The following is a 72,089-nucleotide window of genomic DNA, read 5'->3' as shown; positions in this document are numbered from 1 at the left end:
ATATATTTCAGCAGTCGGAGTTATATTGTGACAACCTGTGTTTAGTTTTCATCAAGTAACTAGTGTCCCGTTTTCATACAGTATCGCCTGGACGGCTTTGATGTTATCTAAGCAGCATTGGTTATCGCCCTCATTATATTCATAGTTGCTCTTGCCAAAGTACTAATTTATTCTGAATATTATACCAGATATAGTGCCAACGGTCATACCGTATCCTTGGAAATAAGTTTTAATTCTTTCAAAATCTGGTTTTATTTTAAAACCAAATAATTGATTAATGTTATCTTTTGATGGTATTATCTTAATCATTTGTCAAAATAGGGAAAAGGAAGTTTTCCAGTGTAGGCAATACCAGCTTCTAAAAGTGGAATGAATGAATTAAAAACATGTACAAAATATTTAAAGACCCCTCCCCTAAAAAAACCAAAAAAACAAAAGACTCCACAGGAAAACAACAACAAAACAAACCAAACAAACGCAAATACCCGCCACCCCATAAACGTTATCGGCTACTTTGTTTTTTTTACAATTTACTTTTGAAATCCATGAGTGAACATAACCAAGCGGAGCAACCCGTTCTTTTTTTGTTTTATTATAGCTGCACAGGTGAAGTAAGACCAAGCTGTATACTCTATAACCCAAAGTATGTCCATCAATCGTACACCAAAGTAAAAGGAATTAAAAGTTATTTTAACACAACAGCGGATATACCATTTTTAAAAATTTTTAAATAGCCATGATAACCAGTGTGGAAATCTTTGGAGAGTCTTTGTCTTGTAAAACAACCATATGCAAAATACGAAACTGCAGAGCGCCACCATAGCGGTGTTAGGTGTTTCCATTTCTTTGTAATAGTGCTATCTACTTATCATGAGTGCTACATGGAGTGCGGGCTTTATATGTTGTGTAATATGATCATTGTGATTGGACACCAGAACAGTCTCAGAGAAAAAGAGCTAAATGCAAAATCTTAAGCAGTTTCTGGAGAGCTAAAAGTGGGTAACTTTGACCTATATTGCTTGTAATAGGTAGCATCTTGTAAGATGAATACAGCCATCTGGTTTCAGACCTTGTCAGAAAACTACGCTAAATGTGAGAACTTAAACGTTTTCCTTGACGCGTGAAATGTCACAAACGTTTCTCAGCAGTGGGTACGCTAAACCCTTCCAAGAATAACACACAAAATGTACGTTTATTGACTGCACACACAGAGAGAAACGTAGGACAAATATAAACATATAACGTTGATGCTGGGGCTGACTGCCCGACAAAAAGCAAACAAAAACAAACAAAGCGAAGGTTACTAAATAGGCACCAAATAAAGAGAACAGGCACTTTTTATAAGTCCCCAGGACCTGAATATTCAGCAAAGGTGCCTGCATACTCATTCAATAAATACACTTAAACAATAATCAGGAATAAACAAACAAACCACAAAAAAGGGAACGAACAAATAAAATATAGGCAATAGGAATTAATTAACGAGGGCAGGTTCCTTTGATAAGTCCACCTAGAACCTGACTACTAGGCAAAGGAGCCTGTACCTAATCATAACAACAATGCAACAAAGAAGCTAATTCCCCTTATAAAGGACATATAATAGGATTTAAACTAAAAGAGGACAGGCTCCTTTCATACGTCCACCCGGACCTGAGTATTAGCAAATGGGCCTGCACCTATTAACCAATATCATAGTTATAAGAAAAATAACAAAAATCACAATAAAGACAAAATTAAGGAAAAGAGCGCACTCCCAAACACGCAACGTTCTCTCCTTTCTCTACCCTCCCAACTTTCTCAAAATGTATGTTTGAACATACTAACCAGTAACACCCAAGGTCTGACAACAAGAACAGAACATTACTTAATTCCCTAAATATAGAAACATTAGGTGACATAAGTCCAGTCATCAGGTCCCTCCGCACAAGGCGGAACAAAAATAAAGTTACAACTAAAACTATAAATTAACAACGCTCTATACAGGGAACACATCACTTTCTTCAGACCAAGTGCTGACATCTTTATTCTTAAAAAATAAAATAAAATAATATATATATATATATATATATATATATATATATATATATATATATATATATATATATATATAGGGCTTGAGGCACAATGTCAATTAAGATGGTGGTTTTGAGGCAGTTAACAACACAGAACAGAAAAAGAGGACACCAACAGGAAACACCAGCAACCCACAACAACGAGGGGAGGAAACACAGAGATCTATGAATTGCCTCAAATAGGAGTTCTCACTGTGGCCATTGGAGAACTCTTTAGAGACACCACTTTTTTGGCCCTAATTCAGTATGATCATTTTTGGACACCGCCATCAAAATTCAAAACTTAAATTACAGTACAAGAACAAAAATTACCGGGTGACAAACACCTAACAGATTGGCCTCACTTTCTTAATATTTTATTTGTTTTATATATATATATATATATATATATATATATATATATATATATATATATATATATATATATATATATATATATATATATATATATATATATATATATATATATATATATATATATATATATATATATATATATATGTATGTATGTATGTATGTATGTATGTATGTATGTATGTATGTATGTATGTATGAAAGTACACTCTGTACACAAAACAAAAAGGAAAAAGCTACTGTAAATCAAATTTTAATAACTCCTAAGATTAGGTTAATTACAGGTGGCTAACACAACATTGGTATATTCAACGTCCACTAGTAAAACTGGACTAGCAGCAGAGAGGGTGAACAGACCATAGAATTCCGACAAAACAAATAAAACAAACAAATAAATCATCTCGTAGAAAGGTCCAGATTTTACAAATGAACTTTCCTTGAGATGTTTATTTTTGCAATGACCGATTGTACTAATAAAACCTCAGTTCGAAATAGTAGCTGAAAAAATAAAGTACTCTACGTGTTTATTTATTTCTTGTTTATTTTTTTGACGACCAACGTTGGTAGGTACCCTCTCTGCTGCTATTAATTTACCACCATACCAAGTTTGATGAATATTTTTCAACGCGTTCTCGCTGTCCTTTCTCCTCATCTGTTTCATCTTCATCTGAATCTTCGGAATTTGTTCTATGTTTCAAGTAATATTCAAGTTCTGATGGTGGTTTTTCTATTTTGGGATTTATGTTTTTTCTGTGTTTATAATATATCATCAAACTTCTGTATCGATCTCCACCGCAATTTTTACAAATCTGATATAATCCTCTAACGCCGTTGTTACATCCAACACATCTTCGTGGACCAGCATGAGGATTTTTCTTTATAAGATAATTATGTTTCTTGCAATATTCTCCACGGCACCTTTTGTTGCATTTATCTGTTGTTCCTTGACGCAGCCACGCACAGTTGTTCATTATATTAATGATATCTGTTTAATTCAATTTAATTTTATCATTACCCCTGTTACCCAAATATTTTATCAATACCCACACGATATCTTGTTCTTGGATCATGTAAATTTATTGTTATAAATCCATGTGGGGTAGCTTGCGCTCGTGAGAAGAAATTTTTGAATTTAATTATATCCATGTCACCACCACACCAGGTTTGATGAATATTTCGCAACGTGTGTGTGTCTACGCCATTAAACACAACTAAAATGTTGCAGTTGTCCCTGATCACTTTTGGTATTTGTGTATATCGTTGAGTAACATAGATCACGTCTGTATTTTTGTGTCTACCTCGGGAAAATATTCTGGCTGGATTTGATTGTTTATCTAGCATCACATCGTCGTATACAACTAAATTATTAATAAATCCGTCTATGGAATCTACGGATGGTGCTTCATCAATATCGGTTATAAACTCTATAACATCATTATCCTCATCCAGTAATCGCGCGTTTTCATTGAAATCTTTAAGTACATCATAACATCGCTGATCATCAACGGATGGTGCTACTAAATACAACTTATCCCATTTCAACCATCTCATTATCAGATTAAGTAATAATTGCGTCTTACCCGATCCAGATGGTCCTATGATAATCATTCTGATGGAGTTCGGTAGCGCAGGATGATGCTTAACTGGCTCTCGCTGCCGAGTTGCTGAGAAATCAATTATATCCATATATGTTATAACATGAATTTATATTGTTTACGCTGTAGAGTTAAAACTCCAACTATTGATTTAGCTACAGTTACAACAAAAAATAAAAAAATAGCGTACGGTGGAAAATGTTCTGTATGCTGTAGAAAGAAATTTTCGTTTTTACCTAATAAGCGCGGTGGTGATATTGCTAATTTGATGTCAAAGTTTCCAGGTGCTCCATGGGCTAAATACAGCGGAGAAAAACATCTACCAGGATATAATTATTGCGGTCCTGGTACTCGACTCGATATCAGGCTCGATAATCAAGATCAACCAAAACCAGGCGAGGAACCAATAAACGCTATTGATCGAGCTTGTCATGCTCATGATGTAGCTTATAAAAGTCAAAATCTACAAGATAGGCATATTGCAGATGTAAAATTAATTCATTCATTAAATTCTATAAAAAATAAAAATATTAGAGAATCATTAGCTAATTGGTTAGTAAGATCCTCGATGAAAGGTAAATTAGCGATTGGGGCTGGTAATTAATAATGGAATCAATTTATTATTCGCCGAGAGGATACTGGAGAGGCAAAGCAGCAATTGGTAAACTCGCTGATGCAGCATCGGTTAAACATTCTACTGCTAGCGCGTGGTTGTCCAGGCAGGCAATATGGCAAATTTACCTACCACGTCCTAAACAAATTCAGTACTCGTATTTCGATGTCAGTGTTCCTAATGAAGTTCATCAAGCTGATATTCTGTTTTTACCGCATGATACTGTGCGTGGAAAAACGTACAAGTACGCGCTAACCGTAGTTGATGTTGAAAGTAGATATAAAGAAGCAGAGCCGCTATCAGCGAAAACATCATCTGAAGTAGCCGATGCGTTTGAACGAATTTATCAACGAGGACTCGGACCACGAGGTGGTCTGCGATGGCCACAGCTACTACAGGTTGATCCTGGCAAGGAATTTCTTGGTCCAGTATCATCGCTGATGAAACAACATAATACCAAAATACGACGAGGGCATACTGCAATTCATCGTGATCAAGCAATTGTTGAGCGATTCAATCGAACACTTGCTGAACGGTTATTTGGATATCAATACGCGAGGGAATTTATTCAGAATAAAAGATCTCGCGAATGGGTTGCAAGATTACCAAACGTGATAGCTGCATTAAATAATGAGATCACACGAACAACCAACATGAAACCCATTAGCGCGGTCACAAAAAAAAAGATACCAACACAACGAAAAGATGTTGGAAAACAAAAAATATTAGGTGATGTCACAGTCAGATATTTATATGAGCCTGGTGAACTTGAAGGTGGTAAAGCGAGAGCGACTGATCCTATTTGGAGTGTTACCACACACAAAATATCTACCGTGACAAGATCCACTGGAAGAAATGTAGGCGTTTCCAGACCTGTAATCTACAGATTAGATTCGGCCGCTCCTCAACGTGGATTTACACGTGAACAACTACAAATAATTTCCGCGGATACACAACTACCGCCGCGATCACTTCGGTGATTTCGATCACTTAACTAGCACTAGTGTCAGCACCCAAGGCGCTAGCGCCTCTACGTCGATTACACTCAAGACAGGTTAACATGGTATTTTCTCGTGTATGACCGCGACTATTATCTTTTCTATCTACGGTAAATTGTCTTGAATCATTACTCGAATACCGCCATAACATTATACAATTACAACATGCGCAATGATTGTTCTGCTGCTGTTTTAACTCAATAATAAATTCAACATCAAGATCAAAGTCACGTTTATTTTTTTTGTCAGATTGTTTGTATCCGATTAATTTTTTTCTTATTATATCATCATCGATGATGTTAAATTTATCAACGATTTCAGGAATTATGATTCTACGTAATTGAGATATATTTCTGACCCTCGATGCCGCCAAATAAACTAAATTTGACCACTCGATGCGATCGTCTACAATCCAGACTCGTGTATCAGAAATAGTTAATCCCTGAGACGAGTGGATCGTCATAGCGTATCCCAACACCCATGGAGATTTGTCAGCGCGTAATGCATCTTCGACCACACTGATATCAACGGCGACAATATCATTTAATACGAGAATCTGTTTCCTTGACTCTGTCTGTCCTGGAATATCAACATTAATATTCTGTTTTCGTGTATCTGATGGTCTATAACACAACGGTACGGGTAGTTCTGAATATTGTTCTTTATGTAGTTGAAATAACTGTTGTTGTAAAGCGTCTCTGATTATTTTTCTACTTGCTACGATCAAATCGTTGGGTCTCCATGAGTTCAAAAAATCACTCATTGAGGTCTCTGAGATCACTCCACGTATTATTTCACACTGAATTTTGTTTGATTGTAATCTGATTAATTTTTTAAACTCCTTCAAATTTGCATCGAGAGCTCTATGATCATCATCTATTTCTTCGTAATAATCAACGAAATTTTTTAACCAATCATGTGGAGATGGTCCAACAAAGGGCGGCGGTTGACCATGATCGCCACACATTATTATGGCGGTATTTTTCGTCAACAACCAATCAAGAAACGTTTTTAATGTATCCAATGACACCGTGCATATCTCATCCCAAATAATTATTTTAGGTATATATTTTTCTCCCATTCGCTCAGGAGTCCATGTATCTCCGCGCCATCGGAAGAAACTATGATACGTGCACGATTGTACTTGCCGCTGTTTCATCTCACGTGCAAGTCTATGTGTGGGTGTCAGCACGATTATATCTGAATTTCTAAAAACATTAATCGTTCGAGTTGTTTTGCCGCATACACCAGGTCCATTGAGATATACTGTCTTATATCTAGTTATTGGATCACTCAACGATGGTGCCTTTGACATTTCTGATATTTTATTACCCTTACGATAAAAATCTCTCATTGGAACATCTGCTGATTCTACATAATTGTGTAATAGTTCCTTTTTTATTCTCCACGAACCCCATCGTTCATCATTACTTGTAAATTTCATAACAGGTTCTAAATATTTACTTGAAATATAAAACGAGTCCGTTGCGACTCTGACTGCGGTCTCAGGAAATCTATTAATCATCGATAATAAATTTATAGAAACATAAGCCAACATGGAAGATCTTAGATGAGTATATTGCGGGGATACGTCATTTATGTAACTAACGATCGTACCTAATTTTGTTCCGTCGGACAAATAAACACTTTCTCGATTTACAAATATATTTTTCGCCGTTGTATCAGCGATTATAAAATCGTACTCGGCATCATCTAAAATTAATCGTGCGTGATGTCTTTTATAATCATATGCACCACCTTGAGTAAATTTACCTATAATTTTTCTACCGAGATCTTTTGCGGTTTTGAGTTTATTAGGAATATCATCTTCGGAAATATCCTTAAACTCGCTAATAACTTCAGAATCTGACATGGGCAACCAAACTTTGGTCTGTGCATGATATGATATAATTGCCTCACTGACCACCAACGATGTCAGTATCATACAATCTAGCATATATCGTAACAAAACTATAGGTGCCCAACGTTTTTCACAAAAATGTCTACCAAACCAAACATAACAAATCTTGTGAAGATTTTCGTTAAACTCGAATGATTCAATGCAGGCGAATCCAGTCAGATCAAAATCAGGTAATGGTCCATTAATTGCCACTCGCGTCATCTCGTTTGTTGGGTGACCAAATCTTTCAAAGTACGTAGAACAATCTCCGTATCCCAGAAAACTTCCTGGATAACATGCAACCATATCAACCGAAATAACATCATTGTAATTGTATTTGGTATTCCATAATCCGCCATGTCCATATTCGACGCAACTTGCGCGTACGTCCTCGAGTAAATCAAATCGTGTTGGTTTCCATGAATTTCGTTCTCTGGCGAAATGAGCCGCAACAGATGGAACGGTAAAACAATTAGTTAGTAATTTGTCAGTATTTTCCGCGTGCTTGCACTGTAAAAACATCGCAAGATTTTTCATCTCGTCATGGAGGGATTCTGTGCGATATATTTCACCGTTCGGTTTGACAAACTGATCAAATTCACCCTCCTCATTACTTTTAAATAACCATACCGATACAGGATCGGTTTTACTTATTTCGTTGATAAAATCAAACATACTATCTGCCACAGAATTATCTGCCACAGAATTATCTGTGGAGTAAAATCTAACAGTTCGATCACGTGGAAATATTGTTACTGCGTTAGTCCATGCGTGCGCGTTATGATCGATAATATTTATTGGAGCTCCTTTCGATTTATATTTCGACTGGTACAGTACTTCTCCTGTTATTGTCGCTACGGTTATTGGAAATTTTAATATTTTTCCTAACTCAGCAACATCTTTTATTGTAGCACCGGTATCCTTAACTGAATCAGCCCACGAGTTTATTTTTTCACGCCTTAAATCGGTTAATCCATTTCCACGCATCGCGTTTGTAAAGTGTTCTATTACTCGTTCAGCCACACAATTTAACCTTGAAAATTTCATCGGCGCTAGTTTATCAACGTTAGGTTTTTTATTTATCTCATAGATTCCATAAATAACCGCCGTTACAGGATACGCTCGCTCATAATACGGTTTATCAATACCTGTCAGTAGACCCGGTCTGGAATTTTTACTTAATATGATAGTTTTATTATTACCAAGGACAGGATCATATTTGTCACGGATAATCCAACTATATGTTTCTGTTAATACAATAAATTTTACTCTGAAGAAATATTTTTGATTGCCCTCGTATTCAGCGATGTAGTTAATGATAGTTGCCGCTCGTTTGTCATTCATTGTAGCGTCCGTGACAGTGTTGCGTATAATCTTGAACGTTGACCATGTATGAGATGCACCATCCGTGTAAAATTCTTTCTTGGCGTCGTGAATTTTCGAGATCAAACTTTTATTTTTCGGATCAACCAGATCTCGTACTGGCAAGTCAGAAGATAATCTGTCAAGGTTGAATTTATACTTAACAGGCCTAGTTTGGGATAATCTCTCAAACTCGTTCATATAATTAAAACAAATATTTAAATAAAGAAAATTATATATATATATATATATACAATGTCCCAATGTAGATGGTTGATGATCGGCTCAGTAAATCGATGCAACAAATACTGTAGAAAGGAATTTTATTGGATGCACTCACAAAACATACGACGAGGAAGTCTAGGACCAATACCATGTCTACGGTGTGGTATTGGAGTGCGAGGAAAGACAGAATTATGTGGGAAGTGCGGCGGGAAACGGTTCAGAGAGCTTAAAAGATATTATGACAAAAAAAATAATAGCGGTGAAAACGCTATAAAATCCGTGAGGGATTATATATCAAGATTTCAGACAAACAATGATTTAAACATATAATATTATTATAATGGAGCAAAATATATTTGTCCCACATCCTGTCATAACAAACTATGAATCAAATATTAATGGTATCATCAGACACTGCAAGTTGAAGAGACAAGTTGGTTATATTACTAATGTTGGTTATCTAATGTTCACATGCGGGGGGGGGGGGAAAGAAACATTATCTGTGTCATAGATTTACGTATGAATGTTTCTTCGGAGTGATCAATGATGGTCTTGTTATTGATCATATTGACGGGGACACTCAAAACAATAATTTATCCAATTTACAAGCTATCTCTCACAGCGAGAATAATACACGTGGAAATACAGGAAGATATAAGACAATCGGAAAGAGGGCGGTAATTTCCTCAAACATAGAAACCGGCAAAGAAATTATGTTTCAGTCTATGAACGCGGCTGCGACATATTTTGATATTCACCCGCAATCAGTACAAAAAGTCGCAGATAATATAACCAGATCTACTTTCTCGAAAAAATATAAACAGAAAATTATCTTTAAGTATCAATAACTATCGTCACCACATTATTAACTATCATCACCACATTATTAACTATCATCACAACATTATTAACTATCATCACCACATTGAATTAATTTTTTTAATTTATGTCACAGTAGGTCCTCCATACACTACTGAATTTTTGATTACATAAGGGGAGATTACTTTGTAATATATAGTTTTCTTCGTAGATGGTTGGTTTTTTATGATCGTAATTAGTCAGTTTAACTAATTACATCGTAACTAATTACTCGTAGAAGTATTATTTATGTTTTTTAAATATTTCCCCATCATACAACATATGATAATGTTATTGATCCGTAGGAAGCTGTGTGTGAAACAGAAACCGTTGCTCATTGTAATCGACCTGCAGTTGTGTGTTCACTGAACTTACATTCTGGAAAGTTCTTTGACTGGTGCATTAATGCCACTGTTATTATTGATTCTCAGTCTACTTAGGAAAACCGCTACAAATACAGAAACTATTATTATTGATTCTCAGTCTACTTGGGAAACCCGCTACAAATACAGAAACTATTATTCAGAAACTGTTATAAATACAGAAACTGTTATTATTCAGAAACCGCTACAAATACAGAAACTATTATTCAGAAACTGTTATAAATACAGAAACTGTTATTATTCAGAAACTGTTATAAATACAGAAACTGTTATTATTCAGAAACTGTTATAAATACAGAAACTGTTATTATTCAGAAACCGCTACAAATACAGAAACTGTTATAAATACAGAAACTGTTATTATTCAGAAACCGCTGTTTAGTGTAAATATTGGTTCCTTAGCTATATATTAACTTCCGAAACATATGTTCGTAACAATGTTTGATAGCTCGATCAGTATGGTATTGGACTGTGGCGCTCGCGGTCCAGGATCGAATCCCCATGGCTGACAATTTGTCGGCGGTGCGCATAATTGCGATTTTTATAATAGTGGGGGGAACCGCAAGAACCTCCCCGCTCAGCAAATTCCCAACCACAATATTGACTTGTGGTTGATACATATTTTCGTATCACCCACTGGATTAATTATTGTGGGTGGGATTTTGCTGAGCGTACATGTTTGTACTGTCCTTAGTTAGTGCCGTTTCATTCATAATCTGAGCTCGCTAATACACTCGATAGGGGCTCTTCATTCATTGTATATATGTTATATGTATATCCTCTAAGCTTGGTAGATTGCGGTGGCAAGCTACGAGTTTAATGAGGACTGTGCTGTCCTTGTGCTGTCCTTAGTTAGTGCCGTTTCATTCATAATCTGAGCTCGCTAATACACTCGATAGGGGCTCTTCATTCATTGTATATAACCATTTCATTGTATATATGTTATATGTATATCCTCTAAGCTTGGTAGATTGCGGTGGCAAGCTACGAGTTTAACGAGGACTGTGCTGTCCTTGTGCTGTCCTTAGTTAGTTATATGTATATCCGATAAACTTGGTAGATTGCGGTGGCAAGCTACGAGTTTATGCTGTCCTTAGTTAGTTATATGTATATCCGATAAACTTGGTAGATTGCGGTGGCAAGCTACGAGTTTATGCTGTCCTTAGTTAGTTATATGTTATGTGTATATCCTCTAAACTTGGTAGATTGCGGTGGCAAGCTACGAGTTTAATGAGGACTGTGCTGTCCTTGTGCTGTCCTTAGTTAGTTATATGTTATATGTATATCCTATCAACTTGGTAGATTGCGGTGGCAAGCTACGAGTTTAATGAGGGTTGTGCTGTCCTCCCTCTTGGGCCTCTAGACCGTTTTTTGGCGGGTTAGGGGCTCTCGTAGAGGGAATATTTGCCTAATGAACTTGGTAGATTGCGGTGGCAAGCTACGAGTTCTTGGTTGTGCTGTCCCTGAAACATCCCGACGAACTCGCTAAACACTCGATAGGTGTTCTGGGATATTTTTTTTATTTTAAAGATTTATATATTATATAATGAACCATGAAAATATCAATGATGTAATTGTCGCTATTAAAAAATTAAAAAAAGATGGAATTAATATATCTGATGAACTTAATCCTGAAAAAATAGTTTCTGATTTTGAGATTTTACAAGAACGTAAAACCATGGGGACACACACACTATCATCTGAATACAGGCTCATGAAACGGATTCAATCGGCAATGTTTCAGTCGCTAGCTACCGTAGAAGATGATCATGTGAAGGAGTTCGTTCCTCTTTCTACCGCTGTAGAAAGAATTAAGTCGTTATTATCCCACGAGTATGAGGCAAAGAAAACGATTAGTACTCGCATAAGACTATTAAGAAAAATAATGTTAGATCGTGAAACGATCCAAGGTAACTTCGTTACTGGTGAAACGATCCAAAGTAGTAATTTTGAAGATGACTGAGATCTTTGATCAGAAATAATATTTCTGAATTTGATGGGTTAGTAAATTATTTTTTTTTACTGAAATTTAACAAATTTGTACAAATTTCTTAATTTTGACTACCATTTACCCCATCAAAAGCATAAAATTGTACAAATTTCTTAATTTGACTACCATTTACCCCATCAAAAACATAAAATTGTACAAATTTCTTAATTTTGACTACCATTTACCCCATCAAAAACATAAAATTGTACAAATTTCTTAATTTTACAAATTATTTATTTCTGAATTAATTTATTTATTTACTGAATTAATTTATTTTTTTTTTTACTAAAATCAAGAAAAATGCACGAACTACTTGATTCTGACGGGGTAGTTGGTAGTCAAAATCAAAGAAAAATGCACGAACTACTTGATTTCTGACGGGGTAGTTGGTAGTCAAAATCAGGAAAATTGAGCAATTTCGTTATATTTTAGTAAAAAAAAATAAAAATCTCAGTAAAAATAATATTATTAATAAATAAAATTAATTTATAATAAATAAAATTTGTTAGGAACAATTTGACAAGGTTAGAACTTTCTTGATTTTGACGGGGTAGTTGGTAGTCAAAATCAAGTAGTTCGTGCATTTTTATGTTTCTGAGGGGGTAGTTGGTAGTCAAAATCAAGTAGTTCGTGCATTTTTATGTTTCTGAGGGGGTAGTTGGTAGTCAAAATCAAGTAATTTGTACAATTTCAGTAAAAATCAGGAAAATTAATAAATATTATTTTTTTATTTTTTTAAGTTGATCGAATTTGATTCTGATCTCTGTTACAAATGTTCTTCTAACTGTTAAGAAATCCTCGCGTGTAAAACCCTCCATTACATGAAGATCTACGACAAAAGTCCTTACGACGGAAGTCTTACGACTTTACATACAGATTTATTACAAGCTCTTCTTCACGTATGTCAATCAAGCGATTAAGGTGGTCTGTGAGTTTAAAATTGATTCGTGTTAACATATTATTGTGACACCGCAAATACACGGGATTAGTTGGTTCTTGCACGATTAAATTTCCAGGGGGAACTTGTGGTGTGAACGTGTACAGGATGTATCCTTGTTGAGCCTGATTTGATCTTCCGAGATCTATTTGATAGCTGCCATCGATTACGTCACAAACCAGATTGACCGCGACCGTCGGTGTTATATTAACGATCCGCGGGGATACGTGTCTTCCGCCGCCATGTGGATCATTATCATGTCTGAGAACGGTTGGAGGTGGTACTAGTTTTTTCCACGAATCGAGTATTTTAGGGAAGTTTTCGTTGATAAGATCGTTTAATAATTTTACTAGTTCTCCAGCATCAATCCCCGGTATTACAAATGTTGGTAATTGTTGTTCAGTTATTTTGTAATGACTGAGAAACCATGGTTTAGCTTTATAATTATCAATAATTTCATCACCGTATTTAACCATGTTCACAATGATAGTTTTATTAGCGTATCTAATATCTGATATGACCTGATTTAGATGTTTTATCGTCTCAATGATTTTTTGTTTTACGTCATCGCTGTAGCTATCAGTAAAGAAATTTCGTAGTTTGTTGATTGATTGTTTAAATTAAAAAATAACAGGATCAGAATATGATTTAATAAATTCTTCATCAACGAGTGGATATACTCTAGCACCTGAACGAGCATTACGTACATTATCTATTATTCTAGGAATGTTTTCACCATCAGGAGCACTTATAAAAAAGGAAATGCCGCCCCCCCCCCAGCTCCACGGATATTTACCTCTGTATTCAGGAACTATCATAAATTTTCTTTCGTCTGTGATAAAATCAGCCCGAGTTGGTTCAGATGGTATCGGTGTTATCGGTGGTGATATTTCAGGCCAACCTAGCACTGATCTGATTGAAGATTGATAAATATCAACGGCATAATCAGGCGAGTTTATTTCAACCGTCGAGGACAACGTCGGCTCATGAACGTTTATTGATATTTTTGATTCTTTTCCTGTTATTGATTTTATTCTACGCGCAAATTCCTCACTGATCTCTTCAATCTCATAACTGCCAGTTGGTATTCCAACAACAACCCAGTCAGGTGTTTCATCGGTTTTATTTTTACTGGCAAATACAAGCGAATTATTTGCTGGTGTACCATTAAATGATTTTGATCTGATATTTGGCCAGCTGTAATATACCCGTAATTGTGCTAGTGCTATTTCTTTTACTGGAATTGCAGTAGGAAAATTAACACTAAATTCAGGATTAATTGAACTTACCGAGATCATCGTTATCTTTGGCGGAGTTGTGTTGGTCACGATCTGCTGGAGTAATTCTGTCATTATTGATACTTGTATCTTTAATACCGATACCTTCATCGTATATTTTGGTCATCATTGAAAATTCGAAATCAGATATAATTCCATCACTGAGACTCGCTGATAACAACGAGGATAATTTCGAGTATGCTACCGTCGCTGTATGTAATTTTATTTTGTAATCGGATAACTTTTCGTTCGTACAAGTACATATTTTTTTTGTGATGATACCAAGCACACCTGCAATAGTTGTTGCTGCTGAAATACAGATAGTTACAGCTACTGGTGCCATCGTTGTCAACGCTGATAATATTACACCGGTTCCAGCAACAACAGCGGATACTGAATAAACAATCACATCAACGATAACCAATCGTCGTCGATATCTTTTTACTTTTACTGTATATTGATCGACTTGATCTTTTAGCGCCGCCTGCCATTCACGCGCTTGATTGTATCTGTATTGTGCACCGTCCATATATATTTTTATGCAGTAACCAATTGAGGTGTTTCAGCTACAAATTCCAAACACCACCAGAAGGATGTTGCGGTTAATTTCTTATCAGCTGCTTCCAGAATAAATATTTCCTCGGCTCCGATATTTAATATAACAGATACAACCCCGGAAAACCTGTCGGTGGAATGACGCCATGGAAACGTTGTAAATATTTCAAATTTTGCAGCACTAAACACAGATAGCCTGTACACGCCAGTGACTGTTGCGGTATATTTGATGGTATTATTTTGTTTTGACCATGTTGCAAATCCCGATGATACCGTGCATACGATGTTTGTGATATGCCCGGGAGTTATTTCAGCTGGAATTTTAATCAGATTGGTTTTATTGATAATCTCAGGAATTCCCGCTACGATGTCTAGTTGTGTTCGTTTGATCGTGTCTAGGTTACTTTTGATATCAACGAGTTTCATGTCAATGACGGAAGGAGTTCCAAAGAACTTATTTATGGCATCCTCGGTTTTCTGAAAATTTCTTCGAAGCCTTGTAAACGTGCCCGTGTGAACATCATATTCGGCCCGTAGCGTGGATAGTTTTCCATCCACGTCGTCGACGTATAGTTTGTTTGCGACGTCGTTATCAGATTTTGGAGCTGTTACAGCTACTATTTTGTTCCCGTTCATGCTAAGTTCACCTGTCATCGTGTCACCGGTGTTTCTCACGCGATTAGCAACACTTTTTGCAATTTCATCTCTGATGGTTTTAAGTGACATACTTGAATCTCTGATTCTACCACCGTCAGTAAACACAGGAATATTATCTGTAACTGCACCGAGTACTCGTCGAACTATATCATTCCATCTGATATTGCTAGTTTTTAGTTTACCATATCGATCTTGAAAAATAACAACTTCATCTGGGTCAACTCCAGCAAGGTTCATAATATCAGCGAGGTCATCTTTAGTCGCATACTTTGACAGATCAACGTCGGATTTTATTTTCTTACTAGTAGAAGATCTTCCGTAAATGTCAACCATTATAATAAGATCCGTTGTTTAAAATGCTTTACGCGCAACATATCGGTTGCTTGTATAATCGTGCACGACTTTATGTGGCGGCCTGGATGATTTTGATATTGCGTCGAGTACATTAATTACTTCACGGCCGCATATTGGCGGATCTGTCATTGTTTGTGTGGGTAGCGTTGAATACCAAACTTTGTAACCAGAGGTTGTTGCATGGAGTGGTGCGACATACTTGATAAATTCAACAGGTGGAGCTAACCCGTACGAATCAAAATAAACAATTCCACGCGGATCAACCGCGTATGATACCCAATGAGTACCGGGTCCGGAACGTTTGTCAAGATTAATAATACCTGTTTCTAGTTTGTTTGGTTGTTTCGGTAATTGATCTCGCATAAAAACACCTCTAAAGGCGGATATTTTTAATTTTTTAGCAGCATCAAGTAAATCAAAATTTGATGATGGAACGTTTAACGAAATGATCCTGGAAGCCTTAGGCCTCTCCCCCAACGAGATCCCGGTAATCTTAGACCGCGTCCCTTTTTTTTGTATCCTCGCCCTGTTGCTTTCTTTAGTGCCATTCCAGCGGCTGTTCCAACAGCACCTAACGCGGCTGCTTTTGCTACGGCTGGAGCAGCTGCAGCTATTAATGCCGGAATGGCCGCAAGTAGTGGAAATATACCACCCGTTTTAACCATGTCTTTGATGGCGCTCGGGGAGAGATGGAATTGAACTCCAGTTTTTGATTCTAGGGCTTTATTGAAATGTTTAATCTGATTATTTGTTAACGATAATTTGTTTGGACCACCACCAATCTGATCTCGTTTTAGTGATATTTTAGTTCCGCATTTGTTGGCGGTTTTTGATTGAAGCTTTTTTACCTGACCCGGGGTCAGAGTAACATTAACATGACCATACGACATTTTTATATAAAATATATTTTTCTAAATAACACGATTAAAGATTTTCCACCGGTGCATCAACGACCCTCATTCGACCACTACCACCTTCAAGTAACATGGCCTTGTCGCTAAGTATGACCGCGATCGCTCTGTAGAATCCGGGAACAACTGGTGGACCGGGTATATCAGGAGGAGGGTTAGTAACATGAGCTCGAAAGTGTATATCAACAACAGATTGTTTGGATAAATCAAGATGTTCTAATGAAAAATAATAAATCGGATATAGACCTGTAAAATCTAGTTGTGATATTTGCAACCCGGTATCTATATTTTGATCACGTCCCATGAATGACATTAAACGATGATATGCGCGCGCTACATGATTTTGAACAAAATTTAGTTGTATATCCTCGGCTGGTTCTTGATGTCCATTTATCCGTAAGGAAACTTCATTAACTCCAAGGTTGTCAAATATCATATGTGAACGTTCTTGATTATTCGTCCGAGCATTATCTTGTAGTGCAATAAAAATATGTCGTGGTGCAGAAACACCCTGTTGTGATGCTATATGCCATGTAAATAAACCATTAATATTGCTTTGAGCAGCATCTGTGGTTACTGTTAACCATGATAGCAATGATTTACCGCCTTGATCCATAAAAGATAGTAATTTTTGTTCCTCAGTAATAGATGGAGTCATTACTGGCATCCATAGTGAAAGTTTTGATATATTTACTTTACCCTCGGCAACACCAGCACCTCGCCAGATTGCATCATTATCATCACCCTTTCTTACGAGCACAATTGTGTGTTTAGCTCCAAAGATGACTTTTCTAACATTTCTGCAAAATCCAAAGATGTGAGATAATGGAATTGCACACGAAAAATTTCTATCATCTCCCGACAGAGCTGCTCGGCGTGTTGCAAATCCCAGGTTGTAAGTCGCATTAACGCTTTTTATAATATCATAATCAGCACCTGGTCTGTCTGCGTGCTCAAAATCAGCCGGTTGTGGATCAACTGAAGTAACTCGTGTTATCAGTACTTTGGTATACTGAACATGATCAGCGTTGTTGGTAATATCCTTAGCAAACATCATTGTTGGACCGGCTGATCTTGTAAAGTCGTCAGAATATCTCGCAAGACCAATTATTGTTGTAGCAACGTCGACATCATTCTGAATTGATTCAATATTTTTTCCATCAATCATGTATGTGGCGCCACTAAATAATGCCATGATCCCGTTGTTGACAAAACCAACACGCAAATTAGCAGCATATGGCGTATTAGCTACAACATTCGTTACAAGTCTACCTTCTACTTCAATAAACGCTTCAGCGGGCAAGAAATATCTACTTGTATCATGAACCTGTAATTCGATTCTCCCCCGCTGATTTGGTAGTCTTGCGTCATAAGAATAAAATTGATAATCACGTACTGACTCGTACTTAAGGACGGGTGCCTCCATATCAAATGCTGGGTCTGATTCGCGCCTGAACATTTTTATTATAGTTACCATTTTTCCAAATGATGATCATCGTCGACGAAGACCACTTCCTGCTATTAAATTTGATGTTATATTTTTTCTGCTTCTTCAGATATCGCCGCTAGTTTTTGATTTGCAGCCTGATTTATTATTTTACTGACATCTGCAGGCATCACCTCAGTACTTGGTAATTTTACTAGTGGTTGTTGTTTTCGTCGCAATAATCGTGCTAGTCTTTCTTTGATCGCCGAGAACGCCTTACCAGCAACATTGACAATTGCACCAGGAGCTTTATCACGAACAATATCAATAGCCTTCATCGATAATTGTTTTGCAACAGGTGCTACTTTTGGAGCTATCCTCGTGAATAATCCCCGAATAACATCACCACTATAGATTGGTAATCGTGAGTTTACCGCTCTAACCTGTGTGGGTTTACGATGATTATCATGCACAATCATCTTATTTTATTTACCATTTATCTAACAACTAGTCATCAACGAGCTCATCAATAAGTTCTCGGTAAACGCCGATATCCATGATGCCACCTTGAAATAATCGCCGACAAATATCAGCTGCTTCATTGGTTATTTCTGGTGAATTATTTCCGGCACGTTTTCCTCCTATGAGAACTTCTAACCGTGATACGTCATTGATGATATTATCAGGACATAAACCAGATCCTGTTTTAGGTTCATCTTGAGGTGTTTTAAATACTGGTGGTTGCATTACCGGAGTAAGTACTTCAGCGGTGGCCGGGGGTGAACCTTCTCGAAATCCATGTGGTGAACCTGTCGGTGTAAATGTCATTTTCGGTGCAGGAATTTTCTTCGAGGAGGATGATTTAAGTGACTCTTTAGTCTTTTTAATTTCCGACACCAACCTTTGCTGTGGCGAAGAAGATTGTTGTTGTTCTATTTGTTGCAGAGGTGGAGGAAGCTGATACTGGGAGGACTCTCCTTGTTTTGGTTGTTCCCGTCTCCCTCTAAGTCTATTTACTTCTTCATTAAATCTTTTAAATTCTTGACCTCTAGCTTGTTTTTTATTGTAATATACGCGATATATCCATTTAATGAAATCATCATCAGTTGTTTTTCCATAAAAGGGTTTTAAAAAATTAGATTTATTAGATATATTTTTTGATATCATCTCAGGTAATCTCTCTCTTTCAGTGTTTCTAATTTCCTCAACAACTCCTTCGTTAAATCTTGCAATTAATTTTAAGCTCTCTCCTGCTGATTTGGATTTAGATGCAAGTTTTTTTCTCACATCGGCGACTTCAGTACGAAGTTCTTCAATGCCTTCAAGTATTTCCTCACCAACAGGTGGAGGTTGAGCTGCAGCTATGTCAGTTGGAAGGTCTCGTAAAATCTTTTTTGTTTGTTTGGTTCTTCTTGCTATTTTTTCTGATACCGGAAGAAGATCTTCTTTGATGACAGTTGCAACTTTCTCAGTAGCTGCAGTGACGGGCTTAAACAGTTTTTTAGTGTCCTCTTCATACTCAAATTTTGCTTCTTGCTGCGCTTGTAGATTTTTTCTAAATGAGTCTCTGACAGGAAGAAATTTTTTAATTGTTTCTAATCGTTCTCGAGCTGTTCTTGCAGTATGAGATTCTGGATGTACCATTTTTATTATAACATAATAATTTAATTAATATCAGCAAAAGAGGAATACAGAAGTTTGATGATATATTATAAACACAGAAAAAACATAAATCCCAAAATAGAAAAACCACCATCAGAACTTGAATATTACTTGAAACATAGAACAAATTCCGAAGATTCAGATGAAGATGAAACAGATGAGGAAAAACGACAGCGAGAACGCGTTGAAAAATATTCATCAAACTTGGTATGGTGGTAAATTAATAGCAGCAGAGAGGGTACCTACCAACGTTGGTCGTCAAAAAAATAAACAAGAAATAAATAAACACGTAGAGTACTTTATTTTTTCAGCTACTATTTCGAACTGAGGTTTTATTAGTACAATCGGTCATTGCAAAAATAAACATCTCAAGGAAAGTTCATTTGTAAAATCTGGACCTTTCTACGAGATGATTTATTTGTTTGTTTTATTTGTTTTGTCGGAATTCTATGGTCTGTTCACCCTCTCTGCTGCTGGACTAAATTTGAACAAATAGGCTTTGGCGTATCTAACAAAATGGACCTGTGACGTGGGATGAATACTGGATATATGTCTTCCCTCCTTTGTCACGCCCAGACATTAATTATTAAATAGTGTGGCCATCGCACATAACCACGGGGATGTAGTGGCTCTATTCCTACAAACCCGACCAATTAAATAGCCTGGTCATCAGGCATTAACAAGACGCAAAGTACTTAGTTTACATAAGCGTCTATGATTTATATTCGTATTCGTATTTGTGACTGCCCGAGTAATGATACATTTTTTGACCATACTTCGCAGACGCAAGAAAACGTGTTCTGATGGACAGATGCTGTCAATAAAACATGCCTTAGATGAGTGGTTTTGAAGCTTTTTCAAGCCACCGCCCCCTTGGCTATCCTCAGCATTATCTACCTTACCAGGTAACAAACATTATTCAGTATGAGCCCCCCTTAACCCCTTTGGAAATCCCACCGCCCACTTTGGGAACAACTGCTTTAAATACTTTCTTTTCGAAACCGTCTGATTCTGTTTTATTTGTAGAATTTCAAGGTTGGAGATTTTCTTGAATTCCATGTTTGATGTGAGTATCAAAGTTTATTAGGCCCGTTGAACTATTCAGTAAGAAGATTTATGCCAAATGTGTGTGTGTGTGTGTGTGTGTGTGTGTGTGCAGACAATTTGGGTAACGCTATGCTGTAGGTCGACATGTGAGTTTGTCTGCTCCGCACCGATTCCTATACGGCCGACTCTGTAACATAATTTTCTGGTGATGTATGCACGATTGATATGATATAGGGATTGCAGCTAACAGGTGATGTTCACCCGCTGACCCTGGTTCGAATCTCCGTAGAGTACGAATTACAATTCTCTAACATGTTTGTTAATACGAGTTATTCTTCTTTTTATAAAAAAAAAAAAAACAAAACAACAAAACAAAAAAGAACATGAAGACGGGGCGGGGAAATTACTCTTCTAATATTTGTGCTGCTGGTTTACATTCCCATTTTGTTTCGTTCAAAGTTATTGTAAACCTGGCGCCTTTCAAAACCTATGTCATTGTCTACATCGGATTATCGGTCCCCCCTCCCTCCCTCTCCCACCCTCTCTCTCTCTCTCAATAACATTCGACTTGTTCTAACTTTTTAGTGTACATAAAGCTTGAAGAATGTTCTACCCAAATTAAACGGCTTCAGCCAGTAACGAACGATCAATTGGAGTCATTCCGTTCGTATTATGTACATAACGCTTTACATAATACACCCGATCTTCAAAGATTTCACCGCCTACATAACCGTGTTACGTCAAGAGATGTGTCTCTCTACTGAGTGTGCTACTGCGCTTGTGGACGATATCATGTGAAACCTATGCGATTTTTACCATGCTATTTTGTGTCTGGGTGTGTAAAGCTTATTCGCGCGTCAGCTAGCGTGCTCTTGCGTACTGACATAAACTCCTTGTAAACCTTTTCGGTCAGAGAAATCCAGCCAATCTGCGGTTGTAGATGTACAAAAAGCTTCGTTATATTTTTGTGTCATGGAAAGATGCAACTATCCGTTTATGAGTAATACGAGAAGTACGTTTCACTTTTGCCTCCATTAGTTAAGATAAAAATATAATTTGTTGGGTATATATATATATATATATATATATGTGTGTGTGTGTGTGTGTGTGTGTGTGTGTGTGCGCGCGCGCGCGCTCATTCGTGGTATAACCTTTTGTACCTTGCAACTGACGAATTTATTGTGTTTTTCTCATGTTTTATTTATGGTTTGTTTTACTTTGCTATTGCTATATATTTCTACAGTATCCATTCTCTGTATGAAAGTTCTGTCGAAGGAAATAATGGCATGTCAGATAACACCCAAGTTTGTAAAAATTCCCTTGAAAAGACACTGAAGCAAAACAATTTTAATCTTGGCATTATATCAGCCATGATATCGAAATGACTAATTTTTAAATTTAAGTTTGATTCAGAATACAATATAACGATGTTACATGCTGGCTGTCAAACATATACTAATCCTCTGAACACGGAACAATGTTGATTGCGTTAGGCAAAATATAAACTATGCGAAACAACATGCAGTTATCTCGTTACATGTACTCGCTGACCGAATATGTACCTAGTGGTTTGTATTCTGGAGTGTACACCAAAATACATATACTTAATGGCGTTACTGGGGGGGGGGGTGTGCGGACCGCACCGGGTGACACAATGGGGGGGGGGGACCAAAATGTCTGTCTATAAAATGTTTGAATTTTGTGCAGGAAGAAGGTTCAAGAGGGTGACAACATGAGTTACCGCACTGGGTGACACCAAAACTAGTGACGCCACTGCATATACCTGTCAACTATTGTGTTTGCGGAAATATGTGCTGGGCATATCCTGTTTGTATCATATTTTATCATAACTATCCGTAGCTATTTCACTGACAGGATTGCAAAATACAGATGCTATGTCTCCGTTTACTGCGCGCACTCACGCATTTCACAGCTCGATCAAAGACTGGAAGCCTCTGGCACCTCTTGGTCTTCTCTGTTCACTCAGATTCATAAGGCAGTCAAACAACAAAAATCGGACACTGGTACAGTCTGGGGCAGTCAAACAACAAAAATCGGACACTGGTACAGTTTAGGTTATTAGGTCTTTGAAGAAATCAGTTTTAAGGTTGATAAAACCCTCGGTAAATTACAAAAAGAGAAAACTAAATCGGAGAAGGTTGTTGAAAATTCAGAAGCCATATCAGTGTTGGATAACTTGTTATTCATTGGCATCGTTGATTCCATGGAGAAAAATGAACTGTATTAGTACTTGAATTTTACACAAATGTACAGAAAATTAGCGCAGAGGGGAAGGCCTTACAAATCGACAGAGTTTTTAGGATTGGAATAAAACTACAGCATAAATCTGGTGGCAATCAAAAATGAATCCGGCCCGGTAAGCAGCAAAATTTCACTGCTATTTAACACAGGATCAAGTCCGAAACTCAACCAGGTAAGTAGTTAAATTTCACCGCTATTTAACACAGGATCAAGTATGAAACACAACTTATAAGATACAAATGAAACTCAAGCCGCTACACGTGTGCAGCAGCATTCAGTGAATTTTCTGACCATTCACTTCAAAACTTGTGTGGTACCATTCAGTGAATTTTCTGACCATTCACCACTACACGTGTGAGTGGCCCCGAGTGGCCGAGTAGTCTAAAGCACTCTCCGTTACGGATCACTGCCATCTCACCACTGTCTGCGTAGGTTTGAGTCTCGGATTCGGCCAATGTGGGTATGTGAGAAAGCTTGCCAGTAGCTTCTCGAGGGTCGGTGGTTCTTTCTGGGGATTTCCTGGGTTCTTCATCTACCATTAAAACTGGCCGCCATTTATAGCCTATCGTGTGCTGAAAAATGGCGTTAAACCCTACAACAACAGCAACAACAACAACAACTACCCGTGTGTAGTACCATTCAGTGAATTTTCTGACCTTACACCGCTAAACATGTGTAATACGATTTAGTTAATTTTCTGACCATACACCGCTAAACGTGTGTAGTACATTCATTGAATTTTCTGACTATATACCGATACACGAGTGTAGTACCATTCAGTGAATTTTCTGACTATATACCGATACACGTGTGTAGTACCATTCAGTGTATTTTCTGACTACTCACTGCTACATGTACATATAAAAGCAATGGGAATAAATAAATAAATAATATTATAAAAGAGAAATAATGCATTGAGTTGATTTGAACAATAATAGAAAGATTTATTTAGGCAGTGATTGGTCGATAGATTCAAAGTAAGACAGACTGGATCGGAGTTCACGCGTTTATAACATGCTGGATTTGATAAGTGGATAATATTGTTAATGTTTTTTATAATCCATTTTTTTATTATGCACTTCTAAAGTTTGGGGGAAAAGTCACTGCCCATTCCTATCAGAGGAAAGCTGAAAGCCTTGCGCGTTTTGATAACTGCTGTTAAAATGCATGAGCTGAAATATAATGTATAGAGAAATTAATTTCTTTGGAATAAGATAGCAGATAACAGTCAAAGTAAAAGTAAGGTACAAGACAATAAAAGCTTGCGAAGAATAACCATGAGGACGTCAATTATGGATAATTCTAATGCAATGTATTTTCAGAGAGATTAACATATGATACAAATAAACGAAGCCCGATAATTAGGTGAAATTTCAGAAATAACTCATTTGAACATTTTAGAAATGTGTATGGTTCTTCAGACTTTCCAAGCTCTGCCAGATTTCGTCTGATAAATCAGACCCCAATTCTGTGTTGATACTGATGGATGATTTCTCTGATCTCATATGTTCATGAATATGTGCAATTTGCTGCATGCAAATCTTTCCGAAGCACTCAAGCGTACAGTTTAGATACTTGCCAGTATTGGGTAACAGCATTATATAGGAGGAAATTCAAAATGGCCACAGGATATAAGGCTGTGTTATTCCACGAATATTTACAAATCGAGAAACATATTCTGTACATATCGCCAAAAGGATCCTTCAACTGACGATAGCTCAAGAGACGCTAGTAATATCAGTAAGTGTCTAAAACGTAAACTGATATATTAAGGACTAACTTTTCTACATTATTTACTCCATTTTATTAATAGGTGCTAGCAGATCCACAAAAAGTCCATCATTATGAACACATATTTAGGGGTCTGATTTACCCACAAATAGACCACCATCATCGACACAGATATGGGGCTCTGATTTACCCACAAATAGACCACCATCATCGACACAGATATGGGGCTCTGATTTATTGGATGATACTAGATTTGGACACAACTGCCCGAACTCAAAAGTTTGCTTAATTTTGTTTCAATTTTAGAAATTGCGAATTTTAATTGTATCGCGACCTTTTTAGAGCTACAATATCGGCTGCCATCCATTACGGTAATCTTGTCAAGTCGTCTCTGTCAATCATAAATCCCAAATTACATCTCATAGACACGAATTTATTTTGAATGCATTACAGCCCTTAACATCTACGATATATTTTGGCATGCACAACAGCAACGTTGTAACATCTGCTTTGTCAATCATGAAAAAAACCAAATTGCATCTCAAATGCACGCGTTTGTTTTGAATGCCTTACGACTCTTCACAGCTGCAGTACATTCTGCCAGTATTGTGTTAACGTTGTGTCATTCAGCCATGACAACCCGAATCGCATCTCAAATACACGGGTTCGTTTTACTTCGATTATTTGAACACATCTAGCTCACGATATATTAGAACAATACATTTGGTCGTAAAACAAAATACTTAAGTCAAAGAGTGATGGAGATCTGAATGACGTGCATGGTGATAATACTAAACCATTTATCTGAGACAAAATTTTGAAGGACCATTTAGAGAAGAGTGGGCAAGAAATGATGCTTTATTTGATGTTATGTTCGATCGATTCAGTGTGTCAACATGTCGTCTCCTGAAATTCATGCTGATCAGTTCAATTAATATTGTGCAAACATTTATTGTAATTTTAATTTTTTTTTATATAACTTATAACCAAAATTTAGAGTTACTACTCGATTCATGTTATCTATTCAGTTTTTGCTTATATCTGTCAGTTCAATTGTAACCTGAAAAAAGTACGTTTAGCCAGCGTCAGATATAAACAAGTTATAATTCACATTCGATTACCGTACATTCGGCTTCAGGACTCACGGTACTAATTCAACTCCAATAGCAAACACATGGAAACACTATCATATTTAAAATTCAGTAACTTAAAATTTCTGGTTGCTGATGACGAGACCTATAATTCTCCATGCACATCTAACCTTGGTGCAAGCTTATGTGTGGAGCAAAACCATATGAGAAGCGGCATCTTGTTTATTTACATGTGCATGAAACACATGTTATTGATTATGCACCAAATGAATCAGGTGCTAGTTCATTATTGAGTACTCCTGAGTCGAGCCTGTAAAAATACTAAAATATCATCGGTAGAAATTTGTCTATATTTTTTTAAAATTACATATAGGATAAGCTCTCAAAAGATATTTTCACTAAAATTTTAATTTTCATTATTAACCCGTTATGGACCACCAAACCCGTAAATACTCTATTATTTGTTCACCCATTTTAGACTGGTTCACAGTTCTTCCATATAATTAGTACCGTGTGCCCTTCAATGCATAGACAGGGGACTCTGTCGAAAAGAATGCAGTAGGTATGTAGACGAGGGACTAGGTTATGTGTATCAGTTTATGATAAATATGAGAAAACAAAATCGACGACAAACAGACGGACTGATGACAAATTGACTTTCTAACTCGGTCGTGTTTGGTGATGTTCTGATATGGAGAACTTTTAACTTCGGAAATTGTTCCTGCGCTTTGGCATCTTTAGTTACAGCCCTGTGTGCGAGGTAGATAGTAGCAAGGACTGTTATACGCAAGTTGGTGGACACGGGGATGGGTGGGATGGTAGAATCATATATAACCATAGTTTATATATAGCATCAAAATGGTTGACAAGTTTTGTTCCTATTTGGCATGTTTCCGTTTCATTAATTCTTTTTATTTCACCTTTGATCAGATCATAAAAGATATGTGTGTGTGTGTGTGTGTGTGTGATTTGGATTTTTAACGTAGCTTTAACAATTTTTCAGACATATCGCTACGATGGCTGCAGTGTGGCATTTTATAGTGATGTCTAGCACTGGGGCATCATGCCGCAGACATGTAGCACCCAGTCACATTATCCTGACACCAAGCCGACCAGTCCACACACTAACCTCTTAATGCTGAGCGCCAGGCGAGGCACATGCTAGTACCATTTTTGTAACTCTTTGATATGACTCGGCCGGCGATCGAACCCACGACCTCCCGCATCCGAGGCGGATGCTCTAACCAATAGGCCATCTGAGCGGTCACATAAAGGATGATTGATATATGACTATCGTAACTTTATGGGAAGTCATAACAATATTTTTTAGGTCGCCAGAGTCATGCGGTCAGTCCTTACATGAATTAAAACTCAGTAGTTATACGTGATGAATTTTGTTGTTTGATTGATCTATACGTGTTTTGATTTTTTCTTTCTCTTTTTCGGACAAGATATGTCTTTTGTACAAATCCTAAATTCTTTTCTTGACCAGTAGTCTGTATAATATGACTGCTTAATTTACTTCAAGTGGATGTGGGGAAACAATGACACTTTAAGCAATTTTCTCTTTTATTCAGCTTGCTGAAAATTTGGTTCTATTTTTCCTATTTTGTTTTCTTTTGGCGTTCCCCATCAACTGTGTCTTAGTCAAACTATTATTGAAGTACGAGCAAGGAGTAACAATATTTGATTACATTTTAAAAGTAAAATGTGCGATTTTGTTTTAAAATTTGAAACTGATACGTGCTGAAAGGATTAATATAAGGTCATTTAATAATAAGTAATGCGTTTAATGTATCGAGTAACTGAGTCAAACATGAATGATTATACCGGTATCTCAATATTGACTATTGGTTGTATGTATAACTCGAGTATAGTTTCCATGAAAATACAAGTTTTACCTAATATGCACGTTTACATAAAGGAACAACCAGTGTTTTCCCATCTTCGCTAGCCAAGGTTCCGATAACGCTATCTACACCTTGGCGGATCGAACAGCTATATCGGTGCTTTGTCCAACCGACATCTATTTGATTTGATTTCATGTGTTGCCTCCCTTAGTATGTAATTCCAACTAATCGATAGCGTAGTGCATTGTACATCGGCCGACCACATTGGTGGCAATTGACCTATAAAGGATACTTTGTAAGTTTAAAATCGAAGTATGACTATGTACCAGAGGGAAGCCATTACATGTTTATTTGGGTGAGAGGTATTTGTGCAAACTCGGACCGGCACTGAAAAAGTTTTTATTTATCAGCCCATTCAGTCTGTGTGCTCCCCTTGTCTTGATCACGTAGGAAGAGTGTTCAAATTTGAACAACTTCAAATTTGATTGGATGCGCTGGCTTGTTGTCACATCCAATGAAATTCACAGACCCGAAGCACAGAAATGTCTACTCTGTATGCCAAGGTGTAGATAAAGTCGGAACCTTAACTAGCGAAGATGGTGGTTTCCTAAACATCACTTTCATAACACTGGCAATGTCCCACTTGATTGGTAAGGATTGGGGTTGAAAAGATGATCTAATCTTTCATCGTACAGCACGTTCTCTGGGTGGTGATGCCTTGACATACACCATCTCCAGATTGGCATCGACGGTCTCATGCATGATATGTATATAAATGCATACTAATAGGGCTAATGTAGCAGTCTAGAATATTACATACTCGAATACATCTGATATATTTCTGGAGCTTGTCACAAGTGATACATTCTGAGTATATATGTCAGTGATGCAAACTCAGAGTTTGAACAAATATCAAAACAGAAATTGAAATGAACCTTACAGGCTACTTGTTTTTAATAAAAATAAAAAATGCAAAGCCATTTTCACTTTATGCAGAATGACTACTTGGTATAAACTGAAATATAAGTCATAAGTAATTATCCTCCGTGTTTCTTATAAAGAGTAATTATGTTATAAACATTTTCATTGTAGAATCTAGCTGAAAAGACAATATGGCGAGCTGGCCTGGGGATAGCAAGGCGCTTTATGAAATGAAGCTGACACCGGGGATGGCTTATATTTATGGGCCGGCTGGAAGAGCTGCGCATGAGCAAGCTTTGATGCACGATACAGACAAGTCTTACAGACTCGTCGTTAATATAGTGGGTAAAGTTCGACAGGGCAAAACAAGTCTGCGCAGGATGCTTATTGGCGAGGATTTTAATGAACACGAAATGAGCACAGTAGGGATTGAACATGAGTTAGTGGAAACGCTTGGCATGAATTCTCTTTCCAGTTATGGGGCCTGGCCAAAGATAGATCTGATGCAGGCTAATACGGAAGAATGTGATCTAATAGTTGGAAAGCACGTTCAGGAGCGTTTGAAAAAAAAGGATGAAGGGAGGGAAAAAAATCTGGCTATCCTTTATTCCTATTTGAAGTCTATTTTACTGGCATACGTCATGCTGTATATGTATTTTTCATTGGCAACATCAGATCTGACAAGGTCATTACCATGGTTTTCGGTCATGCTAATAGTAAGTTTTGCCTTCTCAGGCTTTTTGCTGTTTGATACTGTTAGAGATGGTTTTTGTATGGCTGTCGGTGAGATGTGTCTTGTTATCTACACAGACTCTCTTCTAAGATGGAGAACATACGACATGCTTGAGAACTTCAGAGCAAGGACATGCTTTTCACTAACATGTTGTGCAGCATTATTGTTTTACGCATTTATTCACGTTACTTTGGCATTTTCGATGGGAATCTCACTTGCCCTTGGACTATGTTTTGTTCTGTGTGTCACAGAATCTCCTTGGTCATCCGATACTTTAGTCAGTAGCCCGTTCTCCTCGCCGCATCTCCATCTTTTTTTGATGATGATTGTAAATGGAATTTGGAGTATCCGATTTCCTAAAATTCTTTACGGATCGTGGTTTGTAGTACTAATGTGTATTATTCTAATGCCTCGGCGTTTTGCATATACTCTTCTGCTTGGACTGGGATGTGGATATTCCCATTCTCTGAATATTAAACTTGGATTCGACGTATATGTCCGCTTTGTAAACCCGGCCCTTAAGAAGCTGTCTATCAGTAGAAGACTGCAGCGGTTGTACTGTTATGTCATTGGTATTCTGCCGGGATTACTTACTGTTTACATATTTCAGTGGAAGTTTTCAGCCAGTGTATTAAAATTCATTTTTGGATTCATATTCATAGCATTTATTGAACTTTGTCATTTATTTCTGGAAGGAAAGGTGAAATCTGCGCCCAAAGCGTCGATAAAAAATGCCACTAAAGTTTTGGATGCGCAGTTACGAGAGATAGGTATGAAGGTTGTCATCCGTGACTTTGCTGGACATCCTCTTTACCATTCCATGCATCATATATATATGATGGGTCATTGTGTGTACATGATTGTATTTAATCTTGTTGAAGCCAAGAGAAATTTCAAATACAGCATTACTGAAATCCTGTACTGGCTGCAAGCCATCTATGTCCACGACAAATATCCAGCTGTCAGGACTTTCATTGTGGGTACCCATAGAGATGATCCAAGCATCAGCAAGACTGATTTGGCCGATTTAGGAGAGCGGCTACTCCGATCGGTTCCACGGCAATTCCACAACATGATAGTTTGGAATCTCAAAACAGATAAACCATTGTTTCTTGTGGAGAACTCCATTCGGGATGAAAAAGATCTGGATCACGTCCTTTTGCGACAACAAGTGCTGGAAATCGCCAATGACCGCATGAAACCCAAGTATCCGATTAAGTATTTCTACTTCTTCAGAGTCATTAACGAATTTAGAACAAAGGGCAAGTTGATAGAGACCCTCGACCACGTGATGGCAGTGTGTCGTGAGAATGAATGTCACGTTGATGGACCAGGAGAATTGGAGGATTTGCTACTCTTCTTTCATGAATCAGGAGAGGTCATATACAGCACCAACGATAACAATCAAAATCAGATGGTTGTTCTTGACCCGAGAGCTTTAGTGGACATCATGACATCTATTGTTCGGCCTCCATCCCGAGCAGAAAGAAATCGGTGGTTTCTTCAGGCATGGCAAGATTTGGATGAGACTGGGATTACAACAGAACGCTTATTAAAGCACATTCTTGAGAAAAGTGGCATCATTAATAAAAACGTTAGCGTTGATACTGTTATAACCTTATTGGAGTATTTAGACCTACTTTGCGATCTTGGTGGGAACGGTCGGAACATCGTGGAAGAGAGGTGCTATCAACTTCCTGCCTTATTGAAAGACACTCTCCCCTACCCGCAAAACTACTGGGAAGATATCGCTGAAGATTTTGTCATCTACGTGGACTTTGGCCCTGTGGTTCCGAAATTTATCTTCATTCGTCTAGTCTGTCAATGCACTGCCGAGAGCAAGATCATCATTGGAATGGATGGTCGCTACCATCTGAATGCATGTTCATCCAAGGCCCTCTTCTCCTACCAGGATTCGTGCAGTTACAAGCTGGAACTCTTTGATGTATCAGACGACATGTCGCCATCTCAACAGCTTCTGAAAATTGTCATCCGCGGGAACAACACAGAAGGCAGAAAGAAGCTGGCAGAATCCCTCTGCATAAAGATTTCAAACATAGTGGAACGTGACTTCAGCAAGTGTCGTTACAAAGTTGGTATCATGTGTCCTTACGAAGGCCCGCACGACTTCTGTCAGTATGAGGTACAAAAAATACTGCACTGGGTCTGTGAAATTAAAATTTGCAAAGGAGTTTATTTTACTTAAATGCTAGTATTATGGAAGCAAACGATTGATAGATCACTGTGGGAAATGTAGTAGTTGTGTTTCATACAGATTTCTTCAAATAAGGTCGTCGGAACTATTTTGGAAGTTAAACGTCGAGAGTAGAGTGTATGTTGTAAAAGGGGTAAGGCGGTCATCGACCAGGGATTAACGTTCTTTTATGTCTTTAGCATTTTTTTGATTTCTACGTGTAGATAACAAAATAGGAAAGATGGCATGGTAACTGCTTCAAGCAAGTATTAAACCCCCAAATATTTAGTTTTCAGATCGCTTTTTTTGTACTGCTAGTAAACTGTCATTGATTCTTCGCAATAAGTGTTCATATGGTCGGCTGTTTGGGATATGAAATCCAATTCGTTACAGTTTGAAATGCACTGGCTAGTGGAGATTTACAACGTGAATTTTATGACATATTTATTCTATGATTATTCCAGGAGAAACATATCATTCCCTTGTACGAGAGTAGTCAGACTGGACGAAGCTTCCGTAGGGTGGACCTTCCTGAGGACAAAGAATTCTGGTGTAGAGCACGTCCGCTGATTTTCCGAAATGGTCAGGTAATAATGTTTGAGAATGTTGTATTGGTACTATATCGACCGGCACACACACACTCACGCGCGCGCGTACGTTGCACCTTAAATATGTTTCAAATTAGGTTAGTACTTTAGCATTTGTCTACCTGTGTTATAACTGAATGAGACTAATGTTGTGTATGAAGTGTTAGCGAGTCCAAATTATTTTAGGACTAGATGATAAAATGGCGGGAAATACTATGCGATTGAAAGATGTCACTTAAACGGAATAAATCGACTTTATAAATCGATAGCATTGTCGCGATACAATTCTTGAGTAAGGGGAGGGATACATTTGTTTCAGGCATAAACCGTGAATCTCGAATTCTTGCTAATATTTCAGGTATTGAGACGATCCCAGAATAAGACAGGACTGGAGAAGGCCCAAGCTAGGCCGATACAAAGACAGAGAACCACTATGTGGAATGCCAACATCCTGGACCTTCCGTCCAGGCTTTATTCCGATATATGTGATGATCTGAACATCCCCAACGCTCTTGGTAGAGACTGGACTGGACTTGCCGGTGGGTATGAAACGCACGTTGCTATTAGTATCCATCAGGGAAGTTAAAAAGGATCAGTTCATTTGAGAGTAGGGAGACATGGTTATCAACGCCAAAAAAGTAGCTATTTTAAAGCCTCAATGACGCCGTTACGTGCATTAAGTCGTATATGTCAAATCACTGGAATAATCCTGAACCTTGAAAGATATTGGTCCTAAACATCGTTGGGTGCGTTTAAAACTAGATAAGATCAACGTTTCATAACATTCTGAGCTATGTAATTTCTCTCTCGAACTGAGAAGCGCGGCATTTTTCACATGCGTACAAATTAATGCGATGTTGATCAGCGACATCCGTGGGTCAACCGATTTCAGCCGAAAGCTAGAAAACACAATTTGATGACGCCACCGTTGTAAACAAAACGACTTAATGTCGGATATGGTAGATGTTCTTTATGAGATATTATTTTAGATTACTAATATGAATAACTTGTATATGAAATGAAAGAAAATGGTCAAGCTTATCGTTTGTGATCCGCTCAAAAAAGCCAGCCTGCCTCTGTTCCATTCCTCTCGAATCAATTTGTCCTCTGTATGTGAATGTTGTCGTTTTTAGATTAGTCATTTGCGGAATTTCGCGAATTTATGAAGTTACTATTTTTGGAGCATTCAAAACAAACAAACAAACAAGCAAACAAACAATCCACCTCCACCACCACCCAAAAAACAAAACAAAAACAATAACTGCGGAATTATGAGTAACTTGGACTGAATTAGGAGGTAGCACCTCCTAATTCTAAACTGAACATTTGAACGTCGTTTTAACCTAAAATATTGATTACATTCAAAAACTGTCAATATTAGATATTTTTAAAATATAATCTCCTTTCTTCAAAAAAATTAAGTTTGATTTGAAGAACTGTGAAATTTATGGAAACGGTGACATTTGGGCCTTTAAGAATTATCAAAAAACATATTGTTTTTCAGGGCAGACAAAAATATCTAGGAAAATTGGAACGTATTGTTTTTCTTACGTAACGTTGAATATTCTTGTACTCAGTAATTTCTTATAAATTAACTTCATTGATCGCCTCTGCTCATTTATCTAGACTGTCTCCTTTAACAGATGTTGCATGTCCATCTACAAAAATGAGGTGGTGTTTGAATTTAACGAAACAGTAAAATCAAATGGAGACCGATCGATCTTGGATGGCTAGAACACGGCTTCGCACATGTGAGAATCGGAGCTGTTTGGCTTCATAGCGAGTGCGATATCGCAGCGCTTAGATACCCTCCGTTTACTTATTTAAATTCCATCCCTTTAAGAAAGTTGTCATGTTCAGCTTTACTATTTTTATCAGGTGAGCTAGGAAAGTCTGCCCGAGACGTGGAGCTTCTCAAACTACGCTCGCCACGTGATCCGTGTGACGCACTTCTGCAAGACTGGGCGGCAACACAGGAGGCTCCAGTGGTATTTTCCCTCGTTGAAAAACTGAGAATCATTGGAAGATTTGACATCATCCGTCGAATAGAAGAATTTATGAATTCAGCTTGAGTCTTTCAACATTGTTGACATTATGTTTTCACATTTTTATTTAATTTTTTATTGGCTTACATTTTTAACCGGTGAAACTTAAGTTTAGCTGTTTGTGACAAGAGGTCAATAAGGAGTGTAAACCCTTTGTTAATAATCGCACACTCTACCAGTGAGTATTTAATCTTGTTATCCAGGTTCCAGAGTGATCTGTACATAACGACTTCTAACTATAACATACTGTATTTTAAGGCCGTTCTTATTATGTTATGATATTGTCCGTCCGTTTTCTACGATTTCGTTTCTGCTTAGTAACTTGTTTTTCTGCACATCATCATCAGTTACCCAACATAGTGGATGCCTTACACGTAGAGTAAGCAAGAAGAAAAGTCAATTTCTGGGGCAATAGGTCAAAGAGCAAAGCCACTGAATGAAAGAAGAAAACTGGTTCCCGTACAGTATCATTTGTTCTTCATCTCAGATATGAATTCAGCTTGGGACAAGGAAGAAGTCTGTCGATTTGGTGGTCAAAAAGTTATAGTCGATGCCACTGTGATTGATAGAATAAAATTTGTTTCCAGACCATAATACTAGTTCAACACTTCGTACCTAATCCAATCTCTGTGCATGGCCTGCACTTGGCATAAGAAAGAAGCCTATTAATTAATGGGTATACTTGTAAGAGGTCAAGATCTAAAGGTCAAAGATCAAAGGTCAAGCTCACTGAAAGAAGAAAAATGAAATGGCTTCTGCAGAAATTCGTTAGCTACCTCTCGTGACCAAAGTTTGGGTGTTACTTACACATTGGATAAGAAACACGCAAGTCGATTTGATAATCAAACGTTTAAAGGGGCAAGGTTAATGTGATTGGGTGAAAATATTTTGTTGTTGTTTGCAGATTAACTTAACTCTTGACCACTTACCGTAAAAAACGTTTCGAGTTCTGTCACTTAAGGTAAGGTAGTTCTCGCGCAGATCACATACTACCACTTGTTTCCAAAGGGACCATATAAGCATTTACCTCCTCCCTCCAAAACATAAGTCTAGTGTCAGAATATCATCTCGTTTGATCACATCTAATGCTAAAACCGAACGGCCTGATGAAAAGTCAATATCAAGTGGGAAACGGAAAAAAGAAAGGATTGCGATTAAATTGTGTACCATGTTAAATTCATTTAGAAAACGGGGATTATTATTACTTTTTATCGTTATTTTCATACTTCACTAATGGTTAATGAGTGGCAATTCATCACTGATCTTTAGGAATAGACCCAACAGCACACAGTTCCAAGAATGTATGTTTATGTACGCGAATTATTGCGCCATGGGCGGATCACAATTTGATATACCAATAGTATTAGTTACCAATGTAAATAAAGTAAGTGTGATTGAAGTCTACAAATATGACAAATTGCACAGCTGAAAATGAGTTTATCAGTATGGACTAATCGTTTAGATTAATCAGACATACTTTAAGTACACAGTTAATGGGTTAATTTCTAATAGGGAACGTCCTTCACCTGTTTCAATAGCGAAACTTTGTATGTTGTGTTTGCATGACGATAATTCTTGGTTCACATTCGATTAGGTTTCATTTAAATAACTATCACACATTGCCCACCCACTCCATGACTGATGAATTCAAAAAAAAGCCCACCCACCCCATGACTTGTGAATTCTCGAGACTTTATCGTTTCTTCGTTCTTATTTGTTTGTTTTCACCACAGCATAGCTTGACAATCATACAAGTTTCTTTTATTTTAATCTGCGTATTGTATTATAAAGGTCGGATTCCAACATTTGTCTCCACCCCTCACACCCGTTGAAATAAAAAAGTTTAAATTCTCGAGAGAATAACATGGTAAATTTAAAGGCAACATCCCATTTCATGATGCATATTTAAACAAAAATATGTATGTATGTATGTATGTATGTATGTATGTATGTATGTATGTATGTATGTATGTATGCATGCATGCATGCATGCATGCAGTATGTATGTATGTATGTATGTATGTATGTGTGACTTTATTTCCTCTTTTACAGAGATTATATCAGATTAATCAACGTAATACAAAAGAGAACCAGAGTGACACAAATACAAGATTAGTACTGTGTCAGCTACCGTATTGACAAAACGAAACATTTCAATACCTGCAATCATACAAATATGTAGTCAGAACTAACTAGTATTTGGCTTAGCATGGCACTGATCTTCTTTGAACATTTTGCTTTATGATGTCATTGATAGAACAAATGGCAGTAGGTCTGATTGTTACGTGATTAACATTAACGTTGAAATAGTAAAGAAAAGGAAATGGAAAACTTATACAAGTGTAACAATATGTGTATGTATGTATGTATGTATGTATGTATGTATGTATGTATGTATGTACCTGTCCGGTTGGAAAAATAATACAGGTATTCGGTGAAGATTTTCCTTGATTACCACTACCGCGAATGACGACTTAATGCGAACAAGTAACTTATTATACGATCTAAACATATAAAGACGTTACCTGATTAGATCCATTATAGTCCGTTTGGAATATAAACTATAAATCATGGTCCATTACAGTCCATTTGGAATAATAACTATATACCACGGCCCATTACAGTCCGTCTTAAATAATAACTATATACCACGGCTCATCACCGAACGTCTTGAATAATAACCATAAACCATAGTCCGTTACAGTCCACTTTGAGTAATAACCATAAACCATGGTCCTTTACAGTCCACTTTGAGTAATAATCATAAACCACGGTCCGTTAGAGTCCGTCTTGAATAATAACTATATACCATAGCCCATTACATAACGTCTTGAATAATAACCATAAACCATGGTCCGTTACAGTCCACTTTGAGTAATAACTATAAACTATTGCCGTTATTTCAAATAACTAACAATAATGTTTGTTCTTGATTAGGAAGGATTAAATTGTAAAATACTTTTGAAAAAAAATCTACATTAATGTGAGATCCAAGAGCCCATTTTACATATCGAGAGTCAGTTGATGGTAATTTTCGAACAAATTTCAGCATTTGTAAGCCGTGGAAATGTTGCGATTTTATAATTACATTGGACATTGCTTATTTCGCATTAAATTGTCGTTTGCTAAAAGTTCAGCTGTTCTGCACACATTCAGCATAGATAATATAGATATAAATAGCAAAGATCCATCCCATGCATGTCCTTCCGACTTATTTAAGAAACAAAGGGTACTTTATTGTTGTATATAGCGTGGTTTATGGGTAATCAAACTCGCAAAGTCTATGTTTTAATTTTATCCATAGAAGAAACTTCAATTTTGCTATCGTCTGTGTTAAGATAGATGACTAGTCAAACCATTGACATCCGGAAGTTGTTTGTGTTCAAGCAACATGAAGATTGGATAGTAGTAAGTTAGTCGAAATGACACTAAAGTTGCCAATGAATGACTAGTTTCTCACTATTGGTATCATGTTACATGATTGCACTTGATGTTGCCTTCCTTGAATCGTTCGTGAAACTTGTCATTATTCTTACATCCTGTTATTTAAAAAAAATTCAGATTTGCACGTTTTGGAAATACGCAATTGAATTTATAGGCTACCTTGAAATAACCTAATGTTACAGGGAATTTTATACAGGATATAACTAAAAGGTAATGTAGAAATAAAGGAGGTGGCAGGAGGCTGGTTTTATTTATTTCACCTTGACCTTATAAAACATTTCACCTTGAAAACGAAACAGTTTAAACACACACACACACACACACACACACACTTATATCTTATCTGAACCAGATTAAATAACATATATTATCAAAGTTACACTCACTTAAGACCATGCTACGGTAAGTCGAAGAGAAACTCGCTTAATTTCCGTTTAACAGAAGTAAATATTAATTGTAATTGTTTTTTGTGTTGTGAATTTCTGATTTTAAAGGTACAAATAAAATATTTGTTACATTTTATTCATGATGCAACACCTTTCTCAAAATGTTAATTAATGGATAAACATTCTCTTCAATATGTCATTATGTTATTTATTTCACGTTAGTATCTGCTTCCATTTTCAACATGAACCTTTTTTATGCTAGGCCTGTTTGGCATATTTGAACAACGCATTACTGCAAGTTGCTGCACTTTACTAAAGTTGCCCACGTTTGTTTGAAAACATTTCTAATTCTAAGGTCAGAACCTTACAACAAATGTAGACCCGTTCACCTCCAGAGCCAGAATGTACATCACCGTTCCTTTAGTTACTCCCCCCTCCCCCGTTTATGTCTTTTGTACTTTCTTCGTTTCCTCTTATTATGGTTTTGAATTATGTGTTTGTAAATATATTATTCACAAAGTCTGAAAGAATTCAAAATAAGAGAAGCGCAAAATCATTCTGTTTATTAAATGAAATTTACATGTTCTTTGACTTGCTACTGTCGACAGTTGTAATGTTTGAAAAGAATCTAGGCTGCTTTAAAATGTTTCATGTGTGCTTTTGACGTAAATCACAGTTGAATATGTGATATATTGGAATTTGGTACCGCGGTTTGTACAAGGTCAAAGAACAACATTTAATACACAGTACTTTCTCTTTTTTGTTATTGAAATGAGACAAAGAAATATTAACACCAGGATAAAACACATTTGATCTTTAAAATTTGTTGTTCTCATTTCCTTTAACTTTTGATCGAGGTATTTATGTGGCATTTTTTCTCAGTCACACGACTTTAAGTTTCATTTGCCTGATGATTCTACAAAAAAAAAAGAAGTTATTTTTCTTACATGCTGATCAGGACCGAAATTATGATGTGGTGCGGATAAGCAATAAACGTTTATGCCTACAAGAGTTTCCCACATGAGCGGAAGCATACTCTGTAGTAACATTCTACATGCAATCATAGCCACTTTCATTGTGCTTACATCAGATATTAATGCTTTCATTGTTTCCTGACTGCTGCGGTGGCCTAAATGGTTAGAGCATCCGCCTCGGATGCGGGAGGTCGCGGGTTCGCATCCCGGCCGAGTCATACCAAAGACTTATAAAAATGGTACTAACAGCTCCCTCGCTTGGCGCTCAGCAATAAGAGAACAGTGTTGGGACTGGTCGGCCTGTTGTAAGGATAATGTGAGTGGGTGGCACATCCAGATACATGTGTGTGGCATGATGCACCGGGTGGTCTCAGTCTTCAACCGTAAAACGTCAAAATCAGTTGGCGCATTATTCAAACATAGGTACTTGTCAAGACTGGTGATGGAATTTGAAGTAAAACTTGAGTTATTTGGTGAAAGCTTAAAATTTCCGTAGTTCTGTGAACTGGCGGATACATATATAAAACCATTGTCCCGCCAAAAACAAGTGAAAAAATCCAAAATAGTTGTTCATCTTTGAACAACCATTGAGACTACTATTTTTTGAAAAAAATGTGTCTTGTTTATGCCTGAAAAAAGGCGATGTTGATCAGTAACCTTGACGTTGATGATGAATGATGTTTTGTGAATTCCCTATAGCCTTAATATAAAATTGATGTATGTTGCCAACTTTCCTCACAAATTTTCCACAAAAGGCAAATATATGACAACTGGCCCTAGACCACACCCTACAGGAAAGTTTATATTATTTTGATGTTCCTGTACTTCTTGATATCCCACAAATAATATAGAGACCCATTGACTCTACTGCCGCGTCGACTATGATACTGAATGTCCAATCAAAGGCAGCTCTAACTTTAAAGATATCATCTTGTCTATATTTTTAACATGGGACAACCACATTACAATGCAGGGGTCGGCAACCTATTTTGCATAGCGAGCTACTTTTTTCTGGATTAATTATAAAATGAACGAGTGCGTGCCACCTGAAAGAGAGTAACACTGTTACAATCGAGATTTGTGGCCTCCACACAAAACCTCTTGACGTGCCGTCGGTTGCTGACCACTGTTATAATGTCTCAGATTTCACAGCAAGCTTGTGACGTATAAGCATGTTGTTCATACTGGTAATCAGTATTCCGTATAGAAATCTATCAATTTAAAAACAAAGATCAAATGAGGTATTGTATGCTACAAAATGGAAGTCCAAATGCTTGTTTCCCAGCATGCAAGAACATGCATAACGGCTTTTGTTAGAATTCTATGTAAGATAGAATAACATTTGACTGCTTGTTTGCGCAAAGAGAGTGAGAATTAAAAGTTTAAAAAAACAGGTTTAATACATTCCAAAGGTCATTTGAAACTGCATAAATTTCAGGTTGAATATCCAAATATTATATTACGCACAATATCAGGGGATTACATCAATTTAGATGATCTCGTTGTATGTATGTATGCATGCATGCATGCATGCATGCATGTATGTATGTATGTATGTATGTATGCATGAAATCATGTATATATGTGTTTCAAGGAATGTTGGCATAATCATCACATTATAGTGCGAATTAAACGTTATGTTTACAAAATGTGCAAAGTAAACATTGCAGAAGCTTCAGGAATGAAACAAAGTAAACATGTAGTCCTACAAGGTTAAGATATATAACCGATTTGAATATTCTTTAAAAGGTAGAGAAAAAGATAAAGATCATTTTCTAATGTAATATATTTTTTTAAAAGGTAATTTCGGCTGTCCATCATCATAAAACTTCTTAAATAAGTCCACATAGACTATATGTAGGTCTAATGTAGGAAGTCCATTCACTCGTAAGTCCAAACATTTTTAAGTCGTAGGTGGCCCAAAATTAAAATTTTTGAGGGGGTGGGGTGGGTGGCAGAATTTTTTGCTAAGCCACTGCTTCATTTTGCGAATCCTGCACAAGATGTTAAATACAACATTTTATATATTTTACAATACGCTCTCTTACCACACAAACATTTCAGTAGCGACATTGAAAGTAGCATAAACTCAGAACACGGTTTAATAAAATGAATTTTCTTATCTTTACGGTAATCAATTTCTTTGCAACAATTCAAGGCCGTGTAAATAAAATGGCGAGAGGGTTATTTAAGATTACGCAAAAGAGAAATCCTAAATTAAGAGCAGTGGTGACTTGTATAGTTAAAATCTACATCAGTCTTTTTCGTTTAAAGGTTAAAAAGTCTAAGAATGTGATTTAAATCGCTCATCACTTTGTTTTGTCTCGAAGACTGTGAAATAAATTGTCCGAAAAGATATTTCGGCTCTAAAAATATCGGGGATGAATAAGTAGATCATATAGTATATAAAAATCCTTTGTCAATGTGTGTGTGTGTGTGTGTGTGTGTGTGTGTGCGTGTGTGTGTGTGTGTGATTTTGATTTTTAACATAGCTTTAACAATTTTTTAGTCATATCGCTACGATATCTAAATTGTGGCAGGTTATAGTGATGCTAGCACTGGGTCATCATGCCGCACACCTCACTACCCAACGAGACATTTCTCCAAACTTGTAAACGGGTTCAACATTTAGGTTGAATTTAACGTGTAAACATCTATTTATGTCTCAATATCTTTAGAAGTAGAATCATCACCCATGTACAATAAATTAGCTAGCTATTTCTTGTTTATAATTAATTGATTACTACTATTTAAAGTCATGAATGAAAATTAAACACACAGGCCCGGCCCTAGGCAGGGTGAACGAGGCGATTGCCTTCGGCCCCGTGCTTTCGATTGCTGCCTTCGGCCCCGCATATATGATCCAAAGGTTACACAAAATATAGATATACATAACACATCCTCTCATAAAGAAAAGTAAGATTTATATAACAAAGTTTTATTTCTTCATACATATTAATGAAACACAAAAATGACAATAGTAAAAAAATATGCATAGGGTAAGGTCTAATGTCATAAAAGTAAATATACAATATGTACAAAATAAAGCGATATAGTACTTCTATACACACGAGAGTACATCTGTAAGTAATCAGATTTTCTTTTCCCTTGATGTGCCTGTTGTTGATGCTGCAAACTTGCAATGTCAAAACTCCACCTCAAGAACCTCTGATATTTGCTGTTCATTTTGTTGATGAAAGTAAAGGTGTTGTGTTCACTGGATACAATAATCGGAAAAGGAGCTGAATTATATACACTTCCAAGTGTTGTGAAGCAAAACTTAAAGCCAAACACTCTTTCTCGCTAGTGGACTAATTTCTCTGGTGCGTATTTAATTTTGTTTTAAAGAAATAGCACACTGGATGATCCAAACCATTTAGTCTTCTTGAAAATTAATATGCCACCAACCCCAAAATCACTTGCATCAATTGACATTTTAAGTGATTTTTTTTTTATAAATCTCGAGCTGAAAGAACTGACCCACTTTTATGTATGGCCTTTAATATATCGAACGCTTCCTGATATTTGTTAGACCAATGAAACTTGGTTTCTTACACAACAAATCGTTTATGAGTACAGCAATTATGGAAATAATGGAGCAAAGTGTTTGATAATATCCAGCTATACCACAAAATCGCATTAGTTGCTTTTTATTGTTAGGCACTAGGAATTCAGATATAGCTTTAACCTTAACTTCTTCAGGTTTATCATGTTTCAGAATATGTCCAAAAATTTAACACAATCTCGGCAAAACCCATTATCATAATCATCATCATCATCATCATCATCGTCAGTTGCTTAACCCAAGAGATCGTTGGGGCACCCAATTTGACCTCATAACTAATTCTCTCCATCTTTCCCTGTTGTCTACTACCCTTTGGGAATCTCCAAATCCCATGTCTGTCCACTCCTTACTATTGTCTTACGACCTCTTTTTCTGTCTGCCTCTGCTTCTGCAACCCTCGAACTGTGCCTTGCGAGACTGTTTTTGCCAGTCAATATGGTCTTGAGACATAACCGTGCCACTTCAGTTTGTGCTTTTATTTTACAGTGGTCTTCATAGGATTTGATGGCTCGTATGATTCTGTTGGGGACTTCTTCATTGGTTACATGGTCAATGTATGAGATGTCCAAGATCTTACCATAGCATCTCATTTCGAATGTTTGAATCCTGCTTTGTAGATGTGATATGAGTTTCCATGTTTCACAAGCATACAGAAAGATGGATATGACAATCGAGCGCATCAGCCTAATTTCGGAACCAAGAGCAATATTGGTATCTTTCCATATTGGTCTCAACCTTATTATTGCTACTGTTGTCTGGGCAATCCTGCATAGTAGTTCTGGTTTGGAGACCTCATCTGTGAAAGCTGATCCCAAGTACTTGAAACATGTGACTCTTTCGAGCTTCTGTCCACTGACCTTTATTTCTGCACTGATGCTATTGGTGTTGTATGCCATTAGTTTTTTTTTCCAGCGCTAATCTCCATGCCGTATGCTCTGGAGGTTGTGTGGAGGCGTTCAACCAAGTCAGCCAGTTCTTTTTCATCTCCTGCTAAGCCATCAATATCATCTGCGAAGCGAAGGTTGGTGATTGTTCTTCCTTCGATGCTGACAGTACAACTGTGGTCATGCAAGGCATCCTCCATGATCCTTTCCTGGAAAATGCTGAAGAGTGTAGGTGACAGTATACATCCCTGTCTGACTCCAATTGTTGTTCGAAACCAATCGCCTCTGCTGCCATTGATGAGGACAACACTGGTGGCTTTGTAATAGAGGTGTTCAACAACCTGCACCAGGTTTGAGCTGATGCTGTACTTTCTCATAGTTGAGAACATGACCGAGTCATACTCTTCAAAGTCTGATGAAATCTTTCCAACGCCCCTTCACATTCAGGCTGATATGCAGAATATTTAGACTGTTGGGTGCCTAACTCGTACATAACTTGTTTGAAAATTCCAGACATAAAATATAATCCTTGACCAGATTAGAATATTGGACAGATTTAGGAAGTCCAAAAAGTATTAAAAAACTTTATCACAGCTTTTACTATGGTTCTATTCTGTATATCACTGAAAGGAATTTCCTCTGGAAATGTTGTCAACGCATCCATTATGTTCAACAAGGGCTGGTTGCCTGACTTGGTCTTAGGTAAAGGGCCGACACAGTATGTCATTATTCTACTAAATGGTTCGTCAAATACATGAATCAGCTGCAGTTTTGCTGGTCATGGTTTTGCTGAAGAACTGTAAAACAACCAAACAGCTATATAAATTTAATACAAGATTAAACATTGTGCGACACAGAAGATACCGATAGCACGTACGCAGTTTTGAAAAATCTCACTGATGGGGAGTTCAAAAATGTTATCGTGACAATGATCATCGTTATGTCTCCAGTGTAAACAATACTGATCATAAGGCATTGTTAAATAAGCATTTGGTGAAGAAAAACAGAAGATCTCATATACTAAATTGATCAGCACGTTCTAACTTAACCAGTCGATTGTGCAATATCCGATATCGAACATCTATTGATATTTCATTGAATTTTTTCACATCTTTGAGCTGATAATACTTGAAAACTGACGCTTTTTTCACAAATTTTTCCACAACATTTCTCAAACCGAATTTTTCCGCCAAAACACATATTTCACAGTATTTTGAAATACTGGTTCCAGTCCGTTGTTGAGAAACAAAATTATTGGCAAGCATGCTGTCCAATTTCCTTAACAAGCAGTCTTGACATTTATCCAAAATTCCTTTTACTTGGTACTCATGAGCCAAAGGTAATACTTGAATGACGTTTTGATCTGAAAAGAATACAAATGTGATAATACCTTTAAATCTTAAACTCGATTAAAATAATTCACATGCAGAAAAAAGTGTTTACAATTTTCATTGGCACAATTTGTTGCTTATCTCGAAAAATTAAAATTTATAGCAATTAGATTTGTATTCGCTTACCTGTGATTTTCCTAGGTGTTCCGGGAACAGAGCACTGTAAGAATCTCAGAACATTATTATAGTTCTTTCCAGGCAGAGGTATAACACTGGCATCCCTCTCTTTAAAGGATGAGCCAAACATCCGACGGAAAACAGGGGACATCAGCGCCAGATGAGACTTGGAGACATGCAATTTTCTGCCATCAACTTCCAGTTGTAGATCGGCCCAAAGAAATTTTTTAGTGAAGTCAATTTCATCCTCATTTAAATAATCACTTTTTTTGCTTTGCCAGCTTTCAGAGTCACCAATTATGGACCTACTTCTGCTCCTCGAACCACTTATATTTCTCAAACCACTTCTACTCCTCAAACTACATCTGCTCCTCAAAGTACTTCTACTCTTCCAACTACTTCTACTTCTCGAACCACTTCTACTCCTCAGACTACTTCTATTCCTCGAACCACTTCTACTCCTCAAACTACTTCTATTCCTCGAACCACTTCTACTCCTCAAACTACTTCTGCTCCTCGAACCACTTCTACTCCTCAAACTACTTATATTCATCAAATTACTTCTACTCCTCAAACTACTTCTGCTCATCGAACCACTTCTACTCCTCAAACTACTTATATTCATCAAACTATTTCTACTCCTCGAACTGCTTCTACTTCTCGTAATACTTATTATCCTCGAAACACTTCCGCTCAATGAACTACTTCTACTCTTCGTAATACTTCTGATGCTCGAGCTACATCTAGCCCTCGAACTACTTCTGCTTCTCAAACTACTTCTGCTCCTCGAGCTACTTCTACTCCTTGAACTACGTCTGCCCCACAAATCACGTCTTTTCCTTAAACCACTTCTGCTCCTCAAACTACTTCTGCTCCTCGAACTACTTCTACTCTTCGTAATACTTCTAATCCTCGAAATACTTCCGCTCACTGAACTACTTCGACTTCTTGAAATACGTCTGCTCCTTGAAATGCATATGTTCCTAGAACTATACCTGCACCTCGAAATACTTCTGCTCCACGAACTACTTCTTTTCCTCGTAATAAGTCTACCCCCAGAAGAATATCTGCAACACGAACTCTATCTGCTTCTCGGACCAACTGTTTGCTGTTCATACTTTGGCCTTTTAGAGAGAAACATCTATATTTTTATGAGGTACAGTGTCTTTTTCTTGCCAAGTGGTAAGGTACAGAAAACTGTGCTGAAATGTATGCTGCTATTGTAAATTTTCACCTTGTTCTCTCTACTACGAATTATCCGTCTGTTAAGGCAAAGAAAAAAAAGCCAATGACAAACTTGTGAACGCACCTGCTGTCACAAATCACCTGAAAATAGAGTGAAAGGAGAAAATATTTCCTTTGACAATTTGGCATAGTCTGAAAAACTATAAAATAAATCCTCGTTATTTTTAAATTGAAATACTATTAAACATTTCCCGAAATATTATTAAACATTTCCCGAACAAAATGTTTTACTACAGCAAATCAAATACACTACCGACCCCTCCTCTACAGTACTATCACGTGCCGGACTTGCGAACAGCAGGGTGTGGGTCAAAATCCTACCAAACCCACCGCCATTGTGTCTCTATGGGGAATTGTACTCCAATCGTGTCATCACGATATGAACTTTCTTGTGTTGAAGTGTTATGAAAGTCCAACAAATAATTAAAAAGCATCACCGAAAAGCCGAATATGACATTCTGTAATTTGAACCTTTTCTTACTATTATCCAGCATAGATAGGAACGTTACAAAGATGTTGAGTTTTGTCTGATTTCAGCATGCAGCATAATGTTTATAATACTATGGACTATACATGTATTTATAGTCTCATTTTGAATTGACAACATAAATACTACGTTCTGATAGGAGACTAATTTCACTATCGACGATAACCAAAAGTAACGTGGGTTATCGCGTTGTCTCGTCCATGGAAAGCAAAGCTTAGGGCAGGGGTGAACAACCATTTTCGGCCAAGGGCCAGATTGCATTTTCTAAGACTACGCAGGGCCGCAAACACTAATTTCTTTAATATAAATTCTGTTCACGGGCCAGATTTCTGTGTTATTTTAATTTTCCCCGAGGGCCGGATAAAACACGTTCGTGGGCTAGATCCGACCCCCTGGCCAGGGGTTGTGCATCCCTGGCTTAGGGTGTATACTTCATGTACATGTCCGAAAGACAATGGTGGACTATTATAAACCAAACAGCCAACTTGCTGAACATTAACGGTCCTAGTATGAGAATAGCCGTTAAAATATAATTCAAAATATTAAAGGGTCTCAGGAAAAGTACATTCTGAAATTTGATTTCATATCCTTTATCCCTTTCCTGTAGACAACAACTCAAGCGAGTGTGGCATGCATCATCAACCCCCACCCCACTCCAACCCCCAAAACAAAACAAAACCAACAAATCACCCCCACCCCTCAAAGTCAAGCCAGCTGACTTTTACAAAATTAAATATCATAGTAATTACATTAAGGTTTGATAATTGCATTGGATAATTATCGTATGTTATTTCTTCAGTATACCTTTATCAGATGTTTGATTGATTACAGTGGGAATAAGGGAAAACGGTTAAAGAAAAACACATTTTATTTGTTGCCAGAAATCGAAATTGTCTATCACTTTTTTAAGGAAAAAAAATTACCAACTACTGTGTAATAAGGGAAGGATAAGGACATATATTTGTTTGAAAGGAAGAATGGATGCCTAATGAAGACCAAAGAACGATTATAGTATTTATGGCTTATAATATATTTGCATGACTTTGTGTGGACGCACCTCCCATCCTCCTTGACTGTCTCTTGTAATGTAATTTAATGCGTGTTAACACTCGATGTGAAATATACGCTGTGTATATTACTACACATTTCTAATTTAAACTAAATCTCACTTTTAACAAAAAATGAAATAAATATCATACGATCGCGTGTGTGTATGTCTGTGCGTGTGTTTGGTAATGCTATTTAATTAACACTAAAGTCCCCATTGTCTAAGATTTTAAATGGACGAGAGATCAAACAGGAGTTACTGTCCACTCTTGCATCGACCAGTTAGCATACGGGAATTGAAATCATGCCACCGGACCGTCGCCCTCTCTTAAACGCTGAAATACTAGATCTAAACTTTAGAACTTTACTTCTCTTTAACGACTAACATTCGGAAATAAATGGAAGCTGACGACATTGTTTTGGATGCAATAAATCTCTCTCTCTCTCCCTTTCTCTCTCTCTCAAATTTCTGACATGACGGAACGAGATTCCGGCTGATATAAACCTCGCTAGCTCCTTGGGGTGATGCTGCTTGGCACAAATGTGTCAGTAGTTCCAATCAGAGTTCAAAAGCCGATGAATACACACAAATAAAATAAAAATGGAGCTGAGGAAAAAGATTGCATCGACACGCACTTTTGAATCCTTACCCAAACTCTACCACCGCCCACAAACAATCGAAAATGAAAGTAGAGTGGAGGTATTGGAAGAGTAAAGGTATTGTAAATCGATTACATTTTTATTCCTGTTACTGCCTTGATTTATATTACTGGTAAAAATATGAAGGAGAGAGACAAAGATTAGAAGCAATAACAATAATATGGCGCCGTACTCACCTATATATTGTCGGACACCATCCAGGATAGTCTGATTCCCTGCTTAATATGATCCCTGCGTTGCACTTCGCTATAGGACACACGGTACTAATTATACGGAAGAACTGTGAACCAGTCTAGAAATTGGTGAGTATTTTTGGGTTTGGTGGTCCATAAGGACATAGGACACAATTAATTTTACTATATGTTCTCTACATTTGTTTCTCAGTACTGACCTTTCCACTGTGTGACGATCAATACAAATCATATGCTAATCTAAAATACCTTCAAAGATGACTTCACGGTGAAGTTCTCGTCAAAGGTTGACCAGCTCTTTTTTTAGATGCTAAACTGTCAACACATCAATGTGTAAACAGAACATAGATTTCACTTCTGGATCATCACCAAGGCCTTATTACTCACTGTGCACTGTCGCCGAAATACACACATACAACAACACCCTGAGCTCATATTATCAAGAATAAACAGTTACCTTTAAATCCCTACCAAAAATGCATAAATAAAACTCTTCTATCACCACCAAAGTGAGAGAGGAAACAATGTTCTAAAAATAGACTAGAACTGCATTCATGTGTGAACCGATTCCATAATGGGTTAATAATGAAAAATAAAATTTTAGTAAAACTATCTTTTGAGAGCTTATCCTATATGTAATTAAAAAAAATATAGACAAATTTCTACTGATGCAATTTTAGTATTTTTACATGTTTTACTCAGGAGTACTCAATAATGAAACTAACACCTGATTCCTTTGGTGCAGAATCAAGAACATGTGTTTCATGCACATGTAAATAAACAAAATGCCGCGACTCATATGTGTTCTCCACACATAAGCTTGTACCAAGGTTAGATGTGCATGGAAAATTATAGGCCTCATCATCATCACCCAGAACCTTTAAGTTATTGAATTTTGAATATGATAGTGTTTCCATATATTTACTATTGGAGTTGACCGCTCCGGTGGCCTAGTGGTTAGAGCATCCGCCTCGGATGCGGGAGGTCGTGGGTTCGATCCCCGGCCGAGTCATACCAAAGACTTACAAAAACGGTACTAACAGCTGCCTCGCTTGGCGCTCAGCATTAAGAGGTTAGTGTTAGGACTGGTCGGCCTGGTGTCAGGATAATGTGACTGGGTGGGACATCATGCTACATCTCTGCGGCATGATGCCCCAGTGCTAGACATCACTATAAACTGCCACATTGCAGACATCGTAGCGATATGACTGAAAAATTGTTAAAGCTACGTTAAAAATCCAAATCACAACAACAACAACAACTATTAGAGTTGAATTAGTACCGCGAGTCCTATACTAAGTGAGGCGGACGCCGACGCCATATTGTCACGTGATCAAAACAACTGGCCTCAGATGGAGAGATCGGGGTAATTCTGTCTGTTAGTGACACAATGCGAACTTTACTAATACTTTCAATTTGAAATATAGCAGTTGTTATATTGTGTTCAAGCTTAACCAGCAAATCGGCTACGTAGGTCTTTTTACAAATATTTCTACAATTACTCAGTAGGCGAAGATGAAGTATAGGGATACACACAACAATAATTTGTTAATATTGCACGTTTCCCACAACATCATCTCAAAAATTCCTTTTTCTATCTATTCCTTGAAAAAATTTACGTCGAAATTGATATGAGGTTTTGTATGGCAGCTTTAATTTTGCCAAAGATGACGAAAATATCTTTCCCATTTGACCAGGGCTGAGGGTAACGATTGTTTGCAAATTTTGCAGATTTCACACTGCGTCATCTAAAATATTCTAGTTGCAATGAACTCCTTCACCAATTTTATATGAATATGTATATATCGTTTTTCATGACAGCCCAAATTTTGTCAAATATTAGGATTGATATAACAACCCTCTTCTGGGGCCCTGAGTGGCCGAGTGGTCTAAAGCGCTCACCGTTACGGATCACTGCCATCTCACCTCTGTCTGCGTGAGTTTGAGTATCAGGCTCAGCTAACATGGGTACGTGAGAAAGCCTGCCAGTAGCTTCTCGTGGGTCGATGATTCTTCCCTGGGTTTTCCAGGGTTCTTCCTCCACCAATTATCCTGGCCGCCATGTATAGCCTATCTTGTGCTGAATAAAGGCGTTAAACCCTACAACAACAACAACAACCCTTTTCTACAAAGGGGCGAAAGTATGACATTTTGTCAAATTTGCATATTTCGACTGCATCATGTATGACATTCCATTTCCTATCGATTACTTGATAATTATTACGTTGGAATTGGTATAAGGTGATAGATGACATCCTTAATTGGCCAAAGGTTAATATAAAATTCCTTCAGTGGTGGGGGATGGCCAAATGTTGCCAAAAGCTGAGTATTTTAGACAGCATCATCTCAATGTTCCATGTTAAATCAATTGTTTGATGAATTTTACATTGATATTGATGTATCTTTGAACATGACAACCCACATTTTGCGAAAGATTAGACCAGAATATCAACCATTTTTTATTAGGCTGACAATTTGGCTAACATTGGACATTTCTTACTGTCAGTTCCATTTCAAATTGATTTCTTGAAAGAAAGTGGCATAGCATCCCGTCCAACCTGGCATGGGGGTGAAGGAGCCAAAAATGCCATCAGAAAAACTATTGGGAGTGGGCCTTATCAGTAAGTCTTTGGGAGAGGAGAGCCAAATTTCTTACATTGATATTTATATATTACTGTAAATATATTGTATTCATTAGGCAAGGCACATTAATTGCCTCCACATGATACAAATTTAATGTACTGCTGTGTTGTAAGATTTCCAAAACAACCCATGAACTGCATTCAGGTTTCATTCACATTCTTATATTGGTAAGATTCTTCAAAATAAACTTAATTTTTCAGTATCAATGTAATGTTGAGAGATGTATTATTAAGGCTAACATTGTAGTCAAGTTGAGACAAATGTTTCATATTTATATTTTACTTTTCATCATTACTGAAGTATGACATGAAATTGAACAGTATTTTCATTTCTTGTACTGTCACAATCATTCATCCAAATATATGTCCTAACAGCGATTTTTCAATTTAACCAAATGTGTTGTTAGATTTGAATATAAAAACAAATAAAACACACTGACATGTACATTAACATAATCATTGAGCCTTGTATGATTAAATATGGACAGCAGTAACTTTGAGTTACTTTGATTTAAATTTAAATGTATCAAATATCACACTTGCATATGTGAATTTCTTAGTTTCTCTTTGTCATCTGTCATTGTTATGTTCTGATAATTGAATACATATAGTTATAAGCAAATGTGATACATATTTCAATTTACGCCCATGCATACACATATGAAAGGAAAAAAAAACAATGTGGCAGCATGTCTTTCGATTGTTTTGTGTGTGTATATATATAATCTCAAATGAGTTCATTAATAAGAAATAAGTTATGTAACATTCATATCGACTGATTCAAAAGAATTCAATATGTGGTATCAATTATACTTGTGTTACAATGAAAATAAGCTTAAACACACAATCTACATATACTTTGTGCAGTATTAGTACTGAAACACATGCCAGCCTATCATGATGCATGTAGTTTTCATAATTATTTATTATGCATCAACAGAATATGACTCAAACTTGGATAAGCGTTAATCAATGAAGTATTCGTCAAGTATATGTATGAGATACATGTATGTGCAGTCCTTTTGAAGGATAGAGGGTTTCCTCTTGAGATGTGCTTTAGAAAGAAAAACTAAAAAGGGGTTATGTAGTAAGAATGAACATTTTCAAAGCATTCTGTTCCAACATCAACAGATTTCAAATAAATTGGATAATGCAAAACACTTTGTATGGTCTTGAATATCCTTTATCATTCAGATAGTAATGGTATCTTCCAGCACACATATGCACGCACACACATTAAGAACAACCTCTAAAACAAACTTGTTTCAAATAAACTGAGGTAGTTTATATTGACATTAAAAATCACACTATTTTAATGACATGGTATTTGTAAAACTATTTCAGAAGACAGACTGCATGAATGATAAATATGTTCATAGTAAGATTGCTTTGCTGACTGAAAAAATTAATCACATGTGTACTTATTGATAAAAAGCAACCTTCATTAATGTAATCACATGTGTACTTATTGATAAAAAGCAACCTTCATTAATGTAATCACATGTACACTTATTGATAAAAAGCAACCTTCATTAATGTAATCACATGTACACTTATTGATAAATAGCAACCTTCATTAATGTAATCACATGTACACTTATTGATAAAAAGCAACCTTCATTAATGTAATCACATGTACACTTATTGATAAAAAGCAACCTTCATTAATGTAATCACATGTGCACTTATTGATAAAAAGCAACCTTCATTAATGTAATCACATGTGCACTTATTGGTAAAAAGCAACCTTCATTAATGTAATCACATGTGCACTTATTGGTAAAAAGCAACCTTCATTAATGTAATCACATGTACACTTATTGGTAAAAAGCAACCTTCATTAATGTAATCACATGTACACTTATTGATATATAGCAACCTTCATTAATGTAATCACATGTACACTTACTGATAAATAGCAACCTTCATTAATGTAATCACATGTACACTTACTGATAAATAGCAACCTTCATTAATGTAATCACATGTACACTTACTGATAAATAGCAACCTTCATTAATGTAATCACATGTACACTTACTGATAAATAGCAACCTTCATTAATGTAATCACATGTACACTTACTGATAAATAGCAACCTTCATTAATGTAATCACATGTACACTTACTGATAAATAGCAACCTTCATTAATGTAATCACATGTACACTTACTGATAAATAGCAACCTTCATTAATGTAATCACATGTACACTTACTGATAAATAGCAACCTTCATTAATGTAATCACATGTACACTTACTGATAAATAGCAACCTTCATTAATGTAATCACATGTACACTTACTGATAAATAGCAACCTTCATTAATGTAATCACATGTACACTTACTGATAAATAGCAACCTTCATTAATGTAATCACATGTACACTTATTGGTAAAAAGCAACCTTCATTAATGTAATCACATGTGTACTTATTGATAAAAAGCAACCTTCATTAATGTAATCACATGTGTACTTATTGATAAAAAGCAACCTTCATTAATGTAATCACATGTACACTTATTGATAAATAGCAACCTTCATTAATGTAATCACATGTACACTTACTGATAAATAGCAACCTTCATTAATGTAATCACATGTACACTTACTGATAAATAGCAACCTTCATTAATGTAATCACATGTACACTTACTGATAAATAGCAACCTTCATTAATGTAATCACATGTACACTTACTGATAAATAGCAACCTTCATTAATTTAATCACATGTACCCTTACTGATAAATAGCAACCTTCATTAATGTAATCACATGTACACTTACTGATAAATAGCAACCTTCATTAATGTAATCACATGTACCCTTACTGATAAATAGCAACCTTCATTAATGTAATCACATGTACACTTACTGATAAATAGCAACCTTCATTAATGTAATCACATGTACACTTACTGATAAATAGCAACCTTCATTAATTTAATCACATGTACCCTTACTGATAAATAGCAACCTTCATTAATTTAATCACATGTACACTTATTGATATATAGCAACCTTCATTAATTTAATCACATGTACGCTTATTGATATATAGCAACCTTCATTAATGTAATCACATGTACACTTATTGATAAATAGCAACCTTCATTAATTTAATCACATGTACGCTTATTGATATATAGCAACCTTCATTAATGTAATCACGTGTACACTTACTGATAAATAGCAACCTTCATTAATTTAATCACATGTGTACTTATTGATAAAAAGCAACCTTCATTAATGTAATCACATGTGTACTTATTGATAAAAAGCAACCTTCATTAATGTAATCACATGTACACTTATTGATAAATAGCAACCTTCATTAATGTAATCACATGTACACTTACTGATAAATAGCAACCTTCATAAAAGTGGTTGTTTGCCAGTGTTGCATTATCAAAGCTTTCTCATATTCATCCTATTTGCAGATGGCTTACCTAGATCGGATGCGTAATCTCGAACGAGCCGTAATGAAATATAACCAGACAATTCTTGCTTCACAGACACCAATAGCTGTTCTCAGGCCCAGACAAATAGATGCTTTGTACAACCTGAGAGAATCCAAAGACTTAGTTGTTGTATTACCCACAGGATATGGAAAAACTTTGATTTTTGAACTGATTCCTTTCTACCTTCAGTGCAAAGTCGTAGTACTGGAACCTCTCAATGCCATTCTTATCAGCTTTGCTCCACACTTGATGGGCATGTGATATGAGTCACTGAACAGTTTCAAGATCACAGTACCTTACACATGGGTGAATTTTCATATATGGGTGGACACCCAGAAGACATACTGGATAACAATGTTCTTGAATGTCTACTTGAGGCTGAATGGACAAAGCAACAGGTATGCTTGATTACTGATGAGGCCCAATGCATTCTGCAGTGGCAGGATGAATTTAGACCTGCATACAAGGAGATTAAAAATCTTCGGGCTCTTTTTCCATTTTGTACAACCTGTGCTATGACAGCAACTATTAATAAAGGCAGCATCAAATCTATCAAGAAAGAGTTGAAACTTTCCAGATGCAGCATAATTAATTGTACACCTTTTCTAAGAAAAAACATCAGTTTGCTGGTAAGAAGACGACCACCATATTCAAGTGACACAACACCAACTTCACCTTATGACTGTGTTTTCAATTCACTGTTTGAGGACCTTATCAGAACAAAGGAGACTCGGTCATGCTTTCCTGTCACAATAGTCTATACAAAACTTGTATGGTTGGTAAAGCTATTGAGCAAGCTATGCTACTTCTAAATGATCAGCTGTACAATAGAGAAAAAAAGGAAGAAAATTGCATTGTTGTGCAATACCACTCTCCACAATATAGCAAAGTAAATGAATATATTCTGTGCTGTCTTTCAAGTGAAAACAATCACATAAAAATCAATTTTGTGACAATTCCACTTGGAATGGGGACAGACCTTAGAAAGGTGCATAGAGTGATTCATGCTGGATACCCATCTTCAGCAGAAGGTATACTCATGCACACCATAAAATCAGTCTTTGTTATATGTATATTAGGTCTGACAATATATATCATTTGATACCTGTATATTTCTACTGCCTCAGATTTAATAGTTGGAGTCTGTTGGTCCTTAAGAAAAGGTCTGTACACAAAACAGTGACAGAAAATGAACTTCTTCCTTGTGTTCTCAGTTAATTTACCAGTTCAGTTAGTTTATTTTAGTAGTCTTGGAAGGAATGCAATAATTAATTCAAATTTTACAAATGTACAGTATGTATAAATATTTCTCTTTTCATCAAGTCTACTAAAAATGGACATTTTTTTCCTTATAAATTTTAATAAGGAAAATGAAGCAGGAAAGCCCTTTGTTATATTGACTTCCACTATATCCTGAACTTGTCTTTAGGATATGAGAAATTACTTGCCTTTCAAGCATGAATCCAATACTTGGTTTTCATGTGTGTTTCATATATATATATATATATATATATATATATATATATATATATATATATATATATACATGTGCATGTGCTTGTCAAGTCTGCTTATAAGGCATGGTACAGTGTACATCACATGTAAAGCCATACATTGTTTAGAATGTTCTATTTTAGTATACTGGTATTCTAAGATAGAACCATGGACTCTTTGTAGAATATAGAATACATATTTTCATTTCACTTCAGAGTATTTTCAAGAGGTTGGTCGAGCAGGAAGGTGTGGCCTTAAAGCTGAAGCAATAATTTTTTACAACAGCAATGACTTATCTTCAAAACTTCTTGAGAAGGATATGAAAGGATATTTAACACTTGAAACTGGCTGCAGACGCCAATTTTTGAATAATTATGTTGACTGTCCATATGAGGCAGCTGAATTTATATGCTGTGACCTTTGTCAAAATGATGCACTTGGAAGTGCATTTGGTATGAAACTGATTGCAGGACAAAATCAAATATGTTCATGTGACTTTAAAGTAATATGTGAGAGCTGATATATCTGGTGAAATTGCATTTCACCTGAATGATGATTTACGCATTAATGAAACATTTGATATTATATCTATGGACATAAATGAAATTGTTCAGTATTACAACATTCCTAGGTACATTGCTGATTCACTGAATGCAATACTTGTTACCTTTAGGAAATAAAAAGTTATTCAGACCAAGCAAGTAAATGTCGACTGCTTTGGTGGCCTGGTAGTGAGAGCATCTACCTTGTATGTGGTAGGTCGCTGGTTCAAACCCCGGCTGAGTCATACCAAAGACTTATAAACATGGTACTAACAGCTGCCTCACTAGGTGCTCAGCATTAAGAAGTTAAGTGTTAGGACTGGTAGGCCTGGTATCAGGATAATGTGACTGGGTAGGACATCATGCTACAAGTCTGTGGCATGGTGTCACTGTGCTAGACATCACTATAAAATGTCGCACTTAAGACATCGTAGCGATGACTGAAAAATTGTTAAAGCTAGGTTAGAAATGCAAATCACACACACAAGTAAATGTATGTCCTGTCACCCATTTTTTTAATTCAAATCCATTTTAATTTTCTTTTGACTATAACCTTGCCAACAGGACAGAATAAAGGTGGGCATGTGTGAAGGTGAAAGTACAATTTAAAAATAAGACCATTGCCTCCCACCCATCACTCTGAATTTGGGATTTGACTATAATAACAAATTATTCATCAAATTACCTTAAACATATATAAGAAGCAGAAGGAGACAATGGTTGTGTGGAGATGAAATACGGAAATATATGACATTAATAGCTTCAGAATTTAGGAATTGTATCGCAGGAGAAAAAAGATAAGTCCTAAACTAACCTTTTGAAGACACTATCACTATAGAACAAATGAGCAATGCCTATGTCTTGCCTTTGCCAAAGTTGGAAATACAACCAGAGAAATGTTGTACAAATTGCTTACTTAAACAAACCACCAATTCTCCATCATCTCACACATGCATGGGGGGGGGATTATTCTGATGTTATTGATTGATTATTATTGATTAGCAAGTGTGGTACTAGTGCATGCCTGCAGGTGTAATTACAAAAAAGGGCAATAACTTTGTGTGTGTGTGATTGGATTTTTTACATAGCTTTAAAAAAATCAATCATATCACTAGGATGTCTGCAGTGTGGCAGTTTATAGTGATGTCTAGCACTAGGGCATAATGCCACAGACATTTATCATGTCCCACCCAGTCACATTATACTGACACAAAGCCCACCAGTCCTAACACTAACTTCTTAATGCTGAGCGCCAAGCAAGGCAGCTGCCAGAACCATTTTTATAAGCCTTCATATGACTTGTCTGGGATTCAAACCTGTGATTTTCTGCATCTGAGGTGGATGCTCTAACCATTTAGGCCATCAGAGCAGTTGGCCATAACTATTGCATCATCGTAAGATGACTATGTATGTAATATGTACAATTTATTACATATTTCTGTCATTAACTTAGAATAAAGGCAAACAACTCTGTCATTTATTCTACTGAGGTTTAATTTAAAATAGGCTGCTATTCATATGTATTGTGGCAGATGATGGTTCTGTAAAATTTCATGATGGAGGTTTACTGACTGTTTTTAGAAGTTTAATGTTACTCTCCAGATTCAAATGTCAGTCTAACTTTGTGATAATCGATCCGGGCTCAAACTCAAGTCCGTTTACTGAATCTGCTGGTGCCTGTATACTTTTATGAGGACTGAAAGATCTACCTGAATGTGGTACAAAAGGTTTCACTTCTTGCAGATCATATATTTTTTTCAACTCATCATTATGTGAGTTTCTCTGTTTGTGATAGCCTGCCCTCACTTTCACATCAGATACACTGTCAAAATCATCAGCAATGTTGTCCGTGACCGCTACTGCTTTAGATCTGGTCAGTAGGTTTGTCTTTGTTCATTGGGCCCAGTCATTAAAGCATTTTTTGTCCTTTTTACAAGGTGTTCCATTGCTAGATCTGCTGTTATATGACTATCTTCTCTCTTATGTTGACAAAAAGGCCATAGATACTTTGATATGCAGTGCTCAAACTATATGATGCTTGCTGATGGCATAATAGGTGAAAGATTTCAAGAGTATATTTACTTCTGCTGTTATGACTCTTGAACATCAACATTATGTATTTAAGGCAACCAAGTAACCTGTCCCTGTCAGGTCTTTGTATCTCATCCAAAAACACCATGTACAGTAAACCAACCTGTATCAAAGCATGGCCATACTGTTGAACATGATCCGTGTCCATTGGCTTTAAAACTGTCTTTTTTCCTCCCTTCAAAAAAACTTATATAGTTTCCTTGTCACTAACTTTAACTTGAATGGGGATCAGTGAATCCTTGTCAGTTTTTTCAACAATCATGTAAATCTTGTGCCCTGAGAAGACATACATTTCAATAAAATGATCCATAGTCTGCTGGAGCCACATATCTGTTATAAGGTCTGGAGGTATGTTCTTGGTTGGAGTACTGTTTAGGTCACAAAGTATGAAAAGTACGAAAAAAAATCACACAGTGCCTCAACAATGTATGATTTAAGAAAAGAAATCTTCATCTACCTCATAATGATTCTTCACATCAGCATTCACATCATGCCGCCTTATACGAATTCTCTCTCCATTCACAGAGCCAGTTTCAAAACTATCCAAACTAAAGAGCTTCTGATAAGCCAAATGTCAAGAAATTCATAGCTGTATGCCAGAGTTCAAAAGTAATTGGATACAGATCCCTCTCTCTCTGGCATCAGAAGCACCTTGATGTAATCCTTTTGCACCACTAATTCTCTCCCTGGTCAATTGATCACCACCTTTATGCACTGGAGGATGATCTGTGCATCCATAGATTTCATCTGTTGTTTCATTGTATGACTGCATTATCTTACAGACATCACTATACTGTTGTTCATTGTAAAGAAGAACTGGAAGTGGAACTATGACTGATTTATTTGCAAGCTCCTCAGAAAATTCACCTTCAATTTCACTACAATAAAAATGTTTAAACTTTTTCAGAAAGGGGAGATAATACACTGCTGCATTTAAAATCAGGGTTGTGTAGTTGTATTTTAACCTTCTCTGATCTGTCTCTGAAGGAGATAGCTGATCCAAGGCTAGGTCTTAAACCGATCCCTGTGGCTGGTCTGGTAGATTGGCAAAGGTCATGTGTTGCACAATAGCAGCAGATGCAAACCAATGTTTTGTCCCTCCATGATAACTTTCCCTTTCATGTCGCACCCCATTTGTAAAATTTAAATTGTCCCCAACAATTCTGAAAACTCTTCCTTCCCTGACTGCTAACTGCAGCTCCTTAAAACATGAATTGCCTAATTTTTCAACTTCTCTAATGGTAGCTTCATAGCTACTGGACACCTGGACACAACCAGAATCTGCAATCTATCAAAAACCTGTTGGGAACAAGAAAGAAATCAATGAAACCTTCTTGTATCATATTATCATACTGATGTCTCCTATTATTTATACCAGAGAAAAGGTCTCCTTTGCTTCATTGTATCGACAAAAAGATAAGATATTGAACTTGACCACTGAAACATAAAATATTGTTGTCTGTTATAGCTGACTGCTTATAAAATTGATGTATAATGAACTAGCAGCATGTGAATGATCAGCCAGACATGATTTGAACCTGAATCTGTGTCTACAGACGCTCAGACACAAAGCTATAGTAGCTTATAATGCCAAGTCATATATCCAGAATAAACCTTATAAACCTTATAAATAAACATTGGTAGAAAATGAGTGTTATGTCATGATATTCATTCACAATGTGCATTTGACAATGTAGTTTGATCATACCCTGTCAGCCATTTACAATGTATACCAGTGTTTTTAAATATAATATTAATTGTATAACATTTTATTGAAAACTGAAGTTCTTTTATGAAATTGTTTGGTTCACGTTTGAGCCATTAAAGTTTAAATGATAATTACTGTTACTTGGTTATGCTGGTTACATTTCTAAGCAGTAAGGTTATGCACTTACTATTCAGCTAAAAAGGGTTTGAAATTTTACTCATCTTTTATCCATATAAAATATCAAGTTATTACCTGTTATTTAATCTAAAGAACATGTAAATAGAACTGGAATGGCTCGTATATTCCTCGGAAACTTAATTACATGGTAGAATAAAGGTTTCTTAAAGCTGTTCTTGTCACCTTGTAAGACCTCCATTAGGTGCGTTTTCCTTTAGAAATCTGAAAAAGGGTAAGAAAAGGGCCAGAAATAATGAACATATAAAAAATGAAAACAATTCTGAAAAACAAAATAAAATCATTCAGAACTTTATAACAAATTCACATGTAAGATTTTGAAAATATGCATGCAAAATATCAAGATGCAGTTAGAAACATTTGGGTAAGAGGGCAGCAATCTTGTAACAAATAAGTTAAGTTGAATAAAAGTGTCCAACTCAATCATTGTGTCACCCAAACTTTATCATGTATGATAAAAATCAAATGCGTCAGTAGGAAATAACTTTCCCTACTTGCTGGCAATACTTGTCACAACTACTGACTTCTAGATTATGATTATTTTAAAATGATGAGAATTCAATGTTTTTACTTGGTCTAAAAGTAAGAGTATCCTGTGACTTTAAGGAAAGATGAACCAAAGCTCAAAAAGACATGCAAGTAGCAATAACATCTTCTGAAAATAAAAATTATAATTCTGAGATGCACCATTTGACTAAATAATATTCTGAGTGCTAGCTTCCTATTAAAGTGTTCAAGCACTGAAAAAATTTGGGGATACAATGTTTAAAACCATGAAAATTCAGAAAGTATGCCATGCATTGTCAACAAGTTAAACTGTTGGAATATTGCAATTATAACAATACATAACAAATGAAAATAACTTAGACCTTTCCATGAGTCTGTTCATTTTTCATAGTAATAGCCAATATCTTCTGTACAAGTGATAATTCCACAAACCTATTGCTCATAAGTATTGAGTATACAAGTCCTAACTTGGGCAGAAGTGACCTAATGGGCTGAGTCATGTCAAGTTTGCCTGTTGGCAGTGCTACTGCTAGTAATATTTCAGCCAAGTTTGCCTGTTGGCAGTGCTACTGCTAGTAATACTTCAGCCAAGTTTGCCTGTTGGCAATGCTACTGCTAGTAATACTTCAGCCAAGTTTGCCTGTTGGCAATGCTACTGCTAGTAATACTTCAGCCAAGTTTGCCTGTTGGCAATGCTACTGCTAGTAATACTTCAGCCAAGTTTGCCTGTTGGCAATGCTACTGCTAGTAATACTTCAGCCAAGTTTGCCTGTTGGCAATGCTACTGCTAGTAATATTTTAGCCAAGTTTGCCTGTTGGCAATGCTACTGCTAGTAATACTTCAGCCAAGTTTGCCTGTTGGCAATGCTACTGCTAGTAATACTTCAGCCAAGTTTGCCTGTTGGCAATGCTACTGCTAGTAATATTTCAGCCAAGTTTGCCTGTTGGCAATGCTACTGCTAGTAATACTTCAGCCAAGTTTGCCTGTTGGCAATGCTACTGCTAGTAATACTTCAGCCAAGTTTGCCTGTTGGCAATGCTACTGCTAGTAATACTTCAGCCAAGTTTGCCTGTTGGCAAATGCTACTGCTAGTAATACTTCAGCCAAGTTTGCCTGTTGGCAATGCTACTGCTAGTAATACTTCAGCCAAGTTTGCCTGTTGGCAATGCTACTGCTAGTAATACTTCAGCCAAGTTTGCCTGTTGGCAATGCTACTGCTAGTAATACTTCAGCCAAGTTTGCCTGTTGGCAAATGCTACTGCTAGTAATACTTCAGCCAATATCGGGTTACTCAGAAAAAGTTCTGTGCATATATCATTCCATGAAAAGGCTGTTAAGTCAAGATTAGTATATAAGATGCTGCTTTCATCCCTTGTACATTTTGAAGATGCCTTTTGTTCACCTTCCCAAATGAATAACATCTTTACAGCTTTTCTGAGTGAATTGCTTTTTAACACAGTCTCTGCATTTGTTTCAGTGGAAGTATATAGAGCAGCATGCAGCAATTTTGCTCTATCAGAGAGAGTTACATCATCAAATGATGATAATCTTGTATCTGATAATTTGGTAGCTAATGTTTCCACTTCATTTTTTGATGTTTGCAATTTATCACATACAGAAATATAGCTCCACTCTGTTTGAGTTTCTCTGAAAAAGAGATATGTAAAGATGAAATAATGCATATATCATGCTTGTTTTAATAATATTAAGTGGTTGGACTACATGTTGTGTGTAGTTAAATGAGTGAGTGTTCAGACAGAGGTACTTTGGCTACCACAAGGAATTGAGTTAAGGTTTTTGATTGTGTCAGTGGACACTGCATCTGAGGTATAGGAGCTTATGTAAACCCATTTCTCCAATTTGATTGGCTGCAGCAATGCATGTAAGATATTATCTGCTGAAACAAAATAAGATTATAGTTTAACAGTTGTTTCTGATTTTTGGACTACAGTACCTGTCAGTTTTTATATCCACAGACTGCCATTACGTGTAAAAGATTTTGACTTATATTACAATTCAATGATATTTATCTGTATTTAATTTTAACTTAAAATGCCTGCTCAAGAACCTACTTCTTCACTGTCTGAACTTGTATTACGGTGTGATGCTTTCGAAACAAATTTATACCTCATGTTTTATACCTTATTTCCAAGATTGGTAAGACTGGGTCTGTTTGTGCAGATACTGTACAAGTATAAATGTGATCATACTGAGTCGATGCTTCATTTTTTGGTTGAACTGTTGGACATGTCACTAATGGTGGTGCTTTCATCAGTGGCCAAACATGCAGAAGGGAACAAGCATTTCACCCTGGCATACTGTGATCTGCATGAATCTCCTGAACATGTAGAAAAATTCATATAAAGATTTTTAAAACACACACCATACCTAATCAATAGAAAACATAAAAGGATTACACAGCCACAAGCTATATGACTGTACATGCTACAACCAAAAAATTAATAATATTACGCTAAGTAGGTCAGTGAACTTTTTTCAAAATGTATTCACTCAAAATAAACACATCAGTTTAGTTTCAGAGCCAAAATTTGCATGAAAATAGTAGACAAAAGCTTCCAGGTGGCTATATTGTTTGCTTAAGTGTGATTGATTTATCGTTGGTGCTGTGAACTTATTGCCATTTCTCAGTGTAACTGGTGGAGGAAGAACCCAGGAAAACCATGGGAAGAACCAACGACCCATGGGAAGCTACTTGCAAGCTTCTTCACCCACATTGGCCAAGCGAGACTTAAACCCCAAGACCATATTCCATTATTTTTTATAGTGTGACTTAGCATGGACAAATAAAGTTTAATTACTCAACAATAATAATTAATTAGCTCTAAATGTCAATCCTTATTATGGCACTTATGCTTCAACATCAGTGACAACAAGAATTGAAAAAGGCTAATAATGCCTGACCTACGGCAAATGGCTAATAATGCCTGACCTATGGCAAGTGGCTACAAATGTCAGACCTTTGGCAAGTGGCTAAAAATGCCTGACCTTTGGCAAGTGGCTAAAAATGCCTGACCTATGGCAAGTGGCTAATAATGCCTGACCTATGGCAAGTGGCTAATAATGCCTGACCTATGGCAAGTGGCTAATAATGCCTGACCTTTGGCAGTGGCTAATAATGCCTGACCTACAGCAAGTGGCTAATAATGCCTGACCTACGGAATGTTGCTAATAATGCCTGACCTACGGAATGTGGCTAAAAATGCCTGACCTATGGCAAGTGGCTAATAATGCCTGACCTATGGCAAGTGGCTAAAATGCCTGACCTATGGCAAGTGGCTGATAATGCCTGACCTATGGCAAGTGGCTAATAATGCCTGACCTATGGCAAGTGGCTAATAATGCCTAACCTATGGCAAGTGGCTAATAATGCCTGACCTATGGCAAGTTGCTCATAATGCCTGACTCATGACAAGTGATAATAATGCCTGATCTATGGCAAGTGGCTAATAATGCCTGACACATGGCAAGTGGTTCATAATGCCTGACCTATGGCAAGTGGCTCATAATGCCTGACCTATGGCAAGTTGCTCATAATGCCTGACCAATGACAATTGGCTAATATTGTCTGACCCATGGCAAGTGGCTAATGCCTGATCCATGGCAAGTGGCTAATGTCTGATCCATGGCAAGTGGCTAATAATGCCAGACCTATGACATGTGGCTAATAATGCCTGACCTATGGCAAGTGGCTAATAATGCCTACCAATGGCAAGTGGCTAATAATGCCTCACCTATGGCATATGGCTAATAATGCCTGAATTATGGCAAGTGGCTAATAATGCCTGACCTTCGAAAAGTGGCTAATAATGCCTGACATGATTCAAAGACAAGGAAATGTATTAAATGGGGTATTGCCATAAACAATTTCTTTGAACTATCAACCTTTGGATTCTTGATGATATAGCAATAAATCATAGACTTTTTGCCACACAAACGCATGTTTTTAATTTTAATTGCAGGAAAACTATGTCCGCCGCGAATAAGCTGGTGGCATCGGACTAGCTGGTTGTCGGCAAATTCGCACGTTGATAATGAAAGGTGAAAGAATATTGAAATACAAACGACCTTTGAAAATGATACTTGTAATATTGCAGAAGAAATATTTAAATCGGGCAAGTATTTGTTAGGAGATAGTAGTTTACAAATTGGAAGACGCGATAGAGAAAATATTAGAAATGTTTATTACAGGAGTTATCTTCATATGACAATAAAGATCAAACAATGCAAAGTTTGGATTAAACTTCTATCAGGCTCGTTCGGTTACCTTAGCAGTAATTAACATACTTGTGTTGCTGTGCTGTAAAACACGGAAGCAATCATCCAGCTGACACATATTTGTATATAAAAAAAATAGTTTGTTTTAAAATATCACAGCCTTTTTGCTTTATTACTGTTTATTATCTTAATACTTCAATCTATATTATCATAATGTACCTTTCCTAATTTTGCTCACATTCACCTGTGGAAGTATTTTTTGTTCTAATGTACCAAAAATAATACATTTTATAGACTTGTTAATTTAACAATAGGGAAAGTTACCTTACAAATTTGAGCAAAGTCAAAGCATAAGTCAAAGATGTTTTGGATGAAAGGCACTATATTTCCTATTTTGTCAAGGTTGATAGATGCTGTAATGATGTTAAGATATAATAAACGGTTATTCGTGTTAATTAAAGAGTACGACACACTATTGCTTAATACCATTGCATGTGAATTGGGTATTCATGTATTATGAAATTTCAGAACATTTGTTTTGGCCGTAACACTAACTTGTAACACTAATTTGTTATGCAAGATCTTTGGGGGTTTAGTGATTCTCCTGTATTCTTTGTTAATACGCGAATTTCGGAAATAATGCAACAAAGTGTAGAAAATTGGAAAACATTGCAAGTAGTATTTTCTTCAGACTCCAAAGACAGACCTTTCTCACTTAATATGTAATAACCTCCAGTAAACATTTTGACGCAAAATGAAATGTAGGTGTAAATCAGGGTAATAAGCTTTTGGACTTCATCTGGTCAATGCGACCTTGGATTTATACTCGTAATTTGTAGTGACTGTATTGGACATTTGACTACGGAAATCACACGAAGACTGATTTCCTGCATCATAGTTGATAATGATCTTTACCTTTTATCCTTTGACCTTAAAATTGATACATTTTTTTGTACCGTTTTAGGTATCATAACAACTACCTGGAAGGAAAGCCATATTCAGTTACACTTAGGAGGCATAAATCATGTTTTCATATCAGGTAGAAGTGACCTCTACCTTCAAATTTTTGGCCTCAAAATCAGAAGGTTTAATTTAAAATCCTAGCTGTTTATCGTGTTTGTTGATTGTACTTGAAGCATATCTTTAGCTAGTATGTGGAAATTGTAACCGTATGGTCCGACGGACACATACAAAATATCATGCTTATCAAATATTTTAAATGGTTTAATTTGTTTACACCGGCCAAATTACTACTGAAATAAAATTTCATAGAATTCAGAGTGTAACCTAACCTTTGATCCTATCAATAAATTTTGATCTTGATGAACAAATGGCAATACATTTGGTTTTTGAATTCCTAGCTGCTTGTCGTATTTTTGTGGTGGTACTTGAAGTATATTTTTAATCATTAGGTGGAAACTAAATTACCGTATGGTCCGACGGACACATACATAAGATCATACATGCCAAATGTTTTAAATGGTTTAACTTGTTTAAACCGGCCAAATTCCTACTGAAATAAAGTTTCATAGAATTCAGAGTGTAACTTGACCTTTTACGCTACCAATAATTTTGACCCTGACGAACAAATGACAATATGTTTTGGTTTTTGAATTCCATATAGTCATAGTAATAAACTGATACATGTTACCACATTTCCTTCCAACATTTACCACACAAGGCAAATATACTGCATGATCGTGTTGTTTCTGTAGTTCTTGATATCACACAGAGAATATAAAGGACCATTGATTTTACTGCTACTTCTAAAATGGGGTCAAACGTCCAGTCAGACTACCTAACCATATTTCTCTCTCTCTCTCTCTCTCCATATATATATATATATATATATATATATATATATATATATATATATATATATATATATATATATATATATATATAGTGTAATGTTTATCTTGCTGATATAGGACAACTAAATTATCATTTCTTAGATTTTCCGATGAAGTTAACGATGGACAAACATACTGATCTTGATGATGAACATTGGTTTCCTAGGGCAGGTATGTGCTGAATTGACCAGGTATGTTCTGACCTTGCATTAAAGTGGCTTATCAATGAAGTATAAAACAAAATGAATTATTGTAGGATTATCTGCAAAAGGGAAATCTAAACGCTTGTTTTCTAGCATGTATGAACAAACTAACAGCTTCTGTTAGAATGTTGCGTAAGACAGGAGAACACGTGCTTACATATTTTAACAGAAGAGAGCGGGGAATGTAGGTTACTAAAAACTAGTCTGAATGCATCAAACAGGTCATATAAAAAGTCATACATTTTGATGTTGAATATCCATCGCTAGTTATAAATATTGCAGTTGGTGTCGTGACGCTCTATGTCAGGGATTACGGCCTGTTAGATCTCTTGAGATGTATGTATGTATGTATGTATGTATGTATGTATGTGTGTATGTATGTATGTAATGCATGTATGTGTGTATGTATGTATGTATGTATGTATGTATGTATGTATGTTTTTGAAAAGCACGTCAGCATAATCCTCGCAATATAATCATAATTTAAAGTTTCAAAAATGTAAAAGCAAACATTGCAGAAAAGTCAGGAAGAGATTAAATCTTCCAAATAAACGCAAACATGTGCTCCTACAAGATACAAGATAACAGATCACGATTTTAATATTCTTTAATAGGTATATGCAATTAAAGATAAAGGTAATAATTTAAAATCCTGAAAGCATAGGATAAGTATTTGTTATATGAATAGCATTCGTTTAAAAAGACCAATATTTTATTTGGTTGTCCATCATAACAAAGCTTTTTAATTGAATTCACATAAATAAACAACTCGTGTCTCAAAACTAGCAGTTTGAGACACACGTGACAAGAACACGATCCACTGTCAGCTAATCCGGGCACCTTTCCGGATATATGCGTAGGTGAGAGCGGCAAGATATTATTCCATCTCTGTGATTTGTTCTATACGAGGAATGCAAATGTCCACTGATCGTTTCTGATGTTTCAAAGTTTAATTGTGAACTTTGTGCTTCAGATACTTTGCCAAGTGTGTAGAACATGGTGATTCTTCCATTCAGATCTTCTTATTTTTTTGTAAACTTTCAGACCAACAATAGACCAACAGTCTATAAAACCTTTTCAAAATTTTATGAGCAAATCATGTTCCTATAAAACCTGGGAAATTAACGGGATGTAAGATTATCCAAGTCACCAAAGGGGTAGTTGTTTGGGAATATAAAAATTGTTGGCATCGACAAAATTGAAATTGCTTCTTCTATATCAGGACCATTTATTTCTCGTGCAAAAAGGTGGAATGGTTTCTGATGATACAAAGTTTAGTCATTTAGACCTAAAGACTGCATCATTTCAGGGAAATTCTAAATATGTTCCCAATTTCTAAGTAATTGAGCATGTCTCGGACAAAGCACCTGCAGGTAAGAGTTGCAAGCCAGTGTGCTGTTGTTACTCAAGTCCTTTATAACTAGTGTTAAACTTTCCAGCCTGCTCTGCATTTTATATTTGCAACCACTTGGATTCAGTCCCGGGCTTTCTTGTATTTTTTGAACAAGGTATCGACATTGCACAAGGAAAGAAGGTTTGCTGTCAAAAATAAGTTTTACACCTTTAGCTCCTCCACACCAGGAATGATTGAATAGTCAAGATATGGTTATTGAGCATCATGAATTTGATGTAGTCGGCGGACGCACATCCAAAGAGTTTTAGATTTAGACAATTTGAATCTGTTTTCTTCATACCATTTATGAATTCTATTAGGGCATATCTATAGTTGACGCGCAATAATACGCATACCTTTTTGTCCATACCATATCAATATGTCATCGACGTATAATGAACAATCCGTTCCTGTATTAAGACGTTTGATTATATTGTTAATTTTAATGATTGTTAATTTTAATGGTGAAATAGATGACTGACATTATGATGTTCTGCCATTTTCACAAATTCTTAATTAGTGAATTGCGAGCTGTATCAGATGAGTGATTGAGAAGTTGGTAATGGATATTGTTGGGTCCTATTAAAATCTCATGAGCTCGATCAGTAGAGTCTTCCCGTTTTCTGAGAGTGAACGTTTATTGTAATCGTAAGCTTTGCCAGTTTTAAGATGTAAAAGAACCAATTTTTGGACATGGTATAGTTTTTCATAATAGCTTTCTGCTGAATACTTGTTTGGAGACTGTTTTGGCGAATGTGTTTGAATTTTACGTCTGATTGTTACCAGTTTATCAGATTTGTTTAAATGTTTGATACAACTGGTTTTAGTTATGCCAGTGATTTTCCATATTATGTTCCACATTGACTGAACATATGAGAAACAGTTTAACTTAGAAACGTAGGGTCTCCACGTTTTCCCCCTGGTCTCTCTCTCTCTCTAATGGTGCGGCGAGGTGTAGCTCAGTATATATGGTATATTATGTTTCGTCTGCAACCTTCACTGGGTACATTTTCGATCCAGAATCAAACACAACTCAGTTCATTATGCTATATTTCGTTGACTGGCTCCAATCCAATAAACCTATCTGACCTCGCTCATGTGCACACTCCATCTAGAAACTTACCTTCCTCTTCAGACACTCGCATTTTCATTGTTCCTAATGTTAAAACTCACGAACAACCCTCTTTAGCGTACCAGGGCCCAGATACGTGGAACGAATTGCCCATAGGTCTTAGGTACAATGATACTGTGATCTCATTCAAGAGTGCTCTTAAAACTCACCTATTTCGACTACAAGACTTAAAAACCTAATAATGTTTACTTCCTCAACTATTGTCAGCATGCTTTTGTTTTGTGATTTCATAGTGTTTGTTCTTGTAATCTTGTCGTTATATGTTTTTACGTCATCTAATATTGTAAAGCGCTTAGACCTTCTAAAGATTAGGTACTAAGTTTACATTATTATTATTATTATTATTATTATTATTAGATCGCATTGAAATCCCCAAGGACCCTTTTACTCCCCATTTATGGTGTCGTTGGAAGCATAATCAAATCAAGGCTGATGGACGCGTTCAGGGGTTGACGATGTTGATGTTATATTACCAGAAAAACCATGAAATATGTTAATAAATACGAGTATTTGGATCCACCATGCTTTCGAAACGAATATCGGTCAATTTTGCATCGTAGAAGGAGTTAAATGTTTCCCACTTTGCCATATTTATCAAATCTTTCCTAGCTCTTGAGAAAAAGGATTGGAGATAGGCACGTTTAAGAACGAGATTGATTATATGACAGGCTGCAAGTAGGTATACAGCTTAGCTGTGAAAAACCACAGATTGTGCTTTTCTTTGCCGATGATATATGTGTAGCCTAGAAATGTATGGTGGCCGTTAACGTTGCGAAGAGTAAAACATGTGCTGGTAACTGGTCGATAAAATGGTCAAAACCAGATTGATTGATTGGAGAAATTTGATAGAATGTGTATTGATTAGCGTGTAAGAGAGTCTGTACAGACAAACGAACGTGCTGAGCTTGTAATATATTGATTTTAATTTGGAAATGGTGGTCGCTACTGATGATGAAGAACAACAGTACAGCTTGAAATGTTGTTGCATATAATGAACTTTGTTAGATTAATTCAATAGTTTACTTTTGAAAGATAATGATCTTTAAGTAGAAGACTTTATTAATCCATATTCACCTTTAAGCTCCTACAATTCCATTGTAGTATGGTGTCAGTCATATTATAAAAGTGGTTGAAGAACGGTACTCTGAGAGATTTCCCCAATGCTTATCACTTTCCAAACTTCCTGAACTACCAATCTTATTAGCTTCATAGGATCAACAAATCTTTTCAGAAATTTAGTTGATTCTTCAACTAGGTTTGTTCAGTTTTGACTATGCCTTACAAATGGGGCTAGAAGATTCGTTTTTGTTGGGGTGGGGCTAGGGTGCGGATTGAACCAGTTTCTAGCTTATAGCATTTGTCGTCATATATGTCACACACTTACATTCATTGCTTCCGTTTTATTGTTCGCACTATTTGAGTGGCTGCTCGGCTGCGTTTTTGGGCGCATGACAGTAAACATCGTCTAGATCTCTTGTCACATAATGTCCGTGAGTACAAACAAAAATAGTGACAGTATTCCTCTCCACTCAATCCGCGTTCACGCATTATTTGCTCGCAGTGTTAAGTAGAGTGGCTTTCAGGGACCTTCCAGTCCCAGAGAACCTCAAGCCATTCTCGCGTTTTTCTTGTTGAATGTCTTTCGCAT

General features: G+C 36.5%; 4 protein-coding genes across 4 annotated transcripts; 2 read left to right on the top strand and 2 right to left on the bottom strand.

The window, feature by feature from the left end:
• Positions 1 to 22,907: 22,907 nt before the first annotated feature.
• On the top strand, positions 22,908 to 39,198 carry LOC149786420 (uncharacterized). The gene is made up of 5 exons (XM_089976857.1): positions 22,908 to 23,610; positions 29,203 to 31,907; positions 32,423 to 32,545; positions 32,904 to 33,084; positions 34,424 to 39,198. The coding sequence occupies exons 2-5, from the start codon at positions 29,223 to 29,225 to the stop codon at positions 34,615 to 34,617; spliced, it is 3,183 nt and encodes a 1,060-aa protein (XP_089832983.1). The 5' UTR covers positions 22,908 to 23,610; positions 29,203 to 29,222; the 3' UTR covers positions 34,618 to 39,198.
• A 3,118-nt stretch (positions 39,199 to 42,316) lies between these two features.
• Positions 42,317 to 49,271, bottom strand: LOC149786419 (uncharacterized). The gene is made up of 3 exons (XM_089976856.1): positions 48,967 to 49,271; positions 45,361 to 46,677; positions 42,317 to 45,206 (listed from the first exon to the last, which is right to left on the bottom strand). The coding sequence occupies exons 2-3, from the start codon at positions 45,974 to 45,976 to the stop codon at positions 44,857 to 44,859; spliced, it is 966 nt and encodes a 321-aa protein (XP_089832982.1). The 5' UTR covers positions 45,977 to 46,677; positions 48,967 to 49,271; the 3' UTR covers positions 42,317 to 44,856.
• On the top strand, positions 46,323 to 57,368 carry LOC149786418 (uncharacterized). The gene is made up of 5 exons (XM_089975935.1): positions 46,323 to 46,507; positions 47,691 to 47,838; positions 55,066 to 55,339; positions 55,794 to 56,117; positions 56,796 to 57,368. The coding sequence occupies exons 1-5, from the start codon at positions 46,323 to 46,325 to the stop codon at positions 57,098 to 57,100; spliced, it is 1,236 nt and encodes a 411-aa protein (XP_089832061.1). The 3' UTR covers positions 57,101 to 57,368.
• A 1,019-nt stretch (positions 57,369 to 58,387) lies between these two features.
• On the bottom strand, positions 58,388 to 65,978 carry LOC149786417 (uncharacterized). The gene is made up of 3 exons (XM_089975934.1): positions 65,930 to 65,978; positions 59,800 to 60,224; positions 58,388 to 59,009 (listed from the first exon to the last, which is right to left on the bottom strand). The coding sequence occupies exons 1-3, from the start codon at positions 65,976 to 65,978 to the stop codon at positions 58,734 to 58,736; spliced, it is 750 nt and encodes a 249-aa protein (XP_089832060.1). The 3' UTR covers positions 58,388 to 58,733.
• Positions 65,979 to 72,089: the final 6,111 nt, after the last annotated feature.

This window comes from Sinohyriopsis cumingii, chromosome 12 (genome assembly GCF_028554795.1).
Source record: "Sinohyriopsis cumingii isolate HCF-2022 chromosome 12, ASM2855479v2, whole genome shotgun sequence".
NCBI classification, from domain to species: Eukaryota; Metazoa; Mollusca; class Bivalvia; order Unionida; family Unionidae; genus Sinohyriopsis; species Sinohyriopsis cumingii.
Note: the sequence above shows the minus strand (reverse complement) of the source record. Positions and strands in the feature narration are given on the sequence as shown.

Excerpts from the sequence above, each read along its gene's own strand:
- LOC149786420 (XM_089976857.1), top strand. The coding sequence starts at position 29,223 with ATGGCGAGCTGGCCTGGGGATAGCAAGGCGCTTTATGAAATGAAGCTG. Across the intron at positions 32,546-32,903 it reads TGATTTTCCGAAATGGTCAG|GTATTGAGACGATCCCAGAA; the intron begins GTAATAATGTTT and ends CTAATATTTCAG. Across the intron at positions 33,085-34,423 it reads AGACTGGACTGGACTTGCCG|GTGAGCTAGGAAAGTCTGCC; the intron begins GTGGGTATGAAA and ends TATTTTTATCAG.
- LOC149786419 (XM_089976856.1), bottom strand. The coding sequence starts at position 45,976 with ATGAATATAAGTAGTTTGAGGAGTAGAAGTGGTTCGATGAGCAGAAGT. Across the intron at positions 45,207-45,360 it reads AACACCTAGGAAAATCACAG|ATCAAAACGTCATTCAAGTA; the intron begins GTAAGCGAATAC and ends TATTCTTTTCAG.
- LOC149786418 (XM_089975935.1), top strand. The coding sequence starts at position 46,323 with ATGCATATGTTCCTAGAACTATACCTGCACCTCGAAATACTTCTGCTC. Across the intron at positions 55,340-55,793 it reads CTTTGCTCCACACTTGATGG|GACCTTATCAGAACAAAGGA; the intron begins GCATGTGATATG and ends TCACTGTTTGAG. Across the intron at positions 56,118-56,795 it reads ATACCCATCTTCAGCAGAAG|AGTATTTTCAAGAGGTTGGT; the intron begins GTATACTCATGC and ends ATTTCACTTCAG.
- LOC149786417 (XM_089975934.1), bottom strand. The coding sequence starts at position 65,978 with ATGTGTCAGCTGGATGATTGCTTCCGTGTTTTACAGCACAGCAACACA. Across the intron at positions 60,225-65,929 it reads TTTACAGCACAGCAACACAA|ACCTAGCCTTGGATCAGCTA; the intron begins GTATGTTAATTA and ends GATCGGTTTAAG. Across the intron at positions 59,010-59,799 it reads TGAACTCTGGCATACAGCTA|ACAAACCTACTGACCAGATC; the intron begins TGAATTTCTTGA and ends CAATGAACAAAG.